Source organism: Harpegnathos saltator, unplaced genomic scaffold, assembly GCF_003227715.2.
Source record: "Harpegnathos saltator strain DR-91 unplaced genomic scaffold, Hsal_v8.6 scaffold295, whole genome shotgun sequence".
Lineage (NCBI taxonomy): Eukaryota > Metazoa > Arthropoda > Insecta > Hymenoptera > Formicidae > Harpegnathos > Harpegnathos saltator.
The window spans coordinates 136,851-208,939 of NW_020230089.1; the positions used below are offsets into that span (position 1 = coordinate 136,851).

General features: G+C 46.2%; 2 protein-coding genes across 2 annotated transcripts; both read right to left on the bottom strand.

Moving 5' to 3' along the window:
* Nucleotides 1-5,755: 5,755 nt before the first annotated feature.
* On the bottom strand, nucleotides 5,756-49,108 carry twz (BTB/POZ domain-containing protein twz). The gene is made up of 5 exons (XM_011150421.3): nucleotides 48,732-49,108; nucleotides 26,312-26,398; nucleotides 22,825-23,028; nucleotides 8,663-8,868; nucleotides 5,756-7,557 (listed from the first exon to the last, which is right to left on the bottom strand). The coding sequence occupies exons 2-5, from the start codon at nucleotides 26,338-26,340 to the stop codon at nucleotides 7,052-7,054; spliced, it is 945 nt and encodes a 314-aa protein (XP_011148723.1). The 5' UTR covers nucleotides 26,341-26,398; nucleotides 48,732-49,108; the 3' UTR covers nucleotides 5,756-7,051.
* Nucleotides 49,109-66,788: 17,680 nt separating this feature from the next.
* Nucleotides 66,789-70,296, bottom strand: LOC105188830 (uncharacterized). Its single transcript, XM_019843976.2, has 3 exons — nucleotides 70,111-70,296; nucleotides 68,522-68,641; nucleotides 66,789-67,755 (listed from the first exon to the last, which is right to left on the bottom strand). Exons 1-3 carry the CDS (start codon nucleotides 70,265-70,267, stop codon nucleotides 67,631-67,633), a joined length of 402 nt encoding a protein of 133 aa, XP_019699535.2. The 5' UTR covers nucleotides 70,268-70,296; the 3' UTR covers nucleotides 66,789-67,630.
* Nucleotides 70,297-72,089: the final 1,793 nt, after the last annotated feature.

Sequence of the window (72,089 nt, forward strand, 5' to 3'; positions counted from 1 at the left end):
CACACACACACACACACACACACACACACACACACACACACACACACACACACACACACACACACACGTCTTCATCGAGATAACTTTGTATTTATCCTCAATTACCGATCTTTAATATGATACTTTATATTCATTTATATTTATATTCATTAAGAGAGGCAATTTTGTATATCATCATTAATTATACTAAAAGTCTCATACGTGCTTCTTCAAATACTGCCAACTAACGAAATGCTCGCTGCGAGAAAAAAGCAATGATATATTACATATACGTACATATATATATATATATATATTTATATATTCTCCTTTATTTATTATTGACACGCAGCAGTCGTCCGAGCGCGTCGACTAGATTGTTCCGCACGATTTTTCGTTATCTCTTCGCTCGACACACGTTTTCGCGAAGATTGTACGCCGAATTATTGCGTCGGTCGCTTTCGTTTTTCCAGCAAGTTTTGTGCTTCCGCTTGTTTACGAGGTGGATTGGCAAGCAAGAGAATGTTGGCTAATGAGAAGGGGGCAGTATAATAAAGATAAGGTACTTCCATGATAGCGTATTCGGATAGCTACGTCGGATGTCACCGATGAGAAGCGCGGCGATGCGCGTGTCGGCTTTTTGTTTCGTTTCAACGAGACGAGAGTTCTATTTGGAAAGCAAAAAAAAACGGCAAAAAAGAAAAACTGAAGATGAATACAGTTATGCATAGCCTTACCGTTCCTCAGATCGATACTCACGCGATTTTCAGCCTTATACATGTGCGCATAAAGTCGAAAGTCGCAACGAGTAACTCCTGCCTTCGATGATGGTGCGTACGCAGGAAGAAACTAGAGGTGTTCTCGCGCAACTTCTTGAACCGTCGCGCCGGTAACTTGAATCACACCGCGCGGGAATGGTACTTTTTGCGTTGGCGCTTAACATCGGACTTAACTGACTGCCGACGGTCAACGAGATCTGCCGTTATCTCCACCGGAGCGGTCGAAGAGTTTTCGAAGAAAAATCAGTTACGCGAGGCCAAGAGTGCCCATCTTATCGCCGTGTAAAAATTCGAGTAATTTTCACAAGAGATGGCGAGTCGATCGTTTTTCGGCGCTTGCTAGCTCTGATGTTAATTTCTGATAGTTTCAATGTTAATTTCGCGCAATGGACACGTGTGCGTCGTCCATTTAATTCGACCAGACAACGGAAACTCTCGGCTCTTGGTGGAGCACGGAATGATCCGGGCAGACGCGACTCGTCGACAAATCGAGAAAAAAGACGGGAAGACGATCAACACGTTCCGCGCTGAACCTTGCCCGTTCGGGCCGTTCGATATTTCGGCTTTAGAGAACGAAACAATCATGAAGGTTGCACGATCAGTTTCTGGAGACTCTTGCGAAGAAACTCCGCCAACTCCGCAGTCAGGCTCAACTTTATCTTCTCCGTTTTTTTCTTCCTCCGATGACCTGCTGTTGAACAAGCAGTCGAGATAGATTACCGAGCCAATTCGCACCCAATTGTAAGAACATCAATTTGGAGTTTCTGCGAAGATTCCTGCGAACTCATCGAGCAATCTAATACTTCGACAATTAGTGCGAAACACGCGGCATTCGACGAATCAAATTCGCCTTACAGCACGTGTTACGCCGTTGGGCCACACGTGACTTCTTGCTCGACGAGTCGTGTGAAATTGAAGTTCGCGGCGCGGAACGACTTCTTCGTAATTTCGATCTCTCTCTCTCTCTCTCTCTCTCTCTCTCTCTCTCTCTCTCTCTCTCATTGTGACAGTGGCGGTAGCGATTGCGATCAATTGATCTTCGTGCGAAGATATCGGCTGGAAGGAGCCGGGAAAGATCGAGGGCGGAAGATTCGTCGAGAATCTCCGGCATTCGTGCAAATGCTGTGATTTGCCCGTCGTCGACCAACGTGTCCGATTGTGCATCTCGTTTTGTAAATAATAAGTTTTCGTGCCGGGGCGATCGCTCGTATTCTGTAACGACGCCTCCCGCAGCACGTCGTCGCGGCGCGCTAGACAAATGTAGACTTAGCTGTATATATTCTATACGTTCCTCGTCACAATGATCAAGCGTCCGTTACTTTTTTCTCTCTCTCTCTCTCTCTCTCTTTCTCTCTCTTTCTCTCTTCCTTCCTTTTCTTTTTCTCTCCCACGAGCACGCGACCCGGGGCAAAGAAGAAGCGTGAACTCTCGCGCAGAAGGAAAAAGAAAAACAAATGTGTCATGAACGTTCTCTTCTTCTAATTGCCAGTAGATGGAATGCATTAGCGTATCTGTATGAAATACATGAAATAGGGAAGCATATAATTTACACAATATAATGAGAGAAGCGACGGTACGCGTTACGGTTTTGGTACGTTATAATATTTTTATAAATTGTACTGGATAAGTAGAGCAAGCGTATGAGATAATAAAAAGAAAAGGAAAAAAGAGCACAATCTCTCTCTCTCTCTCTCTCTCTCTTTCTCTCTCTCTCTCTCTCTCTGTTTCAAGGCGAAATCCACAGTGCATCCTCCGTCCCCTAATTACATCATGTCTAAATCTCGGTTTGCTCGTCCGTGATTACGACTGACCGTCTTAGATTTCACCCTTCCTTTTGCGTTTCGTTTTTCCGTGTTTCTTCGTGATGACGCGACGTCGGGCGGTTCGGCTGCTGTTGCCATTAGCATTTTCGAGGTAATTGCGAATTGCGTTCATTCGTCGAGCAGTGTTTGATCTGCGATGATCTGCGTCGGTTCCTTCGTTGTTCAAGTGGCTGAAAAATTCGGAGTGTTCCGCGTAACTTCAATCGCGAGCAAATAGTCTTCCCACACACACACACACACACACACACACACACACACACAGTGTCCGTGTATGAAAGAGATAGGAAAATATAAAAGAATTAATTTCTTCAAGATTTAATACACGAATCAGGATCCAGACACGCTCAGATATGTCTCAGGTATTTGTTTATTAATTCAAACATCGTTAACAAAAATACAACGATCGTTGCTGTAAAGAAACCACGGGATTTCATCTCAAGGGAAGCAGAAATTTCGTTATATGATTGAAAGATGCCACATCCTTGCCACTTTAAAATTAAATCAGTTTCCTCTGACTCGAATAAATCCGCTCCTGAGGAAGTTACAGAAATGATTAAAAAAGCAAAAAGAAAAAAAAAATTAGAGCAGTCCTTAGAATTGTTAAAAACTGTTAGAATAAAAGATATCGGACATGACAATGAAGATAATTCATCATCCGAGATCGAGACAGAACGAAAGGAGAAACCGCGGGGCGCGATTTTATCACCCCTGTGGTAAAAGCTACAGTCGAAGGGGGCATAAAGATGAATCGACGAGGGACCCTGTCGTTTGCGCTCGTGACCTGCCCTAATCAACCCACGGGTTTCTGAATCATTGTATCTCTGACTTTTTCTTCTTAAATGATCGCAGGGACAAGGTTCATGCTCTCGAGTTGCACGGCCGAGCGTATCCGTTGATCCAGGCACCTGCGACGAAAGATTCACGTTGTCGTCGCGCGGCGACCACCGTTTCCTCGTCGTTCCCCGAGGAGAATGCGAGGGAGAGACAAAGGGAAGCGCGCGAACAGCAGAGGGAACGGGCAGGAGGAGGAGATATCGCGAGTACACTTCCCGGCCTCGATTTTCCGGACGGACAATGACTCGGCGGGATTTTGTCCGAGGATATCCTCGAATTTCAAGCCTGTCTTCCGTATAGCCGCGGGCCATTCCGCCTCGTGTCGTGTATCGAAGGACTCGGCATCAAGGTGGCCAGGGCGATCCAGAAATGGAATATAATCAGTTCGTCGAGAGGAGGGGGAGAGAGAGAGAGAGAGAGAGAGAGAGAGAGAGAGACAGATAGATAGAGCGAGAGCGAAAGGGGACAAGAGGCGTTGGATGGAAAAGGTGAGAGGCGACAAGGGAGAAGGATAGAGAGTGAGCGAGAGAAACGAGAGAGAGAGAGAGAGAGAGAGAGAGAGAGAGAGAGAGAGAGAGAGAGAGACCGAATAAACGGAAGAGCAAGAGAGAGAGAGAGAGAGAGAGAGAGAGAGAAGCCGCTTCGCCGGGTGGATTCGAGGGATGACAGCCGCGGGCTGGTGAGAGCCTCGGGCGACGCGGATATTGAGTTCATGGTAGCCATGGAAACGGGGCCCGGGGGCACGACGTTTGTGCGCTTTATCCCTTATTCCCGCGGTTACATGATCAACGCGGTCCCAATGAGCTCTCTTACCTCGCCTCTCTCGCTTGCGAGCGTTTCGTCCTTGCGCGCGCGCGCGCGCGTAAGCGCGTGTATGTGTGTGTGTGTGTGTGTGTGTGTGTGCGCGCGTGTAGCCGTCGGCAACGGTAGATCGGCCGCGACGAATTTTTCGTTCGAACCTCGCCCGCGAGGATTGATCTCCGCTATGATGTGTCATTTTTATTTTCCATTTGTTGATCTGGTTATCCATTCTTTCGACGGGGGCCGACGGATAATTCGGGGATAAAGCGGCATACTCTTGCCGGTTAGAGCGTACGCATACATGCGTACGCGCACGCACACACACGCGCATGTCCGTCGTACCGAGAGGTATAATGATTTTAGCGCGGCGCGGCGGCGAGATTTTTTCGCTCGGGGCACGACGCCGCGTCCATAGCAATTGAAAAATTGATTGCAGACGACAATAATTCCGCCGCCCGCGCGACGAAAAGCGCGGACGGCGGTGCTATTGTCCGCCTTCTGGAGAGAAACTCGCACCGCTTCGCCGTGATCTGCCTCCTGGACCTCGGAGAGTGAGCTGTGATTACGGTGCGATTAAATAATTCCCGAGATGACATATCGCGTGAGAATAATGTCGCGGACTTTCGCGGAAAATCAGGAACAGCGGCGCGAGCAAGATCGCCGCGCGTGCGCGCGATGTCAATGAGATTTGCCACACACACACACACATATATATATTCTCTCTTTCTTTCCCGAGGTAAAATAAACATTTTATTAAATCAGCTGAAGTGCGATTCTTATAAGAAGAGATATCTTAGCAATTATAGGCTCGCTTCTTAGTTCTTAATAATCGAGATACCGTTTTAAAGGTACGCGTTTCAGTTTAGTTTGAGTGCTTGTCTTGAGGGGATTCAAAAAAATCGCTCCTCCCTCCGTTCGTCTCCGTGCTGGGTTACATCGATTAACCGATAGCTCGGTGAAAATTTGTTGTTGAGATTCTTTTCTTATAGGACCAACACACGCGCTGTTTCGTTGCCGGTTTCTTGCTACATTACGACGTGATATGATTTTTAAGTACAATATATATACAGGATGATCCATTTTTGCAATATTTACTTAAAGTATTTCGGAGAAAATACAGTTTACTCGAAAAAAAACTTCAAACTAGATTCTTGTTTAAAATATATTTTTCGAATAACGCATTTCTTCTGAGATATTTTAGATGGGCATTTAAAATATAGGTCACCCTGTATAAACGTATGTCTATTTATATATACGCGAGTCTGTGTCTGTGTGTATGTATATACACGTTTATTCGCGGTATTTACAGTAATTAGTATGGCATTTAAATACATATAGGTACACTTTATTAAATAATAACAATGTTAAAGATCAGCGCACTCGATAGTCTCAAACGCAAGTCGCTCGTAACGCGAGAAATGGACAACGATGTGTATGTATGAATGTGTGTGCGTGCGTGCGTGCGTGCGTGCGTGCGTGTGTGTGTGTGTGTGTGTGTGTGTGTGTGTGTACGTATGTATGTATGCATATATGTGTGTGTTTATACGTGGAGCTGGGAATTCCATTCCGGACAGCGTTAAAATGGTGCAGAAGTCGGGTGTGTGAGAGAGACGGAAGCGTTTATTCGTTCCTTATGCTGTGTTATGGCTATGATTTTCGCTCCGGTGATACGTGCATTTTTACAATGAACGAGGGGAGAACACGAAATTGCAGTGTGTATATGATTAATATTACGGTTTAGGCTTCGTCGAGATGAGAGAGTCACGCGATACATCGTTGCCATCGTCGGGCTCGCGCTGTGTACGAAGTTCGGTCTTTTCGTTCAGATGTGACTTAACGCGATCGTCGTGAACGACGAGAGCCGTGCACGCTGATGAGTCGAGAGAGTGATGCTCGTCTTAAAATTGCGTATCTAATTTGGAGATACATTCGCAGCAATTCGCGCACAATCGGTCGCCGTGGCGACCGACGATGTTTTGTTTCAAGCCGTCGTAACGCTACGCAGTCGTCGCAAGTGCCGCTCGACGGCGCTTCAGCAACTTCTCGTTCTCGGAAGTGCCGCGATTTATCGTTAATTACATAATAAAGTCAATTACGTCATAAAGCTCAGCCTAACTAGTATCACGTTAATCGTAATGTTCTCCGACGAGCAATGCTGTCGTCGTTCCGAATTATTTCCCTTCTTCTTCTGTCAGATTTTTTTTCTAATTTATCTCTTCTCTCTTTTATATGTTATCCTCTAAATCTCTTGCAACGAAATCTCGCTCAAAACGAAAGAAAATTTATCTGAAGTGACAGCGAAAATACCGTCACTCGGAATACATATTTTTTTACTTTTTAAATATTTTTCTCTCAATGTACGGCTGGAACACACCGGAATGACGCTTCAGCCTCAAATGAACATGTTCACTCGACGGCTCAGAGTGGTGGCCTGTTCAGCCTGTATGAACAGAAAGTCAGCCGAATTCAAGCGACTTGCCCTCTTCGAGCGGAGAATCTCGTTGGAAGAAATTCAAAGAGAATTTAATCATCACCCCTCTACGACACTTCAGCCTCCATCGTTTCCCGGCCTCGGCGCGACAGTTGCGGATTCTTCTGGTCAGCCTTGTATCCTCATAACATCGAGACGCTCTTCGCGTTTCGGCGTGTGATCCGAACGACCGTGATGAATGTTCCGCGATGCAGTCTTGAGTGGGAGAATCTCCCAGGAGTGTGCAGTTGAAGAACTCACTCCAGCTCATGGTCGCGCTGCAGGCAGCGCACCATCGACCTGGAGATCGTTTTGCGCTGGTGGTGGAGGTGGTGGTGGTGGTGATGATGGTGCGTGGTGCTCCGTCAGGTGTTGACGGCTTGCCTGACGAACAGGTACTCCGAGAACTGCTGGCCCTCGACGCCACCCCCGTTGCTCGCGACCACCCGGAAGCCGGCGTTCAGCAGCCTGGTGATCGCCTGCACCGAGTTCAGCTTGCAGTAGCCGTTGAGCGGGAACCGGATGACGTGGCGAGCATCTTGTTGGTGCCAGGCGACGCCGGAGCGCGCGTCGATCACCGCTTGCGTCGTCTCCGGGAACACCTCATCCAGCAGCGCCCGCCCGCCCGACAGCATCACCCGTTCGCCCAGGTCCGGGCTCACGTGCAACGCCACGCACTCGTAGCTGCAGTTGCCGTCGTTGCCGCGTATCTTGTCCGGGTCGCGGTTGCAGGGCGCGGTGGTGCAAGCGGTGGTGCCGCGGCCGACGTGTTGGCCGGCGGGAGGTGGACTCGGCGACGACGACGACATCGTCGTGGTTGAGCCGTTCTTAATGCGCTCCTTCTTCATCTGCTCCAGCTGCCGGCACATCGCTGGAAGAAGAAAGAAAAGGAACGAAGGAATGAATGCAATGCGGGTTCCTTCAGGTGAAAAAAAAACGTCGAAATATGAAGAACGAAAAATGGGACGATTTTTCGGAATATAATTTTCTCAAAATATTGCAAGGGAAAATTAGATATCGAAAGCGGTGCTGGCACAACGTGCCGAGAGAAATGGTAATAAAGTATTGAGAATTAACGTAGACCGGACTCGAACTGGGTTCCGAAATTTAAAAAGTAGGATAATTTTTTTCGAAAAGCTCTCGAGTTTCCAATTTTGGAAACACTTTTCGGAACGATGCATGTCCATCGAAAGTAATTATTACCGCTGCCGTTGTCGTCCCAGGAGGACTTTTGGTGTATTTTGTCGTTGTATTTATTTAAACATTATAACTTTTAGATGTACAATTTTAGAGATGTACAATTGTTTGCTTTCATATTTCCAGGAAAATTATATCTCAGGAGATTATACTATATTTCAGGAAATTATCCCACTTTTCCAATTATGACGATTTGATTTCTCTGGACAATGCATGCCCGCCATTTCACGAGGCTTCACCTCGTTGTAGGCGAGAAACGAGAAGAGTCGTTTCTTCTGTTGTTTCTTCTTTTGTTTGGTGAATAGCTACTTCGCAGCTACTCGCTCTTGCGCACTTATCTTACTATTACAGCCGATAGCTGGAAGTCGGTCGAGAGTAAATGAGCAGCGAGATGATATATCGCGTGCAATTTATCGACACTCCCTTTCTCTCTCTCTCTCTCTCTCTCTCTCTTTCTCTCTTTCCTCCCTCCTCCCTCTCTCCTTCTCTCTTTCTTTTTCTCTCTCTCTCTGTCCTGGTGATCTCTCGTCAACCGCAGAGACCGCCGGCGCTCGATGAGGTTCCGCGATGATGGAGAGCCGAGATTTTTTCACGACACGCCTCGGCACGGATCGAAATCGTAACGTAATTCAAGGCGGAACGCGCCACTCGATCGAACGGATCGAAACTATTTCAAATTGGCATCAATTGCGATTCGTACCGCGAAGTCGCTCCTTTCGCAAAACTCTCGGCGAATTTGAAATTAAACACGGAGCGGAAAAAATACGGCTGCAACTTACGCGCTATGTCGAAGTACCGCGCCTCCTCCAGCAGCAGATCCAAGTCGGCGAAGTTGTCGGGTATCAGCAGCCGGGAATTTCGCATAAAGTTCAATATGTGCCGAAACATACCGCCGTCTCGGTCGATGAAGTAATGTTGTTTCAGCGAATCCAAAACGATAGGGATGCTGCCGTTGAACAATTTCGCTAGTCTGGATTCCGGATACCTGGTGGAAAAAAAGCGCGCGGAGCGCGTACTGTAGAATTACCATGCGTTAAAATAGTCGAAACTAGTTTCTACAATCCATCGGAGGGCGCGATTATTCCATGAACATTTTCACTGAAATTACGATCCATTTATTTCCCAGAGGTCTGAAATCATTTTTTATTCTTATCACATAGATACAATGGAAATTAAATGCTAATGGTATATAACAAGCAAAAAAGAACGTATATATTAGTTGAACGATTATACTGAATAAAACAGAAAAGTCCGATAAATAGGACAGCGACTGCTAATAGGTCAATGTAAAAATTCGCGAGCATTAATCAGCGTCGTGTAGAAACGCGCGCGTGATTATGCTCGATCATGAGTGAAGGAGAAAAAAGCCCGAGAGAAAAAACGTTGTCGCGCGTGATTTACGCGCGGGTCAGGTCGCGGGGGCCTCCGCGGGTCTGACTAATGTTCGGCATCATTTACACGAAGAGACGAAGCGCGCGCGGAATTGATCGACACGCGGTAGCATCGAAGGTAGCTTCGATGCGCCCCGGTGCCGCATTGTGGGAGATTGCGCATCGGACGTTCAACGTAACGACATGGAAATCGCGCTTTCTATCGCAGCCTTAACCGAGTGTGGGCAGGTGGGCTGATATCTTGGTCACCTGCCGAAATCGCTTCGGGTAGCCGCGTTGTTTCTCGGCGCGGCGCAGCGAGGGAGCAGCTGTTCTACAGACGGAATTCTGACAATGAGGGGCCAGCCGTGTCGGCTTGAATTCGATTAGGTACTGTGTCGATTAGCGTTGCTCACGCAGCAATCACTGATTAGTCAACTTCAACTAGCCGGTTAAGCGTTCGTGTACTCGAGTCTTCCGGTGTCAGTCGGATACACAAGCGCAACCGAGTGTATTAATATATAATTTCGAACACCCAAATAATTAATAACAACAAATGCATTGCAGACCAATTATTTACTTGTTACTAAAATAGATGCTCCAATTAGTGGCCAAATAATCTCATCGTGAAAATAAATTAATAAATGAACACACAATATATACGTGTTAAGCAAACTACGCACAGTTGATTTTGTTGGGGGCTTAAATATTTGTGAGGGGAGGGGAGGTTTGGTGATGTTGTATCTTTCATATATTTATGTATACATGTGGGAAAGATTTGAATTTATTTATAATACTTTCTTACGACACAACTGAAGCGCCATTTAGTGGTGTGATAGTGTAGTTCAGTTTCGTCATTTAGTTTTGAAGAAACTGAAGTATAACTGCACATGATTAATACATAGATGTCTGATATTAATTATCAGCTTCTAAGATGTCGGTGAAGAATTGCTCGAGCTTTGTCGATGTCAGCAACGCGCTTAATTATGATGTTTCATCATAAAAAATTATATTATATTATTATTATATTTTTACAAAGTCATAATCAATACATTTATGGTGAAAATGCATGTTTATGATGAATATGATGCAGAGTATTGAGAAAGTTGATTTATCGAGGAAAACGGACGAAAACGGGATCGCAACCTAAAACGTTGTCACTAATTGGGAGACATTCGTCTTATTTTCTGCTTATCAGGGCCTAATATCCCGGTATCCACGTAAAGGAATAGAGGGATTATATTGACAATACTATTAGCGATATCACTCAGCCCTCCAGACTCGGAGAACGGATTTTCCGCGATGTTCCCTCAGCTCGTTGTCCGAGTCGCTCCAAGGGCGACTCGTGGGCGTGCTGAGAAAGGGATCCGTGGGAGATTGTCCGACGCGTTAACGACGCGGGAGATATCCGCTCGCGACTTCGCGAGCGGATCGCGCGCTCAGAATCGAGCTCGCGGCTCGATCGGCTTCGTGCGCGCGTTTGCCCGCGTGTGCTCCCGGACGTGCCGAGAGCGGTGTCGTGTTCTGCGTGTGCAGCCGAAGGTCGTCGTAATTTAGCATATAATAGACGAATGCTCTGGGAAAAGGAGACGGGGTGAAAGAAGCGCTGAGGAAGAGGAGGCAGGGGAGGGAGGAGGAGAGGACGCAATAGGGGAAAGGACGGATAGAAGATGCGGATGACTCCGAAGACTGTGGAACGACGTGGAACGACGAGAGCGAGAGCGAGAACGAGATCGAGAGAGAGAGAGAGAGAGAGAGAGAGAGAGAGAGAGAGAGAGAGAGAGCCGACTCTCCTCTCCGTGTATCCCGACGGTGCGTTATGGCACAACGAGGGGGAAATACCGAGGTAGGTACCCGGTGCCCCTCGGGCCGGTTCCCATACCTTCCATGGCGATAACATATAATAACGACGGCCTCATGGAGCCTGTGGGCGATCTGACTTTAGCGAGGAAGAGAGAAGAGAAGACACCGCAGGGTACATATGAAGGTGTACACACACACACACACACACACACACACACACATATATATGCATGTATAGACACACAGAGAGAAAGAGAGAAAGAAAGAGAGTGGGTGAAGCTCTCTTTTTCTCTCTGTTTTCCTTCCTCTTTTTCATCTTTCGTCGACCTCTCTCTCTTCCCTCCCTCTCTCTCTCTCTCTCTCTCTCTCTCTCTCTCTCTCTTTCTCCCGCACTTGCCCGACCGCTCGTTTATCCTCCCTCTTTCGGAGACTCGCTTTCTCCTTCCGTCTATCGACTTGCCACTGATGTACCCGGGTTCTAAAGGGATGACGAGAGGGTCGCGACGCAGTCGGGAACGGGGAAGTGGAAATCGCCAGATTTTGCCCGCGAGTTTCAAGCGCGAAATTCTCTACGCGATTGCGAGTGAATTTCTACGGGATGTCCAGCGTGAGTTGCATCGCGAGTACGAGAACTCGCTTGTTTTCTCTCTCTCTTTCTCTCTCTCTCTCTCTCTCTCTCTCTCTCTTCTTTCTTACGGTCGCCGCCGCGGGTATGTTAAAATTCACACTGTAATTTCGATCACCGCGCGCGGACGCGAAAATGGTATACTTTCTATTTAAATTAATAACGCGTCGTGTTTCCTTTTTAGCGAAGAATGCACAGCCGGCGAATTAATTGCACGCGTTGCGGTCCTCTGCAGTCACGACTACCGAACTTTCTTCATATACGATATGTGGTCACACGAGCTCCTCGACGAGACTCTTCGAGACACGTGAAAGTCGATTAAAAAATCCGACTCGCCTCCGCGCAGGAGATCGCAGGATCCCCTACATTCCAAATTGCAAATTTTCTCAAGTCTCTTCCACTCAGTTCCACGAGGGAAACAGCAGCGCAGCCAGCGCGAGATCCTGCAAGTGGAAACGGCGGAAGGAGGACACAGCGGCAGGAGCACGCGACTCGCGCGCGTAACGTTGCAGGAATACGGAAAATAAAAGAGAAAGCGCGAAAGTGAGATCCGCGGCGGAGAAGCGAGGAGGAGGTGGAGGAGGTGGAGGAGGGACGCGCGCGCGCGCGGCCGCCTCGCAGGCCAAGGGCCAGCGATGTTTGCGGAGGTCGAGGCGAGCCGAGAAGGGTGATAGCGGGGGAGGAAACGGTACCAGAGGCGGAGGACGAGCACCGTGATTACCGGCGGCGATTTCTTGGGCCCACCGACCAACCGAGAGGTCCGATCCCGGGTCAGATCCGCTCGCTATGGGAAAACGCTAAACGTTCGGCTCACATCACTCAGATTCTGCTCTGCTTTCGATGTACACAGGATGCGTCCGGCGTCGCATGATCGCGAGATTAATTCTCCGGCCAAGTTTAATTAATAAGCCAGATACATTTAACAGGGGCGAAACTAGGACATTTTCTCTTGGTAGAAGCGTTGATTCATTTTGTTGATAACGGACTTTTTTTCCGCAGATCGAAGGAAAATGGAAGAGTTGGTCTTGGTTGGGACTGCGTTTGCTGAAATTAAATATCGACATCGGTATTCGCACTTTCAGCAGGCAGGAGCAATGACGACTCATGTAATTGCTAATTGCCGGAAAACTCGCATTGTCTATGGAACGATCCAATATACTAACGGGCCTTGACGAAATTTTGATACAGCGTGAAAATGTGTACTATGTGCAGCGATGATTAAGAGAAATCTGTAGTATAAACAAATTACGGAATAATCTATATTTCGTTTTTCTGTTCATTCTCGTCCTCGTACCTATGTTCTTAATTATCTTCATTTATAACAAGTACTTTTTCTTTCCTTCCCGACGAAAGTTGCTCTTGTGGATTCCATTGAGAAAATCACGGTTGGACATTATTCGATGAAAAAATTTCTTAGTTGACGAGAATAATCGACCATCATTAATCGAAATTAATCAATTGCCATACGTGTTATTAAAATAATTCAATTGATTGATGAGCTTAATTATTAAACAGTGTATAATCAATCAAATTGTATTTGATTGAAGTAATCGGCTGAGATAATGATTGAATAACGTTATATGTTGCGTTATATGTGGTCACGATTTATTGGGTATTAATTTTGGTCATTTTGGTCGGACGAGATTTCAATCGATCAATGCCCCACACTGGGGAAAATGATTTCTCGCGTACGCTCGCCGGCCGACGCATATCGCGGACGTACATGCAAGCTCGAGAACGAGACTCGTCCGCCAAGACATTCCGTTAGATCCCGCTAAATTGCACGTGTCGGTCTAGAGGGCGAGGAAATGACGACTTGGCGGTTCACCATGGGATACCCTCGAGGGCCCTGCGCGGCCTCCTCGACCGGCAGGATGATCGACGATGTTTTAGGGATTATGTGATACCGGAAGCGTGGACTAATGGTCGGCCATTACGTCATTTCTGTAAACGCTCGGCAGAAAACGCCGATACAGAACGATTAATCTTCCCGGGAGACGGCGGAATCTCGTGACAATCGCGCTTGTTCGCTTGCTCGATCGATCGGCCATCAATGATATTCGCGAAGTGGAAATGATTGCATAGAAAACGACGATACTATGTGAAAACAGACATCGATCCGCAGCCTTGTTACAATACACCGCAAATCAGTTACATTTAGTTACATTTCCGGGCAAAGATAAGGGATATGTTAATCGTTATTTTTATCATTATTTTTATTGATATTTACATATGCGAACATATATATATATACATATATATATATATATATATATATGATATGATACAGGCGCGTGATGCAATTAGTAAAGTATTAACCACAAAATAAAATTGTAAAATAAAATCATAACAAAATTGCAAAATAAAAAAATGGTCTTCAAAACTCGATGCGGCAGAAATATAATGAAAATTGTAACAATTCGTTATTTCGGCGAGTCATGATAAGAAGTTATTTTTTTTTAGATGAGGAACATAAAAATAACGAGTTGCTTTTTTAATGGATAACAAGTAACGGTGAAAAGTTACTTTCAAAAAGTCACTCAAGAGATAATTTTCCCAATCCTCGGAATAATCTAGTCATGATTTGCCGATAACACAAGCGCGTGCAATCGCGATTATCGTGGCGCAGCGAAATTTTCATTACCCTCAAGTTCGGCAATTAGAGAGAGAGAGAGGGAGAGAGAGAGAGAGAGAGAGAGAGAGAGAGAGAGAGAGAGAGAGAGAGAGAGAGAGAGAGAGAGAGAGAGAGAGAGAGAGAGAGAGACAGAACCACATGCAAATATACACACGCTATAAACTGATAATTAATTATTTCATAATTAGAACTGACGCAACAGATGTTGTTGCGATATGACCGTTTGAAAATTATCGAAGATGATTTAAACAATGCGATGCGTTAATTACATGCACGTTCTACTTCACTTATTTCGCACGGTATTATCTTTCCCGACTTTGAAAATGTATCACGTGAAGAAAATCAACGACATAAAAAATCAATGTATATCATCCAGTACTTAATAGTTGTCACAGAGATATCGATATAGAATGAAATAACAGAATAAAATACTGTACTTCCAAAATTTCTTCGAGTGAAATTTTAAACGAAAAATCGGTTAACAGCCATTAGATAGCACCTGAATTTGAGTGACTCTTCATTCATGCTGAATTTCTTACTGTAAAGTATTGAGTGAATATTTTTATAAATATACTTACTCTAATCATTTGAAACGACTCGCTCATACGAAATCCAGATTCCATTCTAAAGTTCAATGAAACATTCACGCTTGTGATTTCGCGAGTGGCAATAATTTCACAGTCGCTTTGGCTGAAGATATTGCCACATTTCGTTCATTTTGAGCGAAATCCCACTTCGAGAAATTTGAAGAGTACAAATATGGATTTTCTTAATAATTTAACACGCGTGTACAGTCACGAATTCAACGTACCAAAACTTTTTTCTCTCGGTGTGGAAATCGCGATGGTTCGTATTGTCGTCCTCGTCCGCATCAACGGCGGAATAATACGCACATTAAAGTATATGCGAGCGGCTCGCGAGAGGCGACTATATTAGGCGGGTACATTATGTTCTCGGTTCGTATGAACGAGCGCGATCGTGCGCGCGGGTTATCGCATAAATAGACATTTACTAATTAACATCGCGCTCTCTCTAGGCCGGCCGGTTGTTACGGGATAATAAACGTTCCGGCGTTATTTTGCAATTGCCGATTATACGCTGACGATTGAGCTAAATTAATTAACGGCATGCATTTATGATCGACATGCATTGTGTTACTCTATTTACTTCATCCATAACGTCGTATGGTATAAACAAGGCACCTAAATATGCGCGGCATAGAATAGAAGCCGCCGTCACCGCTGCCGTCTCGCCGTTCTATCCGTCCTGTTTTACTAATGCAAATGAATCGCGAATATTTAATCACTTACACCATATACGCCATCGCGCCGCCTCTCTCGCTCGCGTTTGCAGGAATTCATGCTGCGCATTCAACGTCGTCTCTTAATTGAACCGGGTGGTTTTTCACCTCTCCCCCGTTGTGGTTAGAATTTATGTACGTCCTGCGAAGTCGGCGGAGTCCATCGTCGCGCGAGATTCGCATCGCGCAAGCGACAAGAGCGCTTTTTTGTACTTCCCCTCTCTTTTTCTTTTTTCTTTCAGAATAAAAAAAGCGCAAACGCGCCGACGTTCAATGTGAAAACCGCAGCCCGCTTGAGTTTCTGGAATCTTGCCAACGTGACGAGAGCGCGGTTCGACCCGATCATCCGCCACGAATAATCATGCGACGAACAAAAATGACACCTCGTGCGCGTCATAAAAACAAAGCAGCGAGCATCAAATTGAGTCGGAAAGCCTGCGAAAGTGCGAGGAAAACGCGGAGAATGAAAAGAGGATCGACGCGGAGCTTCCCGAGTTAAGATCTTACTTTCGACCTCAATATTCCATTTAACGCTAATTCCATACTTTGAAGCCTATATCGACTTTTTCCATCAACCTGCATAAATTAAATTTTTATCAAAACCTACAGGTGTTAGGCAGTTTAGGTCGAAGACCAAAGTTTCGATCGGAATAGTTTCCGAATGTATTTTTCAAAGCGTATCGAAAGATTTCACCACTGAAGAAAACATGCTCTCGCTTTCACTGCGAATTATATTCCAATCATATTTTTTAGTCGTTCTAATAAAAAAAAAAAAAAACAGCACAACACTGAATGAAGGAAAATATCTAAAAAATGAAACAAAATCTATTCGGTGAGTACTAATATTTACCTACTACTAATAAACACGTTCTTTGATTGAGAAAAAATGAGAAACTCTTTCTTAAGTGAGAAAATATAGATTGTCTTAAAATCGCTCTTCTTCGCGGAAGCATTTATTTATATCATTCAAACAACGGAGTTTTAGATTTATGTAAAAATATTATTAGTACTCACTGGATAAATATTCTTTATTCCTTAGACATTTTCTCTCTGAGTGTAGAAATGCGCGTATGAAATTATTGTCAGTGGCAATGCGACAGCACTTGCTACAAAAATTGTGATTTTTTCGGCTATAATTATTTCATCATGCAATTACTGCCACTCGCACTTTATGTAATCATACAGTCAGTTTATTACAGTCATTCATAGTTAAACCTCATAATTAGTTGCTCATTTAATCACAGTTGCTCATAGTTAAGTCTCATGATTAATTGCAGTCGCTTATAGTTAATTGTGAACACCTTTTTGTCAGAATTGCGGGTCCGCAAAATCCGACTCGTTACTTGCACGACAAACCGGTGCGTATTCTCGAACATGAATTGCGCTTTTCGCGTTCGCTAAATCATATCGAGAAAGAGAGAGAGAGAGAGAGAGAGAGAGAGAGAGGGAGAGAGAGGAAAGGGGAGAGAGGAGAAGAGAAAGAACGAGGCTGCACTCCGAGCGGCCGGTGGCGTCGCAGCAACTTCGACGTCGCCGGAGCGACGTGTCTGCCAGCGATCGTTTCGCACCGTCCTCATTATTGTTTTATCTTCCTGTCGTATCCTCTCCTGGATGCATCGTTACCGCGTAGCGTATAAATATACCGGCACGAGCCTAGGCGCTAGAAATGATTATCCTAAGTGCAAGCCGCGTCAGTGCCGTTAGGCGCGACGGCGATGATTTAGTCGCTGTACATCTCGCTCCGAGGATATAACGCCCGCGACAACGCGAAATATACGCTCTCTCTCTCTCTCTCTCTCTTTTGCTTCTCAGTTGCGATTTTAATGTCGTTTTAACACGGGGAAAATTCCGATCGACGTGCCTGTTCCGCCGCGAGATAATTAAATGCGCGCTAATGAGCAAGCGGCATGACACAATGATTGCCAAACGCAGGCGAAATTGTATAACATGGGATGAAGGGCGGGGACGGATGGAAGGGTTGCGGGGGGATTGAAAATTCACTTTGCACTGCGGTAGCCGTGCGGTTTGCCGTGCATTACCCTTGTGACGCTGGCGATATTTTATTAGCGATGTATAAAGCGATCGTAGCGAACGGTGCGATTCATTTTGCCGATTGCGTCCGCACGGCGCGCTCAAAAGAGAAAATACAATAGATACGATGAACATTCGCGTGGGATTGTAGGCGAGTTACACGCGAAAAGTCGAATTCAAATGGAGTGAGTACGAGGGAACACGGAGGTTGGAACGTTTTCGAGTCCATTTGCGATCTCAGAAATTATATTAGCCGTCGAATATATTTCGACATTTATATTTATTACCATTGTTATTTTAGCGTAATTTATTCAACGGGTTGGTCTTGTCAAGCAAGCAGATTAATTGGAGTAAATTAATGCTGCGACGATTTACTACGGTTTTCTGTGATCTTCAATCTTCCGCATTATGCGGGTTACATCGGTGAGTGAAAAAATATCTAAAAAACAAAAAATATTTATTTGGCGGATATTGATGATATATTTATTTGTATTAATGTGCGGCGATGACGATATGACGATATATTTGCTCTGAGAGAAAATATTTTTTAAATTAGAAAATATATGTTTTCTCAAGAAATGTAGTTTTCAGTTTCTCATAAAAATAATTATTTAAATGAAAGAATTCAAATTTAAAGAAATATATTATTAATATTCGTCAAATAAACATTTTATATTGGTTTAGATGGGCTTTTTCGCAATTTGTAAATGTCAAGACATATATGTCTCGTCAAAAACCAGATCATGTACATTAACTCCACTTTTGACAAATTTAAATAATTAACAAATTTAACAGTTTTAGGAAATCAAGCATTGACCATAAACACACATACACATATGTACTTCAGCTACAAAATTAAGATATTTATAAAAAGTGGAGTCAGTCAGTTTGACTTCCAGAAAGTTCACACGAATTTGTTGCAAATTTTCCTTTTCAAAAATTTTCTCTTTCGTTTGTTTTACGATATAAATACAAGCACGATACCGTTGCTCGTCGATGTCAATCCACTCTTATAGTTTTCTCGTGGTCGCACTGATGCAACCACGGCCGATACTTTCGACAAAACAATAAGGTCATGTCGTGTAATAAGGGAGGAAGATGCAGCAAAGCATGACGACGGCGATGGAGGGACGGTCAAGTCGATTTTACATGATATTCATTTTGCTCGCTCTCTCTCTCTCTCTCTCTCCCTGCCTCTCTCCCAACCTTTCCGTTCTCTCTCTCTCTCTCTCTCTCTCTCTCTCTCTCTCTCTCTCTCTCTCTTTCATACACACACATATATATATATATATTCCTTCACGTTGTTCGCGCTCGACGTGCCGCGACACGTTATCCTGTCGACGTTTCCATAGATTAAATCACGGGTGTGTTCGCGATGCGCGTCGTAACGGTTCATAGGAAACGGACCTGCGCTCCACTAACTCGACTAACGATAATCCGTGCGCCGCATGTAAATTTTCCTATCACATACTGTTGTTAATTTTTAGCTGGTCTCGCGAAGAGTAACCACCGATTCGACGGTAGCTTGATTTTCAGCGATTCGGTAAAGTTCGTCGAGCAGGCGATTAATAAATCCGTCATCATCGAACGAACGCGACATCAACGCAACGCCTCTTGCATCGAAAATCCTCTTTGAAATCTCTTTCGAATTTGATACTCATTTAATCGTGACAAAATCATGGTGATAATAGAAATAACACCGAAACGAGATGAAATTTCGGCCGGCCAGGGGTGGGCCGACTTGTGTCTTATCGCGACGCGATTCAATGAATTTCATCGAATTGATCTCCCACGGCGAAATTAAAATGTTCTGCCACCGCGAAAGTTCCGTCTCGCTTTGTTCTCGTTTAAACTATCGACAATGTCAGCGTATTGAATACACCGAAAGTATCCATTTCATTTCTCCCTCTATCCGCTCCCTCCATCCTCTCTCTCTCTCTCTCTCTCTCTCTCTCTCTCTCCTTCTTTCTCTCTTTCACTCATTAGGTCAGTCTAGATAGAAATATTTCCTTCGTGGAGAACTTATTGCCTATTCAGTTAACGAGTCGATCTGGGGCTCGAGAGGAAAAGAGAGGAGCGATAAGGCCATCTGTCAATTATGATCAGCTTTCTCACGAACGCATCCACCGATCGCGGCAGGGAGAGACGCGGTCGGTGCATCCATGATCTCCTTGTGAAAGGAACGATTTTCTTCGCCTCTTCGAGTGCGCTAGATATTTACCTGCTCGCTCATGTCGGAGACCACCGCACACCAAGGCTCGTAACGCAACGTAACGAGCGTTGTGAGGATCACGAGAGGCTGCGGTGACATTTAGCGATAGTATGTTTGGTAACTGCTGAAACATGCCGCCGCCGCTGCAGCGGACGATATCAGCTTGAGAATCTGATCTTTGTGCAAGCGCGACTAATTAATGACCTGCGCCAAAGAGCGAGAGAGAGAGAGAGAGAGAGAGAGAGAGAGAGAAAGAAGAGGGGAGGGGAGAGGAGAAAGATCAGTATCTACCTGAGCAACAACGTAGTGAAAAAAAATGCGTTTCTTTTGGGAACTTTTAACAAGATGATTGAGATTGTCGAAGTAGATAGTGAGGAACTCGCAAGCGATGTGCTCCGTGTTCTGTAGAAGATTTCCCGGAATCTAATTCGAGATCCAGCGTGATTTTACCGAAAAATTATGAATTCTGGTCGGAGAGTTTACGCAGGTTCAGATCAAAAGTGTAATGTCTTCAAGAACAAATCCTGTAAAGACTTTTCTGGGTTTGATAATCTCTTCTATAAACTATACTATATATAAATCACTAATATATAACTATATATAATGCTATATATAAAATATAAATTATATATAACTATATATACTATATATAACTATATATAAATCAGTTATATTATATTCAAATTTGAAATCAATAAAGCTGAAGAAAATATTTGTTTTATCTTTATTACATTAATAAAAACTAAAACTAGAAAGTAAATATTAGAACTATCGCTATTTATAATTTAAAATCGTTTATATAATAATTTGTCATCAAAGTTAGCTTTATATAAATGTGTATTTGCTCATAATTTTTAATCAAAGAAATTAGAATTTTATTGCTCTTCTTCATAATATGTAATGGCTGAAGAATATTGCAAACTACATTAACAACTACATTTTAATTTTAATTTAACAAATTACATTAATTTTAATTTAATAATTTATCTTAAAAATTTTTAACAATTATATCTCTCTCTATTATTCTTTGCTCTATTAATTTTTAATTAAATTTATTATTTCCTTTAAATAACTTCAGCTCTTTATTCTATTGAATTTAACAGTTGACATAAAAATGGAATTTTCCATTCGATCCTATAAAAAGTATACCGTTTTGCCCATTAAAATGGCTTGGATTTCTACAGTATTTTCGTTTCGATTCCGCATGGAGAGTCTGTGTTTGAGGTAATAATGAAGTCTTCAACCATTATCGTAGCACGATGATCTATCTTGGCATAAATTTCATGGATTGGCATTCCAGTGGGGGAATTTATGCCGCAGCCGAGAGGATTTTGAGAAAATTTCTACGCTGTTCGTTCCATATCAATTTTATGTATGTAAGAACGGAATTATAATTATATATCATAAAGCCGATCTTTTTTTCTCTAATTACATTTATATTATTAGATTCGCTCGACAGCGCAGAATCTCTCGCGGGCGCGGGCGAGCGTTGTCGATTTAATATCAGTGCCGGAGCCTCACGGACTCTGGCGGAGCTTTTTTGCCGCGGCAAAGAGGAGATACCTGCGGGGTGATACTTCGAGAAGATTAAAACCCCCTCTATAAGCAAAGTGCAGTTGTGCTTTCACGTTACGTCTCTTTTATGCATAAAGTGCACGGGGCACACCGCAAATAGCCTTTGGACACTGCCGGGCACGGTAACGGTGTGCCTGATTGCGAGCGATATGTTCTCAGAGATATTGCCCGCTACGAGCATCCTGGAGCGTTGTCGATGGTCACGTTTCCGCGATCCGGACATCACGCTCCCTTTCTACTCTCTCACTAGCTGGCTCGAGGTTTCTTCATGCCGTTTTAGAAGTCGCACTCTCCGCGCTCTCGCGGAAGAACGTGTCTTCTCCGCGAAAGATATTCATTCGCGATTCCGACGTAAACGTGAACATCGGGCAGCTTATTTCTCTTCCCTTGCGTTGGATAAAGACACAAATAATTAAGCTGACAATCTTTCAAGCTCATTTTTATGACAATCTACAATCCGACGCTAAAGATGAGTCAATATACGTAGCGATAAAAATATGTAGATGACAACTGAGGAGTGATCTCTCTCTCTCTCGAGAGAGAGAGAGAGCAACCATTTCATAAAAATACAAACATTTCGACCATAGTTTGATTCTTTTTGTAATAATAAATATTATTATCCTCAAGTAAATAAATAATTAATTTTTTAGTTTTAATTATTGATAATAGTTTTCATCCTGTTCTTCGTCATCAATTGTAATTATATTTTAAATTTAAATATTTTTAATTCACAATTAGATCATTAAATCCTTATTTCAGCGTGCTAATTAACGTAAAGATTATCGTCACTACAAGTAAATAATTTTTATTTTAGTCATCCTTAATTGCGTATTTTGAATTTCGATTATATTTTTGACTTTAGTACTTCCGGTTTCCAAAATAAATCGTTAGATTATCACTTCGCGAGATAAAGATTATCGTTGCAGTTGTTTCAATAACACGATTTTCCGCAAACGCATTTGGAAACCTGTTGAAAACAAGCGCCTTTTCTTCGGAATATACGAATACCCAATAAAACGGTTCAAATGATGCTGTTTACACTCAATACGTCGCAATGCGATTCACATCGAGTCGTCGTGACGCATATTATACCGGGGATAAGCGCGCGAGGTTTCACTCGCAGTTTATCCCAGACTAGGTTAACCCTTCACGAACCGGGTGGATAAAAATCCTGAACCATGTGAGGTTTTGGAATAAGGTTTAGGAGATAAGAGTAACATCTTTCCGAAATCCAAAAACAGAGAGATGATCTTTCTTTGCGCTTAGTCTTGAGTCGGGGCGAAAATTTGTCTGCTCGTAATACAGCAGTTTCAAAACCGCTGGGATTCATTTAATCCCACATGATTCGCGAAAGGTTCAGGATCTCGAAGCGTGCGAAGCGCATTCTTACTTGGTTAAAGTCTCGAGGGAGGATGTGTATATCGTGCCGCCGACGTCGATGTGGACCGGTGCGGTGTACCTCGAAGCGGCCGCTACGCAAGGAATACCGGTCATCTTCTGGTTGTAAGCCGGGGCCGCCGGCGTCGGTGGTGTTGGCGACGAGGAATTCGACATCGTGGGCGAGGTGGCCGGCGAACTGCTTGGCGACAGCAATCTGCGGACGATCATATCGATTAACTCGATACGATTGTACGATTCGACTTGACGTTGAGTAGATGTCGCTCGGTGCGCGATTGGCCCCAGCCGTCGGGAAAATTCAAAGTCGTAAAGTTTCAAAAGTCGAACACGATGCGCCGGCAACTTCGCACCGATGCCGATGCCGGCCGCCATTCCGCACTTCGAGCTTCTTTGTAACGAGCGCGAAACTTCGCGGCCGATTGACCGCGCGGAATCGTAATTTGGATCCCTCATCATTTCTCCGGTCGATGAGCGAATGTCGAACAGACGAGTGACGAACGGACAATGTTCGGAGCGATGTGCAAAGTTGTCGACGAGAAGACAAAGACAACGGCGTTATTGGCGCTTAGTCGGTGAGTGATTCGAAATTACTGATCGCAGCTTCTCGTCCAATCTGCACTCGTTAACCCTTTCGCTCCTGCTCTTCTCTCCGAGGAATCTTAGGTGTGTGCATGTTGATACATGTAGAAAAGTGAGTTGGTCAATATTAATACAGGATAAAACTAATGTAATTCATAGCTCAGCGGGATCGAAAAGGTTAGTAACGACGTCGCGGTGTTGGATCAATAAAAATGTATGTAATTGCGATTACGATTATAATTATAATTAATAAGTTGTAACTTTCTTCTAATTACGTTTTCTGTCCTCTTCTACTTCTATTCATCTATCTTCCTCCCTCTTTCTCTCCGTTGTCCCAAATACCAAGTATAGAAAGTGTAGCAATTAAGGGGAACGAACCTTACCTTACGCGTGACGTCACGCGTACGAAAAGTATAATACAACCACGGCAAGTTCACGCTGTTGGGTAAACAGCCATTTCCCATCGAGTCTCGCGGCGCGTCGTAAACATCGCGGTGGACTGCATCTAATCGCCGTGTATATTGCGTGGATTGTTTACGTGGAGTTGCGATCAACCGCGTCTTCGCGATCACATCACGATTCGTGTCTGTGCGACGGGTGAATAACGAATGACTATCGAACAGGTGAGCGGTGATTGAATCGAATGCAACGTCGAGTGGACGACCGAAGCACCGTGCAACAGTCGACGGGAAACACGGAGACGACGGAGAGGACGAAGAGAATCGAAGGTCGAGATGGCGAATTATTCGGTGAGTGATTTAATTAACGACCGCTGCTTGATCGTACGACGTACGATCAAAATGTTAGTTGAGGTAAAATCAGATTAGACTATTAGACAATGATATTAGGTTAAGTAAAAGATATATTCGATCATTTTGGTCGATCGGATATGTTTCGTCAGGTAATTACGTAGATATTCTAATTCATCAGATGATTATATATTTATCTAAGCTACGCTTTCTGTATGCCATCTTGCGACTTACTCTTCCTTTCTCCTTTCCTCTTTATTGTATCCAGTAAGCGAATGATGCTTTCCTTTTGCTTTCCTTTTTGCCAAGTAGCGTTCCCAAGTACAGATAGTGTAGCGATAGTGTAGCGAAATCAGACTGTACGCGTGACGTCACATACAAAAAAGTACAGCCGAGTTAGTGACAACTTCGCGTTATTAGTCGAACCGCCATTTCCGCGGAGTCTCGTGAAGAATACAGTCAGTGAACTGCTGTCCGCACCATCGTCGTACATTGTTTTTGTTTATTTCCTTACACGCGAGCGAGCTTTCTGCGTTTCTCTGATCGGCACGTGTGTATATCATGAGTGCAAGTGCGTCATGACAACAAACGAGCATCTGAAGCAGTAGAACGATGCGGGCAACGAGAAGTTAAAGACGTCGGTGCGTCGATTCGTAAGTGACTTATGGTAGAGTCTCAATTTGTCGCCAGCTGTTCATCCCGATCGCCGTTTCTTTGTCTCGCCCTCCCGAAATTCCGCACGGCGATCGGACGCGCGTGTCGTGTCGCGTCGAGTACATGAGAAGGTCGAATTGTGCGACGGAATCTCACGCGGAGCTTCGTTCAGCCTCGCGACGTGCCGGCGCCGCGCCGCCGGGATCGCGAAATAAGCGATCCGACAAGCGATCGCCGCAGTCTCGTTGGATCATTTTGTTCGCTGTTTTAGAATTACGATTTCCTTCTCCGTGATTATATTATACTTTCGACGGTGCTCTCGGTACACTTTCAGTACACCTCGACCGTCCCCTTTCCCTTTCTACCATCAGATCGCGAATGGGTCCTTTTTTCGCCGAAAGTGCTGCTAGTGCAGTACCGCCTTGCGTGAGGTGCAATTTTACGCGTAGTGCGCAGTTGTAAAAAATAAAATCGGCGGAAAGTGCCGGCGTCGTGTCGGCGATCGACAGTGCGTCCACTCGCGTAATTCCGATAATGATTGTCTCGTATTCGCGTATCGAGTGAACGACATGTAAACAACCGATGAGCGGTTTAAATGAGGTACGAAGATTCGACGTGATGCAATGGACAACGGAGGGCGACGGTGTCGACGGCAAATCGGCGACGAGTGTATCAGTGAGTACTCGAATTATACTTAATCTCATCAGATCAGTGATCGTACGTTCTTGTTGCTCTCATAATTTCGCACTCTTTCGAAATGTCACATTTAGGTTATGTGTTCGCGTATACAGAGAAAAGTGTAGCATTTGCATTTAAGCAAATGTTATTTGTTTCGTATATCTCGGAAGTTTATGTACCCGCCAATCTATGATAATAAATTTATTATCAGAGTCAAATTTATTCAAAATTAGAATTCACAATTTACTCAAAATCGGAATTCAGAATTCAACCTCGTTCAAAACTATTAATTTAAAGAATGCCTATTAAATTGAAATCTTCAAATCTTAATAAAATCTTCAAATAAACTTTATGTTCTTAAAAAGAAAATTATTTTCAATAATTTATCTGAAATTTGTGACAAGCATAATTTTTAAGATTATTATAAAGAAAATATTTCATGTCGAAGAAAATGATTTGCTTCCTACGTAAAGCATAAATTTTATGTTCTTCAAAAGAGAATATTTTTTTCAGCAATTTTTCTACAATTTGCGATGATTATATTTTAAACATATTATCAGGAAAATATTCTTTATTGAAAATAATTATTAGTCGGAAAAAGAAGATAATCTGAGTCATCTCTTTTTTCTCAGCGGTAGAATAGCATTTGATTATAACGTTGGATATACGAAAAATTTTGATTAGACAGCAGCAGTTTCGCGCCAGTGCGCAACGTAGATTTATCTATGTAAAGTATGTCGCGTATAAGCCTTTCTCATGATGAAGTAGACCATCGCGAGACTCGTAAATTTATTTACCGGAACTCGTGGATTTATTTACCTCATTTTAATTTGAGCGCTAGGGAACATATTGCGTTGCGCCGTCAGCTCCGCCTTCGCCTCCTTCCCATCGGCCTCACATTTCCGTCTGCAATTAAAAATACGAGGACGTTACTCATACACCATGTCGATTAAACGAGGATAAATGCGACAAGTTAAATTCGTAGCACACACGGGGGCGACTTAAAGAGAGAGAGAGAGAGAGAGAGAGAGAGAGAGAGAGAGAGAGAGAGAGACAGAGAGAGAGAGAGAGAGAGAGAGAGTTTCTTTTGCCATTGCATTTGCAATGATCAACATAAAGTGGGCTCTTCTGTATTAATTTACCTGTTTCGTACATAAAATTAATTATCAATGCGGTTCACTAATTATGCTCTGTAGAGCACCACAGCACCAAATTAACAATATATCGATCTACAATAAAACTGATTTACCTAACGCATCTATTTGCGCAGAGTGTTCCATTACTATCACATTGTTTTGTAATAGTCGATTTCCCGCGGAGACAAGTTCCCCTCGGCGGAAATATCAAGGGCAAATAATCGTTTCTGCTTAATTTTTAACATTTCGTACCTTCGCACAATCAAGTCTCAAATAAAGATTTCAATTAGAGCGAACTTCGCCTGATATTAGCCGAAAAATACAGCTTTAACATTCATCTAGTTTGTTAAGATCGTCATATAAAATAGCTTCTCTTTTTTAATCGCGTGTAATCCGAAAATAATTAACGTCTCCATACTTGAGTAAAATCGAACTCCCCAAATTTATCGAAGAGTCATTAAAAAATATTCCGCGGTCGGAATGGAAATCTATACGCGTACGTTCTGGTCTCACTGCTCTTGCATTCGAGAATTACCCGAAATATTCACACACACACACACACACACACACACACACACACACGTACACAACACGTACATACATACACAAACACATACACACGTGCATACATCATCGAGCCAACCGACGAGGTTTTATTTTGAATTATCGCCAAGTTAAATCTGCAGCCGTATCTCAATCTCGAATTTAGCGCTTACCCCCGTTTTATCCGCGAAACGCAGGTGTCGATTTAGCGTATCGATCACGCGGCGGCTCGCGGGTGACGATAACACTAGTTTAACGAGCCATTGTTTTTGGCCAAACATCGGCAATGCTGAATCGACTGAGGGCTTGGAACATTAACGTGAAATTCTCGTATGTATTAATAAGGCAATTAACGGCGAAACAATATTTGGCGGGCGCTGGCCGACCGGCCGGCCGAGCGACCGACCGTCCAAGGGGATTCTTTTAATCGTGCTCCCAGTGGAAAGGGAGCTGGCCAGTTTGGTGCGCGAGTTAGAGGTTCTGCCCTCTCGAATTTTCCGCGCGCTTGTGAAAGGCCAGGCTCATTATTGGCCATTGTCCCGAGGCATGCTTTTCACAGTTTCCGTAATGCACGGTTTTTAGACACGATCCAAGCGATTAATTTCGGCCGCTTAAAGAAGCACTTGCCTCCATGCGCTAATGTGATGACGATGTACGCGAAGCCCGAGAAACTTGACAACTTAAAATTTTTTAACATCTCTTTTGTTACATTATATTACGTTTTATTCAATCTTTCATTGAATCTGATTAGTAGAAATGGCTTGAATATGCTGTCACGTTATTGAAGATATATATTTCGCGATAGTTTTTTTAATATAGCAAAATATTGTCGCGTTGACATGAAATGTCATAAAATAGAGGAAACTCATGTGGAAAATGTGCTAGGATTTAATTAGAATCTAATTTCAATTTCTTTCAAAAACTATTTTAATTAAAAAATTTTAATTAAAAAATTTACAAAGACTCAAGTCAGAAACGTAATGTTTGAAAGAAGGGCGATTTTAAGTAAAAAGTTGGAATGGATCCAATTTGCTCTCCACAATATTTTTTCAAAGATTTTTTCTGTTTTTCAAATTTATTCTCTAAACATTTATTTCATTTTACAAAACGACAATGAAAATAGAAAAACTTTACAAAACAGAAAACGAAATTGAAACAAATTATGTTGAAAATTGGGAAAATTTAAATCATAAAATGAACATTTTTCTCATTTTTATTATATTAACATAAACAATCGATAGTTATATTAACATAAACATTACTTTATGATTTAAAGTAAGTTTTGTTTCGATCATATGTGTGATGACTTATTTTAAGATTTGTTTAAAATTTCATATTTTATGTTTCATCATATCTCTCAGTGAACGAGACTAATAATTTTTTATTACTGGTTTCATCTAATGTATAATGATTGAGGAATATTACGATTAACATAGGTTCATTTTAAGGTCTATTTTTACGAAAATCCATGCGCTCCGATCGGAATTTCCGCTGAACTCGAAAAGATCCTAGGAAATTCCGATGTTTAAAATTATCATTAATAGGAGAATTTTCGGTCAGCGTAATATTAGTTACCCAGATAGACTTTCATAATTATTATGACCTGAGAGGATCGATGACGAAAAATTTACGATTTATTAAACTATATAAATGAAGCAAATATATTATTCTGAATAAATCGTTAAATTTACATCGATACACAATAATGTAAATTTTTTATTACATTAACAAATTTACATTAAAATCTCACTCTCAGATTTTCACGTCACATTCTACATGATATATTGTTTCAAGGAGATTTTAATAATTCCTCGTCCTTCGTGTGTCTATTCATCATTCTGCGTGAAAAATATCAGCATCATATGAAGCATCCCATAAAGGGATGCAATCTCTACACATCGACTAATGAAGTTATTGCTAAATTTGCAGGCACCTGCCTATCCGAATACTCATATCTCCGATCAAATATCCGAAACAATCGGCAAATCGCGAGACTCAAGTTCCATCCCGAGTGCGTCGCTGTTTATCGCGATGATCGCGGGGAAGCCTCGCGTTTCAGCTCGCCGCGGCAATAATACTCGCTTTCCACCATCCGCGACGAGGAATCCGCGAGGAATGGTCCGAAGACACGGTGCACCGGCACAAACATACACACACATATACAAACATAGGGGGAGAAAGGGGTACCGGTTTTCTCCTCCACTCATCTACCTACCTACCAACCTACCTACCACCCTCGCCCACATCAGTCCGCGCGCATCGCCGCGGGAGACGCCGCGAAATGCGATGCAGCGCCTTTTCTCGGCCGCTCTGCGAGAGGTCGTCGGGACGCTTCTCTCCTCCACCTTCGGCGTTCGGCGGAGAGAACTGTGGCCGGGGGCGGGAGAGGGGAAGGGGGAGGGGGAGGAGGAGAGCGGTCGTCGCGCAAGTCGGACATCGGGTTAAGGAGCAGAATAAGAGACGGTGCAGCGCGTCGTGCCCGGCGGAGGCGGACGCGAGGCAACAACGGCCATCACGGCGGCGGTTGCGCCGCCGCAGGCTGAATCGGCAGATTTATGTGGGGCTATGCATTTGCGAGTACAAGCACGCATACTTGCATACGTAATTAACTCTGTCGCGGTGACCGTTGCGGTGACTTTAGCGTCGATGAGAGATCGATCATCGTCGCGCTACGCGCTCGCGGAAACGCGTGTCGCCGCGCCGATGGCCGGCGCGCGCGTTCGCGCTCGCGGCGCTCCGGAGATATTAATGGGTCTCGACAGCGCTTCGATTATATTGTTCGTACGCCGTGAAAGCGCGCGCGTTCTCCAATTGAGATACGGACGGATGAAAAGCTGCCGCTCGGACGCGGACGGCACCGTCGAATCGGCCGCGTCGTCGTTCTCGCGTTTTCGAGTAGTAAATTTGGCGGCAACTTTAGCGCGGCAACTTTAGCCGACGTGCTATAGTCGTGGCTCTTGCGAATGATTCACTGTGGCACTCGCGTTTGACGCGTAAATGATGTGACAGAAATGAATTAAGCTGGAAATATAAAAGAAATGATCGGAATTTCGAGTGGATTATTTTCACTCGAAACGATTATGTCATATAAAGCGTGATATGAAGGTCTGAGAGCAATTTTCAGCATATTTGTTGCTGCATGAATACAGCGAAAGATTGGATTATTGTATTACGTGCATTTGATGATTAGCTCAATATACGGTATAGCAGCTTCGCGAACGTAATTAAAAAATTATCAGATTGTAAAGTTTCCACGTCATCGATGGTCTTACGTCACGATAATCATGGAAGTCTATTTGCATCGCAAAAATGGTGTCGCGTCGACCTCGCCCGCGCTTGTTTTCCGCATTCGTTTTTCTATCCTGTATTTTTTCATAGATAATATGCGAATTAATTTTACGTGAGAAATACCGAGTTTACTTCCGCCTATATGCGTTTCCGTCACACTGGAGGCGCAGGCCCCCATTGGACGGCTGCAATTTGAGCCGTGAAACATGAAAACGGGGTTATCGGGTGCGCTCATAACAATAAGTTCTGAAATGACCGGCAGAGAATCGTCGCGGGCGAAAGAAGAATCCGAAGAACGATGTAGTTATACAACAATATAGCGATAACGATCATGGTCGCGTCCAGGTGCCTCCGGGCGGTTTGCTCTCGGTATACGAATGTACGTTAACAGCGAATATACTGAAGCCATCCGGCGATTAATTTTATGTATAATTACACGCGCGCGAAATCGACAATTAATTCAACGCGGAAATTACTATTTACATTCGTGTACAGAAACAATTTATGTAAATAATTTCGTGCACACGTGGCCCCGACGTAGCGCGGCGCGGCGCGACGCGGCGCGACGCGGCGCGACGCGGCGCGACGCGGCGCGACGCGAGGCGTGCCGTTTGCGTTTAAGATCGATACATTCGGAATCGCGCGATCGCTCGCTTGGAATCGCCGATACCGCGTTTCGCGGTCGGCTCCGCCGAGACTCCGCCGAGAGCGCGCGCGTTCGTCAATTCAAAGAAGAAATCCCGGAATATGGAAGCGTAACGGGGACGAATGCCGTAACGATATATCCGCAATATAACGTCCATCGCGATGCGGCGACGCCTCGAGCCAATTGTATCTCATACGTAGATAGTTTTATTACACATACATACATATATCCGCGTCTGCGCCTGCGGGCACGCTTGCGCGCGGATAAAGATAGAGGCGGGATAGAGAATACACAATTATTGTGTGCTATCTGAGCAAGTGTCTGTGCCACCAATATGGCTTTCTTCGTTAATAGCCCGCGTCCGCGCGCGAGCACGACACGATATTCGCGGATGGTACTTATACGCAGCGCGACGGACAAACGACGGCGCCTTTGTTAGTGCGGCCATTCGATACCTGATAAAAAATTATCACCTTCGCTTCGTATGCGTTCCAGAGATGAACACTCCCCTAATAATAATGAAAAATCGGCTCGCGGCCTCCCTCTCTCCCTCCCTCTCTCTCTCTCTCTCTCTCTCTCTCTCTCTCTCTCTCTCTCTCTCTCTCTCTCTCTCTCTCTCTCTCTCTCTCTCTCTTTCTCTCCCTCAATTTCTTCGGGTGAAAGCTCTCACTCAAAACGAGTGAAAATTCGCTCGAAGCGATCGTGGTGAAAATACCGCCATTCGCGGAATCGCAAGAGCGAATGCTTCACTCAAACTTAGAGTGGTTTCTTGATTCTCTTCCGTGAGCGAGTGAACGTTGCAATTGGCTAAAATGAATTTGCTCCTGCAAGACGTTGGAACATACAGATCGGTGTGATAAACCAATCAATTGACATTCTACTTAAGGCTTAAGGCTGTTGGAATTTTTTCTTCTCGCTTACACGCATTCTGTTTACGTATTCGTGGACCATGACGGTTGATTATGCGAGAGAACGGCAACGATATCTCAAATATTGCTTAGGTAGACGGACATTTGTAACGTAACATTTAAAATCACGTTTAAAAAACAGGAAGTAATATGTGAGACATCGGTATTATTTTCTTGAATAATTAACCTTATGGTTAAAAAATGTGAACAAAACTCTAGGCGCAATGAATGTTAGAAAAGAATTGTGTCCATCAACTTTATTCTTCAATTTCGAATGAGAAGAATATTCACTCGACGATTCAGAGTAGAGAATTCACTCGAATGCGATCCAGGGAACACCAATAATAACAGTAATGTTACTTTAATGTTGTAATTTTCCATTGGACGATGTAATTGTTATGTACACGGAGAAAAAATGATTGGCTGAATTGACGCGAGAGTGAACAGACCAAACCTGTTTTTGTTGAAAGAAACCGCATTTCTGCTCATTAAATCTAAATTTCGTTCACAAAAATCGCCATGAATCCTGTTTCCTTGAATCAAAACGCGCTTGGTCCGTTCATCGTGTCACATTAACTCAAGCCCCATCTTTTTTCTCTATTTACATACGTTATATCACATTTACATTGTTGATTCGCGGGAATTACAACATTGATGTAATTCTCCCGTCGGCGTTTACCGAGAAGCTATACGCGGCCGTCACCACTTCTCGAGCGCTTCTCGAGCACAATTTCAGCAGAAAAAATTCTCCGACGAAGCCACGACGCAGCCCGCAAGGGCCGTCGGCGCGCTGCTCGGACGGTCGAAAAGATGCCGCGATTTGTAAGCAGGATTCTCGAGGGCGTCCAAGTGCCGGCAGGAAGGCCGGCAGGAAGACAGGCAGACGGGCACGCGTCCGCCGTCGTCGCGAGCGCGAAAAGGGCCTCGGCCAGGTGTGAAGAAGCGACGTCGTCGCCTCTCGAACGTCAAATTAGAAAGGATGGGGGTGGAGCGCAGAGACGCTCGAGACAGAAAGAGAGAAGCGCGCTAGGCAGGTAGGTAAGCGATGCGACGAGTCGCGACGTCGTCTGCGACGACACCGTCGTATACTCGCGTTATCGGCCGCAGGCTATCGCGCGGCGGGGCCTCTTATCCAGATACAGTTCTGATATGCGCACACGACGAGGCTCGCGTGTGCACCGATACGCAACCGAGCGCATAAATTCGCGCACATACGTCAAGTATGGTCGCGAACAGCCCGGGGGACATGACGACGAGGCGGCGTTCGCTCGTGCGCTCGCTCGCTCGCTAGTGCTCGCTAGTGCTCACTAGCGCGAGCGAGCGCACGAGCGCTAAGGACGCGCGCGTGCACGATGTCGTGCGCAGAAGAAGAGCACCACTAACTTCACGCGGACGTTTAATGGCCTGGGGGACGTCGGCGTATGCAAATCCCAGCGCGCGCTCGGTTACACCGGGCGACGATGTATCGCCGGAAAAACCCGCCGCCGCTCCGAGTGGAAACTGCGAGGGAGCGAGCGAGGTAGCTTAGCGCCGGTACTTACTTCGCGGAAGTAGAAGAGTTTGGCAAGTCGCGCTGTTAATTAGGGAGGTTGCGTGCGTGAGCGCTGCAATTAAACGAGTACCGTGGATCCGTGTATTCGTAGGATCGCGGAGCGAAGGACCGGACGAGTACGCGCACGGATAATTATACACACGCGCGTGCACTCGCGGATATTAAATATGTCGGATTCAATCAACTTGAAAATGTGCGGCTTTCGAACGAACGAACGCATGAACGCACGAACGAACGAACGAACGAACGAACGAACGAGCGTTTAATTAAATATCAAACGTTACGCACTGCAGTAATATTTAAGGGAAGAGCATTGCCGTTTCCGGCTCCCTCTCACCCCTTCTTTTCTTCTCTCCATCCGTTTCTCCGTCCTACGACGCATGATTAATTTTCATTAAATCAATAGCTGTCCGTCAATCTTTTCCGGAGAAACTTGTATGTTGATACACACTCATGACGGCCGGGCACAAAGCTAGGAATAACAGAGATATCGGATGGAACCACAAAGTGATGAAATGATACCGCGTGCGAATTCATTTGGACCCGCTCGACCGACGGATTTCCCTCTGGTGATTTCATTATGAGGGCCAGTGAGGTCGGTTCGCTCGCTCTCTCTCTCTCTCTCTCTCTCTCTCTCTCTCTCTCTCGCTCTGAATAATATTTGTAATGGAGAGCCATTTGCGAGCGCATACGAGCTGTGCGTTCGAACCCGCAACGTTATTAACGTTATAATCTACAGAATGTAATCTTCGTATCGGCTGATGTATATGTATATATATATGTGTACATACATATGTATATATATACGTACACACATACATACGTACACACATGTATGTGTATATGTATGTGTGTACACACAAAATGTTAAGCGCAATGATGCGTGTGATTTTTGAAGAGCTTTCGACAATTTAAGAAAAAAGCTTCTAAGGTAAACGTTCACCTATCTCATGAAAGTTAGTACTTGCAATAAAAAAAACGAAAACATCTTTTTTTTCATGGAAAATTCAATGTTATCTGGAATATGTGGAGTTTAAGTGACATCATACAATTTTTTTCATAATATTGTAGGTAATTTGAGAATGTATTCAATGCATTATCGGAAATGTCGCTTTTATTGATACTTAATACCAAATTTACATTATTATTTTAAATACTAATATACTAAGCACCGATTAGAAACATGTAGACATAAACACTAAACATGTGTGGAAACTATTTTCATATCGTATGTGTGTATGTGTGTGTGTATATGTACATATGTGTACGCGCATCAGTTTTCCCGAAACAACACGATTTCGCGGGTGTATTTTGCATATTATTAATCCGAACTTTCGCGGTCACACACAAATGCTCTTTATGTCGCGGATCCGTACCGATGCTTAATTTCCTCGTGTCCTTTGCGCTTAAATATCCTTGTGACTATCGACCCGTGGATGATACAATGTCGCTTTCTGTTGTGAATAACAAATATTACTGGAGAACGAACGAAGAGGTGACATTGCGAGATCTCTAATTTCTTAACACCGAATACACCGATGTAACATAGCTTTTGCCGACGCGAAAGATTGAGAAAAATTAAATTGGACAAAGATTATTTCTCACTATTTACAGCTATATACGTTAAACTCCAATCATGGATGCAACATTTTCCGATAAGTTTTACGATACATTCTAACAAAAAGATAGATCTCTTAAGGATTACTAAAAAAAAAAACAGGTACTCCTATTGGATACCGGAATCATTATGGAATTCATCGAAAAAAAACGTTGCAACCTTCAATCAGCTGATTATATAACGGTCACACTTTGACTTCTAAGCGCTAAGATTTGCGCAAAGCCAAATTAGAAAATTTAAGGGTTAAAGTCAACGTGGACAGCGAGCGTTAACGATGCATATCGTCGGCATTGCATAGGAATATCCTTCGGGAATTTTTTTCTCTACTGGAAGCCACATGTACCTTTCTTTGATAATTTTCACATTGAAAATTATACGTGACAAGTATGTTAAAGGTAAAACAAAAAATACAGGGAAACAATGATTACAACTTATAATCATTGACTCAAAATTTTTTAATCAATATTTTTGTTGAAGATTTTGCGGGGGGTTGACGACATGCGTTGCTCGGCATTGATCTAACTATTTTTCTACAATTATTTTTCTAAAGATCTTTTCGCTACTGAAAAGTACACTGTGTCTTCCGTCAACAATTTTCAAATATTAGAACCTATTTAGGACTATAATTCGAAACTCGCGACGATTTCTCTCCACGATATCAGCGAGAAACAGGGAGAGGGAGAGGGAGAGCGGGGGGGGGGGAGAGAGCTGAGGTTCTCCACGCATCCCATAATCGATCATCGCGTCCGAGGACTCGCGCGAGCCTTTTACGCGCCGGAGAAACGAGAATCGAACAATAGATCCGCGTGCGCGCGTGTCTTCATCTCTCTTCCCTCCCCCCGTTCCCTTTCTCCCCTGGCCGCTCAGTTAATATCTCTGGTCGTGAGACTCGCGGCGTCCCGATAAGTGCATTAAGCTACCGCGAAGCGAACGTGCAGCTGATTGATGGATCGGTTCGCTCCCTCGCCGCGCGATTAACACGGCAGCCTCGCGCGTCCGGGCCGCTCGGCGGGTACTTTTAGATGTACTCGCGGCGCTCCATCATCCCCGTTACCCAATCTCCGTAGAATAAGCGCCGCAGGGATCGTATTTATAGGCACAATGCCTCGTCGATTCTGCGACGACGCGATAGCGATCTCCGTGCGCGTGCGAGCGCGAGCGCGAACGAGCGAACGCGGCATTTACGCGCGGCGTATTCGGTCGTATTTATCGTACGGCTTATTATACACATTACCACGCGCGATACTTTTGTCCATACATCAGCGGAAATGCGCGCATTAACTCGATAAATATTTATGGCCGGTACTGTTACGATATTTCGTTTTACGTATAATAAATTATCGTGCGACGGTGCGCGCGCCGCGATAATTTATTGTTGCGTGATGCGCGATGGATGATAATAAAATAGCGTTAAGATAACACTCCGTTTATATACGGTTACGATAACACGGTGTTTCGACTCGGCCAGCGGAGGAGCTTCTGCCGCCGTATGAGCGCAGGAGGAAAGTAATATCGATTCGCGCGCGCGCGCGTGCGTGCGTGCATGTGTGTATGTGTAAAAATTGCAAGGGTGTTATTACGCGGCTTAATGTGATGTTTAATTTAATGTTAAATTGTACATCAGTCATTCTCTTTTGTATCCCTTACTTTCTTTCTCTCCTTCTCTTCCGCTCTCTGTCTCTCCTGCTTTACACGCTTCGCGTGATTACACATCGGCTCGCCGAGTAATCCGCCGAAAAATTCCCAATCACATTTCACCTTCTCGCGTTCTTTCTGTTCTCCGTCTCGCGCGTTCCGCCTGTTTCTCCCGCGCTGCGCCGCGGGCCGAGCCGCACGGTGTTTATCTGTACTTAAAAACTCTCGTAACTTTTTGCAATCGTCCCATTGACCGTCCCGCGCGGATTGCCTCGCGGAAATTCAGTATAATTATCGGCGCGCTAATATGTTGAAAGCCGTTTGAGCGGGCGAGTACGGCGACGAGCGCGGCTTCGCCGGAGAAAGCTTTTATAACATTAATTGCTATCTCCCAATCGGACGCTATTCGCGGTAACGGCCGGTCGTCATGAAAGAGCGCGCGCGAGAGAGAGAGAGAGATAAAGGGGAAAAGAGAGAGATAGATAGATAGATAGATAGATAGAGAGAGAGAGAGAGAGAGAGAGAGAGAGAGAGAGAGAGAGAGAGAGAGAGAGGGAGCCTGGTGCGCGCGCGTTTGTGTGTACCTTGTTAAGGTTTTCCAGTTCGCAACGTCGCTGGCGCGCCGCGCCGTTCTTTCCCTTGCATTCGCGAGCTCGCGCATTTACCACCTGGTACTTCATTACCGGAACGTCATTCGTCGGACGCAAACGATAGACGGACGTGAATAGTTGCCGGCTACCATGGGAGATCATTACCCCGCGAAATTATGCGCACTTGTTTTCAATCGCGCACCCGCTCGCTCGGCCACTCATTACCTCGCCCCGTCGCCGTTGCTTAACGATCGTTAACGACGCAACTTCGTCGGCCCGCCACCGGTCCGGCGATAATAATAATCGCGCTCGGGATCCAGCGCTTTCCTGTTTTTCCGGCCGACAGCCTGCGAGCTGCGGATTTTCGATGTCTGTCGGTCCAGAGAACGAGATTGAGAGAGAGAGAGAGAGAGAGAGAGAGAGAGGGGGGGGGAAAGAGAGAAGAATCGCGGTCGCGAGCGCTCACGAACTACATCGTTGCGCTGCTTCTACATCGAGGCGTAGATTCCCACCTGTCCATCCTGTCTTTTATGACACGTGTTCGTGCCCTTTCTCTCGGCAACGCGCTCGTGTCGGATTTGTTCGTCGATAAATCGCCACGCGGGAAAAACGCAAAACACACACCGGCCCGGTTAAAGTAATTGTTGCGAATCTCGCGTGAGCGAGCGAGCGCGCGCGTGCGTGCTCGATGTAACTTTATTGCGTCCGTTTCCATGTCTCATTCGACGTCCGCGAAGACGCAGAAATGAATATCGGTCGGGCCGGCCGATATTATTGGCTCTCGGCCGGTCGCGATTCCTCATACGCTCGCTACACACGCTCCCGCCGTGCTTTGCCGATATAAGAATCGGAATGCTAAATGCCACGCCGTACCCGCCGTGGGCGTTTTTATCTCGTCGGCGATGCGTTCGCCCGGGCTTTTTAGAATATCTCATCGAGTAGAGTATACGCGTGTGCGCGCGCGGCGACACGCAAAGGATACGCGCGTTATCATGTATGTACTGAATGTTTCATTATGGCCTCGTAAGGACGGACTTGGCATCGGGAGGTCGTTGCTGTGTAGACGCGGGCGTAAGAATTTCTCTTCAACGCCATCACGTAGATTTGTCGGGATCTTTTTCGCATTGCCGCGACGGATCTACGCGTTTGAGTCAAATTCAAAGGGTGATTTCAAATTCGCGACTCGAAGCTTTCCGGATATGCTCTCCAGAGGTTATCAGAAGTTTAGTTTCGGGGTGTCTCTTGGTCTATCGAATGTCGGTGGTCGAACAATATTTGATGCCATAAAAGACTAAAAGGAAGTCCTAGGAAATTGCCGCGCGAGTCGCGCAGTAATTTTCAACATCAACTAGATAAAGGTGCGCGATCGGGCGAACTTGCATCTCTACGGGAATCTATAGGATCGTCCGCTGCGGGATCTTACTCGTATATCAATTCCATTTGAAAACGCCCTGAGATGCACTCGGATAACGACGAGATAATAATATTCACGTTACAGTCGGCAAGGCCGGCGTATGCTCGACCTAGAACGTTACTTGTAATCATTACGGCCTGCCATAAATCGCGCCCCGTTATCAGATTAATCTAGCTAAATCAATTACACGAGTTCTCGGTTTCTCGCGCGGATTATCAGGTCACCGGGATGAGCATAATTCAGATACGGAAGGTTGAGCAGGCCGCGTGTCTCTCCCTCCGCGTGCCTGCGACCCTTTCTATCGCCTTTCGGTAGCCAAATCCATCCCCGAAGCGGATCCGCTAACAGTGAAATACTCTGTACACCGGCCGCGGTGTAAATCTCTCTTTCTCTCTTTCTCCCCCTTCCCCTCTCTTTGACACGGTGTTGTGCCTGGTGGCACTGCCTCGTACCGGGGCAGGTATGTACCTACCGAGCTACGAGCGGCAGTTGTACGCGTCGTTACTTACGCCGGGCAACGCGAGGTATGTAGGCACGTACCTGCCCACGTAACGCGCGCCGCGCCGCGCCGCGCCGCGCCGCGCCGTTCCGTTGCCGCGGATAGCCAAAGAGGCACTCCCGACACGCGCCAATGCATGTCTTGCTCCATTTCATCCTCGCCTATTCCCACCACTTACTCACCTACTTACCCTACGAGACGGAAACTCTGACCGCGAGACGACGTGCATAAGCCGCGAACTAGCCGAGATAGGAATTTCATGCGCCGCAACGGCGAGTATATTGCAACACGTATTATACTCGCGCGAACGCCGGGGCTGTGCCTCGGTACCTGGCCGATTGGCCAGCCAGGTGTGTGTGTGTGTGTGTGTGTGTGTGTGCGCGCCTACCTTAGCAGAACAGGCGGATTTAAGAAACGAACGAAAGCGCAGCGCGCGGAAGTGCGAGCGCGCGCGCGCGGGATTTAGTCCCGGCGCAACGGTGCGCTCTACAATCCGCTTTGTACGCGAGGTTCTGCCTCGGGATTTTCGGCGGACTTTCCGCCTGAGGCCTGAGGAAACTGGTCTGAGGAAGACGTGTTGAGGCGAAGGACTTGGCACGGTGATATCGTTAAAATCGATTTTGGGAATCTTCATCGGGGATTTTGACGAACTTTTACGGCTCCGGGGATATTTCTCTTGTTTGATTTCCGGGTCCATCGTGGAGTTGTTCGCGACGTCTCGTGAACATTCCAGTTCGCTTCTTCGGGGAGAGGAATAAGCTGAAGAATCAAATATTTCCCTACCCCGCGAAAGTCTGAAGTATCAGACATTTCTTTTAGTTTACTTGGTCTGGAGGATCTGGAGGAATTTTTAGTGAGTGCAGAGAGAACTCGTCTTAACGCGAGCGCAAATAATCATTTACTCATCTCTCTTATTTATATATACTTAAAGTTTTAAGCTAAAAATTTTAGAAATCCCACGGGCTCGTTAGGAAAATTATTTTAAACGCGCGCGGGGCGGGGGGGGGATGCACAGCGCTGTGACGCTCTGTAAGCCATTCTTTAGAATTTCAATGCAGGACTCATTAAAAGATATTTTATGGATTTGAGGGATCTTACTTTGAAGCGTACGCAAAAGGGTTCCAGGGGTTCTTCAACTTACTTTTTGAAATCCTAATCAAATATTCCTCAGAATTTTTACGGATTCGAGGAGATTCCCGCCGTTTCGGGCTTTCAGCGCGGAATTTTCGGTAAGCATTTTCGACAGAACTTGAGAAAGTCTCAGAAAGCGAGATGCCGATGACATTCTACCAGGAGTTTTCACCAAGTTTAGGCGACGCACCATCGTCCGAAGTTCTCGCGTATGTCGAATAATAGTTTTATTCTCGAGACATTTGCACACTTGAATGCAGGTCTCTCACATTCTATACCATACACGGAGAATAGAAAAGCAACGTGCGGGCGATAGACCTCTCACGAAATGTCAACAAATCAATAAACACGGCTCGCACGGCGATCGCTCCCAGCTACTACATGTACATAAAAAAAATATATATGTATATATATATTTTTGTTTCCGCTCACTCGAGAATTATGTAATTGTAATGCTCATGTGGCATTTTACGATTCATATCGAGCCGATTGCGTAACATATGTTTACCGCGCCGAGTTGCCGCGCGAGCGATTGCTCAACGGCGGCGCAAGACACGCAAATTTTGACGCGGTCGGCGCAATATGAGCGAGCTCGTTTCTGAGCGCGCTCACGCACGCACGCACGCGCGTGTCCAAAAGACACGGAAAAGACGAACAATTCGGTTGAAACGTCGAATGACACATATCGACAACATTGCGTAGCGTCACGTTGCGCTGAATGTGCCCGTTAATTATATTCAAGATATAAATTTATTTAATTTCCTATCTAGTTCTTTTTGTTGAAGCGCGAGAGGATATGAACGCGACGGTATCAAATGTAGAAAGTTCGTCATCGCTGTAATTTAATTGTCAATTAGGATTTTAATTAATTTAATTATGGAAGATAATCATGCCGCACGTTATGGATGTATTTTCGCTACGGGCCGTATTCATAAATAACGACGAGCCCGGCAAAAGAGAGTCGATTATTTCGGATTTCGCGGCGTATATTTTATTTACGCGGAACGCTCTCGCAGCGCGCTGCGCGAGCGCTTAATGTAACCAGCGATCGGGGAAATTTCACATATCTCGCACAATAGTCGCGTTGGCCGCGCTCGTATAACGCCCGGGTTCAGCGTTTGTACAAATGGCCTTTGTTGTTTTGGCGTTTCTTGCTGTTTTTAACGTCGCGATGCTAATTTACATACGTACATATATCTCCGCCGGCTGGTCTCGCGCCGGCAAACAATGCCGTTTTCGCTCTCGACCGACCAATAGCTTCAACAGTCGGCGAAATCGCGGCGGCAAGGAAGTTCCTTCATCGAGGGGAAACCGATCGCAGTATCGGAAGGAAAATTATTAATGCTCTGGAGGCGAGGCCTTTGGCACGGATTAGGCGCGATCTATATTCTAATTCTCCACAGAGAATTTGTCTAGGAAATAGTATATAGTTTGTACGCTGAGAAAGTACGCTTACCATACTACGGAGCTTGTCCCATTAGGATACACTCATATTCAAAACATTTGAAGGTAGTTTGGAAAACTGTTTTATACACGTGTATGATACACGGAGAAAATATTATAATAAATATCATGTATTATAGTAAAAATTACGTTAAATTATACATTTTTTACACATTTTTCTGCAAAACCGGTCTCTATGTCGATGTCGAAATACTACAGTATTTCGAATTACTACAGTAAGTAGTAAAAAACGAAACATCAAAATATTCAAGCAATATCGTGTAATAAAAAGTCAAATGGGCATATTTCGAAACAAATACACAGCAATATCTGTATCGTAAGCTATATCGTAATTTTTATACGATTCAAAATTACAAAAATTTGTTGTCGTTTTCATTGGAATATTCTGCTAATATATAAATTTTTATATTGTAAAGTTGATGAAAAGACCCGAACAAATTATAAAGAAATTGTTGCAATATATAAATTTGAATATAGCCAGTTACGCGATACAGTACACGGTACATTATCCAGTAAAAAATTTCTCCGAGTATCAAAAGTGCAGTAAGCCTTTAGCCTTTCGCTCTAAGCCACAAAGTATAAAATAATTTCTGGCAAAAGGCGTTTCCCGCGCAGCCAGAACTCGTAATAACGCCTGAAGCTCAAGGATCGCAACTCCTGGTATCGCGGGGAGAGCGCCTTTTGCCAGAAATCGCGTCACAGAGCGAACCGCACCTATCGCAGATCGGGCTTAAGGAAAGAAAGCGACTTATCATTTAATAGCGGCGCGCGCGCGCACGCGCGGTAATTAAAATCGCCGCGGTCGTTAAGCGCGCGCAATCATAACCCGCCGGGACCACCGAGTGCCTTCCGCCGACGGTTAACGATCGTTCCTTTCGGATCCCCGCCTCATTTCGATTCCTTCGCGTCCACCCGGGTACACACCCGGACGCGGATCCGGTCGCCGAAAGGCGGATGATCGTACTGCAGAAGAGCGCGATCATGCTCGGATGCGTGCGTGCGCGCTCACAAACGTACGCGTATATATTCGGGGCGATATCTCGGACGAGGCAAAATATTTACGAGAAAATTTCGCCGTGGGTGGCGCGGCTTCATGAATAATTTCGGTCCGCAGGAGACTCGTCAGCCGCGGGCTATGTGCTCGGGGCGCACGGTTCTAATTACGGCAACTGCAGAGCGCGCGCGTCTGCGCCTCCGGCTATCCCTCCAGCCGGTTTCCAACCTCCCTTTTCCTATCCCAGCACAATTTCCACAGAGCCCACATCCGTTCTGAAATGCTAGCAATCCTCCCGCCTCCCCCTTTCGCTTCGTTCTCTCTCTCTCTCTCTCTCTCTCTCTCTCTCTCTCTCACTCCGTCTCTCTCTCTCTCTCTCTCTCTCTCTCTCTCGCTCATGTAGTCTCTCTTCCGCCCTCCGCGCGCATTCCGCGCGCTCCTTCTCTCGCCTCCCTTCCCCCTTTGTAGCTCGAGGTGTACATCGACTATTTCGTTGCAACCAATTTTTGAAAAGGGATCCCACGGTCTATACGTGCGCGCGCGGCGATGCCCGTGCGTTTGGACATATTTTTTCTGCGCGCGTGCAGCCCGTTCGCAGAGAAGTAAACAACGTTTTCGCCGGGTCACCGTCGTGCCGCGGTGCTACCGTCATCGCCGACGCGCACCGCTGTTGATTAATGTCATTCTCACGAGTTTTACGCGGTATCTACAATATCGAGAGAGAAAGAGAGGCGCGTCTGGGAATTTCATTGATTACAAGTCGCGGACTTTACACAATTAAATTACAGTTGTGTTGCGCAACAACAACGCGCGTCTTTACGGTTACCGTTTCTCGCGCCGCGTGCGTTTGACGCGTGTGAAATTGCCTCTATCTCCGTCTCTCTCTCTCTCTCTCTCTCTCTCTCTCTCTCTCTCTCTCTCTCTCTCTCTCTCTCTCTCTCTTTCTCCCCCCCCTTTCTTACTCTCTCCTCCTCTCTGTCGCTCTCTCCGCAGTTCTCTCTCTCTCTCGACCGGTTCGCGCAGCGCGGTGTTTACCGCTTCATCGTAAAATCCGAACGCCCCGCGACTGCAATCGCCCCGCGACTGCTCATCGATATGAAATGAATGCGCCGCGGTGCGTCTAATGAGAAACGAAAGGTGGAATCGCGAGAGGAGAGGAAGCGTCGCGTCTGCCCGCCCGTGTGCGATATTAAATACGTTACAATTGAAAATTGCATCATGTTCTCTTCGCGGCGGCCGGCTAATTACGGGACCGCGACTTCGTATCGCCCGTCAGGTACTTTCCACCGGCCGCGGTTTTACAGTTACGTGTCATCTGTTGCGAGGCGAAATCTCTATCTCACATTTATACTCCTCTCTTATGTATCCCTCGGTTCGTCGACTCGCTCGCGCGGCTCCTCCACGCGGTCAGGTGAGAGGTCGGTCGCTTCGGACATTCGGCTACCTTAACGGTCGAGTTTATATATAGACGTTAAATTCGGAATGTGTCCAATGGTCAATTTGTGTGCGTGTACACGGAAGAATAAGTCGCTGCTGTGAGATTAAATCTCATTGGCCGATCCGAACTCATTGTCGGCTGAAAGGCTGACCGTTTCCGTTGATCAGGTTTATACGTCTCCTCAATTTTTGCGTCAAGTTCGAGTTTCTACGTAGGCGTTATTTTCGGGATGTTCGGAGATTGATTTCCGTGCGTACTGACCGTTTCGATCAAGCTTACATGTTTAATCTCAAGTTTATATGTGGACGTTAAATTCGGGATGTTTAAAGGTCAATTCGAGGGCGCGCGTAGAAAAATAAATCATTATTATTAGCTAAATGTCAACGTGGCTGATGCAAACTCAATTAAAAGACAAATCATTACGATCATGTTTATATATTTAAGTTCAAGTTTGCACGCAGACGTTAAGTTTGGCAAGTTTGAAGGTCAATTTGTGCATGCACGCGGAGAAAAATAACTTGACATCACCAGCTAAATCTCATCAGAGCTGTTTTGGAAATAACTGAAAGGTTGACTCTTTCGCTGCCATGGAGACAAAAATTTGTCAACTGAAATTAGTGCAAATACGAGGGTAGTCCCAGAAGTACCTCACCTGACGTATAGATAGCGGTTGTTGTTTGAAAAGAATGACTATGGTAGAAAGTACTAACCTTATAAAGCTTAAGTTTGAAGTTTGACGACGCTACGTTGTTTAGTATTTGTTTGGCATCAATAGTGAACGCTCTCAGTGAATTTGTAAACATGGAAAAAATTGGTCATCGTTATGTGATACAATACTTTCATTTGAAAGGTAACTCAGTCCAACCAATATCAAAGCGGAGCTAGATTCTACTCTGGGGGAGTCTGCTCCTTTGTTTACAACAATAAAATATTGGGTGGCAGAGTTTAAACGAAGCCGTACGAGCTGCCAAGACGAACATCGCAGTGGTCTACCAAATGAGGTGACCACGCCAGAAATGGTGAAGAAAATCCACAAAATATGGTATTGGATGACCGTTGATTGAAAGTGTGGGAGTTAACAGACATGGCAGGCATTTCAAAAAGTGCTGTGCATCGCATATTGACTGAAAATTTGCACATGAGAAAGCTGTGCGCAAGATGGGTGCCGCGATTGGAACAAAAACAGCGTCGTGAGGATGTTTCAATCGAATGTTTGGCGAAGTTTCGCAGCAATAAAGCCGATTCATAACCATGGATGAAACATGGGTGCATCACATCACACCTGAGACGAAGGAACAGTCAAAACAACGGACCAAGGTGGCTTGATGGCTATTTTGAGGAGCTCGACGATTCCTACTGTAAACAGGGTATCGAAGTTATTGAACATCGCTGGGAAAAGTGTATTGAGCTGAAAGGAGACTATGTAGAGAAATAAAGATATTTTTTCCCAAATTTTTTGTGTTTTCTTTGTTAGGTCAGGTACTTCCGGGACTACCCTCGTAGCCAAGAAAAAGGTATGGTAGCTTAATAAACTAATAAATCGAGTTTCTGCGACGACGGCATTAGCTGTCTCCGTTTCAAATAAACGTTCATTAAAAAAGAAAAAAAAGTAAAGCAAGAAAAAGGAATGCCGTCGGTTACATCTTGGCTCCTTCTGCACGTGCAGAAGAAAAAGACCTTCCTCGATCGATCGGTGTGCCTCCGCTGTCACTTTTACACCGGACTCTGCTTTCTCATGGATCGCTTACGATTCGCTCATGTGAGTTTCGACACGGTCAGGTCACCGTTTCCGTTTTCGGCGGGAATAACAGCCTGCGACTCGGCACGACTCGCTTACGCACGGAGCATCGCCCAATGCTGCGCGAGAACTTTTATGTAATCCTCTCCTCCTCTCGCGTCTTCCCTCTCGCGCCCCGTCGAAGCCTAAGCTCCATGCATCTCGCGTGTGATTACCGCGCGACGCGAGGTGCATAATTGATCGTAACCATTGTTCGATGACGGCGGAATGCGACGTGTGATTGAGCAATCGCATTGTCCCGTCGTGTTTCTGCGTGCGCGGCGTACCTGCAGGCGGCCGAGAGACACCCTCTCGGACGTGTGGCATAGATTAAACTTTCTTTACCCGCGGTCGCGTCGTGAGATCAGATTGACTTTCTATCGAGCTCGGCTTTAACTCAATCGTATAAAATGCCCCACGGACGTGCGCGCATACGTGATTATGCCCGGCGTTTGCGTAGCGTTCTCTCTCCCGTGTGGAGGGAAATTACCGCAATAGACATCTAAAAGACGTCTCAAGGACGTGCAAAGGATTGCCGGGGCCCTTAAGCTTCGGCTCTGGATAGAAAATGAGTAGAGAGAGAGAGAGAGAGAGAGAGAGAGAGAGAGATAGAGAGAGAGGGAGGGAGAGAGAGCGAGAGAGAGAGAGAAATCCAGCGGGAGTATAATCAAGTGAGGCACAATGTAACTTTAACAAATTGACGTTTCTAGGCAAGATTATTACGCGAGATCTGCTCGTAGAGGTCTCGAATGTTTTGTTAATTCTTGCGTAAAGTGTTTGATTGAATTTTGCGAATTCATGATGATGAAATTGCGAAAGGAGAAATCGGTCCGAAATTGGGGAAGATCGAGATTGTTGAGTTGAATAATGTCGATCAGATTAGCCTGGAGATACGGTATTTTTATTGTTTGACACGATTTCAACAGATATTCAATAGCGGGAATCCATGTATTTGTTCGCTATCTCATTATCCGCGGTACTTTCGTTAGAGAGAACTTTCCGTGGCGGAACGCTTGGCCGCACCTCGCGAGTTACCAGCGACATAATTAGCCGCGTGAAAGTACACCATTTCCATACATGAATATCAGTTTGTCACGCGATGTTTCGGCGGTATCCTGTAACGTGGACGAACACCGCCAAAGGTAACGTCGTTCTTTAGACGTTTTCCGTGCCGGTGGCTGCGACTTTCTTCGGTCGGCTAATTTTCGGATCTTCGACGGTCAAAATCACGGTATGATCGTCTAGCTGTAGAAACGTACGAGAGAAGATAAAAAACCTCAGCAACTTCGCGCAACTGAAAGGAAATATGACGTCAGCTTCGTGACGAGAAGCGATATCTTCCGTGACCGAAAACATTTGTTTGATTTAAATTGTATCAAAACTCGAGCTCATCGAGAGCGACCTGAAATCTCAAGATTGCTCTATTTGGAGATTTCGAAAACAGATAAAACCGTATCGATTAGAAGCAAAATTATTTCGAAATACTTATTTCACTGATAAACGAGCATAATCGTCTCTCAGCTTGAGCCGGCAAAAAGCTGCGGTTAAAAATACTGGTTTATCGATCGTCGAATTTTTGAATGAGATCTAAGGTTCGTTTTCTGCTGGTGAACCGGCTGCACTACTTTGCGCTACTTCTCTTCTCCTCTTTTTTTCCAACAAGTCTCAACTGTATACCTGTCTCCTTTCCGGAAGTATAGTGCTGGTTCAGCAACAGAAAACAAACCTCTAGATCGCTGCAAACGTGTTTGCTAAGTCGATCCTGCCGCGAACTTCAGCTGTTTTGCGGACAACTTGAATTTAAAGCGTCACATTTATCTCGTACCCGACTAGTCAGTCGGTTACCCGAATAGTGTCAGATCCGAATGAAGATTGCAGTTTTAAGTAGAAACCTCCTTAAAACCTTAAAAATCTTTCCGTTTCTACGGAGATAACTGAGAATTTTCACCTGCTTCCCGGCCGAAGGAAAATTCAGTTACACCAACGGAGTAATTGTTTTTTTCCGCGCGCTTTGCCAAAATTTCGGGAATACTTAGGGTATCTTCGTCACGGTCTCACGTCAAAGCTGCACATCGCGAATAGCCGGAAAGCCGGAAAGAGAAGAAGGTTGTTCTCGAGATGTTTCGAACAACGACAATCGCATTCTCGATCCTATTCTTGTGTTTGCCGATGCGAAGAGCGAAGTGAACCTGTATATTACGTTCTCCTCGATCTCGCGATAACGATCGCCGCTGTTTAATTATCACGCGCGCCCAAGGTTTATATCGCGGAACAATTACAACTCCAGTCGATGCAGTTATCGTCGTCGCAGCTCGCGAGTCTTGCATCGCATTAATTTTACGATCAAATTGATCGCCGTCATTTCCGGCTACGTAACGGATCACGGCAATGTACGTCAATTAATGATCGCGCGAGTCGTTTCATAATTTAACAACCTACCGAAGTCGAACGTGTTCGCTCGCGTCGTTGAATGAAAATTTAGACCGCGCCATCCGGAGGAAATTTTTTCCTCGGCCGTTCCGCGCATCATCACGCATAGGTCGTCGGGTCGGACGAGATCGCGGACGCTCGGCGTTCGTACATTGCAAATCGTGATACTCTCTCACCGTTTCTGACACGTGGGCTCCAGGTTGACGGTTGTTCTCGTGTTCACGGCTGCGGCGGATTGCGGCACCCCGAAGCGGTCCCGAAGTTGTCGCGGTCGCGAAAACTTGTCACTGTCTAGGTCTAGATAGCACCCCGGCCAAGTTCCCGCGAACAGCTCCAGCTCTCCTTTTCTCTCTCTCTCTCTCTCTCTCTCTCTCTCCCTTTTTCTCTTTTTCTCTCTCCTCTCGGTGTTCACGCACTTGACCACGTGGTTGCGTTCACGTGTCTACTCTGCGAAAGACAAAAGTTGGCGCGAGCCGCGCGCGCGCCACCGCGGCTTTCGTCGGACTGCGTGCGCTCTCGGCCGCTCCGCTGATCCTGCTACCTCCACCAGTACCACCACCACCACCGGCAACAGCGGCACCAGCACCAGCTCCACCAGCGCCACATCAACATCAGCATCAGCACCACTACCACCACCGCCACTACCGCCAACACCACCCACCCAGCGTGAGCGGTACCGCCGCCGCCGCCGTCGACATTGTCCTCGTCCTTCTCGCCAACCTACATCGACTCGTCTTTGTTCCACCAGCTCGCGGCGTTTCGGCAAGCGCCTCGAGCTTGCGACGATTCTCTCCACTCTTGGGACTGCGCTGCATCCACCGCCGCCGCCGCCGCCGCTCGTGGGTTTCAATCCCTCTTCGATCGTGCACTTTGACCATTTGCGCAGGAGGATATAGCGATTGTTCCTGTTACGTTTATCATTTCTCTATGGGCTTTCGAGCGCCATTCTATGCGCGAGCGAAGAATGGGTTAATCGCTCACCGTATTTGAAGTCTGTCGCGGTGCCGGCTACACTTCGCGCCTGGGTTCGCCGCTGGTCTGCGTTTAATCCGACGCGTCGTGTGACTCAGAATTGCCTCTCCGAAAAGTCTCCGGATGTGTATTGAATGTTCCGCTATTAATACGCGACTCGACGTCCGAACGTTGTAAGATAAGCGGGTCGATCGGATACTTAGACGGCGGACATTAACCGCTCGATTTTTAATCAATTGCTTTCGGATGTATCTTAATTGATCGCGTAACGAACTAAACCACGGTTGGCTTGGGAAATAGAAAGTGAGATCTTTTTTTTTTACACTGATTATTCCAAAGCTCTTGGATTCTTGGACTGTTCTGATTGCAGAATTTTCGATTACGTATCCAATAATTTCGAGAGAAACGCCATCAGGCATAAAAGAGATAACATAAATGAATAATTATGTATTCCCAATTTGTGTTGATTCCCATATAAGGTCTAATGATGTTTTTCCTAGAAATTTTTGGATATGTGAGTGAAATTGGAACAGGACATTTTCTGACTCTATATCTGCAATTTATAACATATTTATAATTATAATTGTAAGATAAATCTTACAAATTATAATTCTGTCACAGATAAAATTTATTAGGTAATCAAGAAAGTTCGTTTTAACATACGCTTTAATGTATGCAAAACTTTAAATAATTAATTTGCGCAAGTGTTATATACCTCTGTTGAATAACCTTTCGTTTAAGCGTACATAACCACGTTTTTAATTGATAGTGCGCGCATGTGCAGTTTGACAATGATAGAACCTAGAGATGGCACGAACTTTTTTGATTACCTAATATAATTACATGTGACTGTAATTATATAATTAAAGAATTTATGATACGAATGAATTCTATTTATAATTTTTAGTATATTCCAAATTACACAGCGTATTTAAAAAAAGATTTTTAAATCAATGAAAATCGCTAGAGGGAGAGCGTCTTGCATTGAGTTTCTTCCTTTAATCGCATCGACGGAGGCTCGAAATGTTATGTCCTAGGGGTAACGTTTGCTCGTCCACGTTAGATGTCACCGAGTGACTCGCACGAGCCGGATTAGTTGCGTCATTTCTAGCCGCACAATTCGACAACAATATATCACACGTAATAGAATTAACAACGTAACGCACCGTTGCGTAACGCGAAGTGACTTTCCGAGAAGGATATTTTGATAAATGTCACGTCAGTGTGCGTTTATGAAAAAGCGACGGCTCTCCTCAAGCGTCAATTAGAATTCTAGTTGTCAGCGATTTACAATTACGGTGTACGTTACGTAAGTATCGGAATAGAATAGATAAATATTCGAAGCTGGAGAAGAGAGAAAGAGAGGAAAGAGTCTCTTGATCGTATAATGTGACCTTTACAATCGACACGCGATTCCACTCGCACCATTGGCTCCCTCCTCCCCCCCATTAGAGTCTCATTGCGAACGTTCGAGCGACTAATATGCATCTTCGCCCTAAGGGCGATAATAAGTTCGATCTCTCGAGAGTGAGCGGCAGCATCGCGACGACGAAACGACAGCGTAATTTCGAGGAAGACGACGATAAGACGGAAACGGATCACTCGACGCGTATCTCTTTCGCCTTTCGGGTCAGTTTCTCGCGCGAGTTTGATGCGTGACTTATAGCGCAGAGCGAATTAATAATCCGTTAACCGCGAGAGCGCGCGGCGCGTTCAACGCGGATTGAGATATTCGCGGGCACAGGAGCAAGTAAAATTTTAAGTGACTCGATTAAGCCTTGTCGCGGTTAATTTACGACGTCGTTACTTCACGCCGACTAATACGGAAATAATAAATCCCCGGCAATGTGCCCGTAATTGCGCAACGCGCATTTCTGCCTCGTTCGTCGTTAATTTCTCAGGAAGAAAAAAAGTCTCGCGCGCGTTCCGCTCTCCACGGCTGAGAGATTCACGCGGTCGAATCGATCTCGAGCGATTCGTTCGCGTCGACTTTTTTCCCGCCAGGTTATCACGCTTTCGAGCTGATCGCCCGGTAAGCGCGCGAGATATGAAAAACTGAAGACGTCGAGACACGAGTGGAAGGGAGAAAAGACGGTGCTGAAACCGAGGCTCTCAGACATGCAATTGTTAGGGATTAATACAGGCGAGGAAGAAACGTCCTAAGATGTCGGTGGCAAATAATTTCTCTCTCGGGGAAATGATAACGTCCGAGTCGACATTTTCGATCTGAATTGTCTGTCATTTGCATAGTCACTTACGCTGATCACGCGGGCAAAATCGATTCTCAGTGATGGAGGAAAGAAGCGGACGCGCTTGCGCTCTCGCGCGTCCGCTTGTTTTCCGCGCTTCCGAGAGCGCGTCGCCGCGCCGCGCCGCGCCGCGGCCGTGGCGTTTCGAAAAATTGCCGCGCTTCCGCGTGCTTCGTGCCGGCAAGAACAGCTGGGTGCGCTCTTCTTTTTTTCGGGGTTGTCTCTCTCTCTCTCTCTCTCTCTCTCTCTCTCTCTCTCTCTCTCTCGCTGTCTCCCTCCGTGTCTCCGGTATCCCTTTCTGCCCCGGCCCGGAGATTTCGTCCTCGTAAAACTACAATTGGTACCTCGTCCGTGCGCGATTGGCCATCGGCCATCGAGAATAATGGAGCAGTTGGCGAGAGCCGATATATAAGGGGAACCGAGCGCGAGGCTCTCGGGCCTCGGTCTCTCTGTCGTATTGGAGGTGCCCCGGGGCGAAAACGGCCACGGCCGACAACATCGTTCCAGAATGCCGCGGGCACTTCCAAACCCACCGGACGATGTTGCTCGCATACGTAAACGCCAACTTCGTCAGGGACAAAGTGACGCTCGGTATACGTTGATCCGGCCGGGTCCCGCCGAGGTGAGGCGCGGCGCGGCGCGGCGCGGCGCAGCGCGGCGAGAGGGGCGCGACTTTGCCATTTCGAGGCTCATTTTAACGTTTCGCCCGGTTCGTCGTACATTCGCGACTCGTCGTTCCGTTCGCCGTCGGGTTTTAGGCGTGTGCCCGCCAGGCAATTACGGGACGTTTCGAGTCGCCGGGGACGGCGCGATTCCACGCTTCTGGAAAACACGCCGCTCGCGGCAGCCACGCGTTTCGATTGCTCCTTCTCTTTTTCTTTGTCTCTCCTCTCCTCTCTCTTTCCCTTTGTGGCTTGTGCTCGGTCTCTCTGTCTGCCGCGCGATGTAATTATTACGCCCGCGCGTTGCGCTACATCGTGACACGGACGAGTGTCGAATTGGTAATTTTCGAGGGAGCCGGGAAAGAGAAGCGGAACGCGACCGGCGACTTTTCGACATTTTCGGCCGATTCAAACGGACAAACTGGGGCAACCGCAAGGCAAGATCCGAGGAGTTTTTCCAGCGTGATCGACGGTATTACCTACCGATTTTCATGAGCGAGAGCGCGAAAAGACGGACGGGGGCTGATCCGCGGATGGTATCCGTCATCTTTCAGTCAGACGGATAGACCGATCGATCTTTCTCCGGCGAGCGTAACGCGTTGCGCTGAATTTTAGCATGACGACGAAGAAGCAGCCGCTCATGACTCCTCTCCTCTCGCGTCCGGTCAGCGGCTGATTCGGTGTCGTTAGCTTTTCTTGAGATTAATTCACAACTCAAAGCTCGGGCGCTCTCGTTTTCTCGCGCCGCGACGTCGTCGCATTCGTGTAACATTCCGTTTATCGACGGGCGCGTCAATTTACGTCCGATGTTTTGACCGCCGCTGTCATGCGTGGCTGCACTCGATCAGCGGTTACCGTCCCCGCAGAGAAATATTTATTGAAAAATAATTCACTTAGAAATACTTGTGAGCATGAATATTTGATATATGACATATTGTAATGATTATTAATATGTTGTAAATAACATTAATATCATTAATACATTATAAGTGACATTAATGTTATTAATATATTGTAGATAATAATAATGTTATTAATGTATTACAAATAGCAATATTCGTTGACAACAGCAATCTGCTTTTTAAATTTCTTGAAGTGAAATCTCACCCAAAAAGTGGAGGGATGACCCGAGAGTTGCCCGAATTCGATTGACTTTATAATGATTGATTTATGATTCACAGGTGAAAAATCACTAGCATAAATCGCAAGTACATTCATCATTCTGAATCATCAGATGAATATCTCCGATTAAAGAATAAGCCCGATGAATTCTATCGTTATGCAAGGCCCAATTTATTTTAGTCAATTGAAATATTCATCCGTCTGGCTAAAGAATCTACTCTAAGCTCGAGTTAATCGAAATGGCGATATTTTCACCATCGACTCGACACGAAGATTCCCCTCAGCTTCGAGTGAGATTCCACACCAAGAAATTCAGAGAGTATATTGCTGCAACATAGTATAGCGGATGCATAAAGGGGTAGATTTGTAGATTTACGTACAAGAAGGATGGATGTTTGTCTCTTTAAACACACCTAAGTTTTCGAGACCCGCCGACGGCGGCCGGCGCGGCGGATGGAAATTGTTTCGCTGCAAGTTCAACCGTGAAAAAGTGTCAAGTTAGAATCTCTCTACGTGTCGCTTCAGCGTGATCGCAGCGTCGCGACGACTTCGAAATCTCCCTCGGTAGAAAAAGTCCAGGATCCGGGGACCAAAGCGCCCAGCCAAGGCGGCGGCGTTTCGGCCGGGGGTTCCTCTCTCGGACCGAGTCATTGCGGTCGCAATTAATTAGCCGGCCGGTGCGCGGCGGTGGTCGCCGGCGAGCGGCGCTTTCGTCTCGACTCGTTTAGCGGATACGTAATTCGCGGCGAGGAGGTATCCCGGCGGGCGGGATGGGAAGTGAACAAGAGGCGGAGGAAGGAAGGTGGTTGCGCGCGGAGGAGGAGAACGACGATGACGACGACGACGGCGACGAGGACGACGAGGACGACGAGGACGACGAGGACGAGGAGGAGGAGAGGAACGAGCGGAGATCGGGCCGGAGAAGGAGGATGGGCATAATGGCGGTCACATGCCCGCAGGCGCCTCGCGGAGGAGAAGAGTAAGAAGAAGTAAGCGGCGGGAGGCTGCGCGCCTCGGTTCAGAGAGAGAGGAAAATAATGCGATGTTTTTGTATCATACGATATACAGACTCTCTCTCTGCCGGCATGGCGGACCGGTATACGCCCGGAGCGTTCAGCGGGATGTAACGAGAAGAGTCCGAGTGTTGCCCGTGGGTCCACATATTTTAGGGTGAGGCCTGCTTCCCCCTTCTCTCCTCCGACCTTCTCGCTGTCTCGCTCTCTTTCCCCTCTTTCCGTTCTCTCATTCCCTCTTTCTCTCTCTCTCTCTCTCTCTCTCTCTCTCTCTCTCTCTCTCTTTCTCTTTCTCTTTTGCCCTTCCGCCTCTCCGCCACCCTGCTCTTCTTCGCCCTCTGGTTTGAACCTCTACGTGTCTCTGAAACGGGTCGTGCCGTGCCGAAGGCGAGAGTTCCGCTCCTGCACCTATCCGTCCGGCTCTCCCTTGTTCTTTCTCTCTCTCTCTCTCTCTCTCTCTCTCTCTCTTTCCCTTTCTCTCTCTCTCTCTCTCTCTCTCTTTCTCTCGTTTTCGTTCTCACTCTCGCTTCTCGTTGTCTCCCATCGCGTTTGTTCCCCCACATGGACCGCGTAGAGGGTTTTTGTTTTCGCGAGTCCCTCGAGTTCCGCGAGTTCCACGCCGTGGAACTGTGGAATGTCCCGCCGCGCTGGTCGCGGACGGGCGGGTTCGGCGGTGGATTGTTTTTCCGCCGCGAGAAACGGCAGGTCACATCGTTTGCGAATCTCTCTTGTCGTTAAGCGCGTCTCTCGCCAGCGCGTGTTGGATGTTTAGATAAAATTTTTATCGATGGTAACACACGAGGAAGAGAGAGAGGAAGAGAGAGAGAGAGAGAGAGAGAGAGAGAGAGAGAGAGAGAGAGAGAGAGAGAGAGAGTGCGCTCGGAGGGGGAAAGCAGCGTGGCTCCCCTCCTTCGTGCGCTCAAGGCTTAACTCTTTATCGCCCACAGTCACGATAAAATCTCTATTAATCTCGAAATAAAGATGGCAAAAGTCAGTAATTATGAAATTCTCCCAGTTGTTAGAAGTTTTTCGCGATCAGGAAGCTCGAGCGAAGGCAGGGGATGAGAGAGAAAACGCGCGCGCGCGAGAGAGGAGAGAGGGCTGAGAGATCGATGGCCCTAAAACGCGATAACTCGCGTCTCGTGCGAATCAATTTCCGACGCAAGCCTCTTACGCGTGACCCGCCAATCAGTCTTGGCGTTCCGAAGTGGATTTCTGCCTCTTTTCCTCCTCTCTTTTGTCCTCGCGAGAGCCCATGCACCGTTCTGCATGCGCGTGTACACACCGCACACACTTATATACACGATGTACCTACACGTACACGACACGGCCGTAAGGTTGCGTTAAGGAGGGGGAGGTAGCCTGAACGGTCTTTCTCTCGATGGTTACGTGACCTCCGGTGGGTGTATGTTTAACCTTTTCGATGGCAGTCGGCAGAGAGGAGAGTTTAGCCGGCGGCCCCCCTATCCACCCCCACCGTCCGCCCCCTCCACGAGCCGACGATCACCCACGCAAGCGAATGTAAATTACCGGAGGCTGTGAATCATTTTTAGAAGATCCCAGACGACCCCTGCGGTCCTTTTCTCCTTCGACATAGCTCACCTTTCATCTACCTCCCCCGCTGCTCCGCTCGCGCTCCCTTTCTCCGCCCTTTCCTTTCTTCCGCTGTGCGCCTTCTCCTCTCGTTCCTCGTCCGTTCTTCTTCTTCTTCTTCTTCTTCTTCCCTTGCACTCGCCATCTCTTTCTCTCTCTCTTTCTTTCTCTCTCTCTCTCTCTCTCTCTCTCTCTCTCTCTCTCTCTCTCTCTCTCTCTCTCTCTCTCTCTCCTCCCTCTCCCTTTTCTCCTCTTTCCCTTTCTCTCTTGTCGTCCTACTTTCCTCTCTCGCCTCCTCTTCGGCCATCCCTTCGTCTCGCACCTTACATTCGTCCTCGTCTAACCCGCGCGAACTTACGTAAGGCAGAGAACGCTCCCTGAGAAAGGCAGGCAGCTCGCGTAGATGGCCGTGGGATGTGCTCCGGGCTTCGACTCCCACCTAGGCGTGATCCGGGCCCCGCCAACAATGCTTATTAAGCGTCTCCAGCGGGCTTCGCTGCCTCTATGAATCCTGGAACGCGCGCCGCCGGGGAAAAGGTGAGACGTTCTCGGCGAACGCGACCTTGCCGTCGATGCATTTATCGTTCGCGACGATAGCGCGTGTTTATGCGCGTTACGCGCATCCAAACGGCTTCACGACCTCTCGATGTGACGTTTTATTATATACGCGGCTTACGGGAGAGAGAGAGAGAGAGAGGGAGAGAGAGAGAGAGAGAGAGAGAGAGAGAGAGAGAGAGAGAGCTCTGTTCTCGTCTGGAAGAATTGCGATCACCTGGCCGAATTATTAAATTTCAGCGAAACGTACATTAAAGGTGAAAATTATGATAAATTAAATGTAAGACGTAATTAAGCAGCTTTATAGGAGAGTAATCTTACGAATAATCATATTAATATTTATATAAAAAATTTCCTGGGATCTAATTAAAATTCAATATGTGATTTCGATAAATTGATTGTAGTTTGGAGAAAATTAAGAAAATTTGACTAAAAAAACGTGACGTTAAACGTGAAATCAATTTAAGAGAGAGAGAGAGAGAGAGAGAGAGAGAGAGAGGAGAGAGAAAGAAAGAAAGACTTACTATTCATTTTTTTAAATGATAATATATATATATACATATATAAGATAATTTAATTCAAGTTTATTTGTTAGATGAATTTATATTCTACACAGGAATTCATTTTCCTATTATCCATTTATTTATAATCAATAGGTAGATTAATTAATAACATCACTAAGCAAGTAATAACATCAGTATATATATGGAACATTTTCTGATATCTAATTAATATTCAGTACGACGGTTTCTCTCACCCCGTTACATTGCGATATTTAAATGTAAAATTGATCTAGAATGAGAGAGCGGGAGAGATTGGTCTAAAAACGTCAATATAATAATTTGTTTCGAATTCATTTTAAATAGATAAGTTTATATTTTTCCATAGTTCTTTTCAAGAAAGAAACTGATATATTTTTTTATTAGCAAAAAGCATTACGGTTAACAGACTTACTTTCACTCTATATCCTATTGAAATTAACAATTGTTTCTGTCTCGAATGTAGACAGACAATTTTTCACTTGATACGGCGGCATAGTAATCTATTTTAAGACGAATTTGAGCTAACATTCCACATTGGGAAGATCTCGAGAAATTTTTACATTTCTGACAATACACCCCTTTCACTACTTGGACCTTGATGGCTGCCACTTCCCTCCGTCGATCAGGACGAACGACGGAAGACAGATACTACTCGGCAGATTGATTTACATCGTGCCGAAGAGCTAACGAAATCTCAGGTCGATGTCGCGCGTCTGCGTGGTTCTTCGCAAGAGGCGACCACATTGCGCACAACAATGTTTATGCGTGAGTCGCGACCACAATTTAATAAAGAGAAAGATCTTTTACGAGTGCGGAAATTACACAGTGTGCTAATACACATGCTGCTTTATCGTCACCGTCGGTCATATTTCAGCTCATTCAGGCGGTCTTTAACGAGGGAGGCTTAACCGCAATTAATCTCGGCCTCTCGTCTAATAATTCTCCTATAACCACTCCATTAAGTGCCATTGCTGGGCCCACCACCACCGGCGGGCCCTCTCTTACCACTGCCGCCGCCGCCGCCGCCGCCGCCGCCGCCGTCGTCGCGGCGGCGGTCTTACGCCCCGGCGCTTTTGCGCGCCTTTCGCGAGCAAGATTTACATGCGAGCGTCAAAGTTTTGCTTTCCCCTGGACCATTCCACGGTAAAAGTCAGTCTGCCGCACTCCTCTCGGTATTACGGCGTTTGAAAAGTGTTCGTTAACGTAACGTAACGCCACGTGAACCGAACTGCCCGCGAGCGTTGCGGCTCGCCGGGGCCTCTCTCTCTCTCTCTCTCTTTCTTCCTGTATTTCCTTCTGTACATCTTTCTCTTCCCCACGCGCGGAGTTTCTTCTTTTCTAATTTAGCCGTGCGCCGCGTGCGACAGTGTCGACGGTACAAATCATTATGGTGCGCGTCCCGAGAACGTGCTACTAAGCAATAAAAGATAATTAACGCTGACGGATTTGTGAAGATGGAAGACACCGCGGGCGTTCGGGTTGTCCGCCGCTCGAGTCGCGTCCGAGAATTGATTTCGGTTGAACGCGACGCTCGTCGCACATCACGGCGGTAAGGAGTGCGTATCGGTGCGTAAGTTCGCAATCAGCACGTGCTGAGTACGCGCGCGAAAGCTCACTTCCGCTCGCGAGCGACCCGGAGGATGAGCGAACCGGTTATTTCGACTGTCACTGAGCCGTACCTCGTCGTCCGCGAGGTCCGCGTGTATCTCTCGGGTCGCTTTCCTCTCCTCTTTTTTCCTCGCTAAAAATAGAGACGGCGATTCCGAGAGAAAGGTCAAATCGGGTCTCTTGCTCGTGCGTATCCAATGGGAAGTTCCGCTTCAGAGTCCGTTAATTCCTCTGGTTTTGAGCGAACGGTCTCGCGACATTATGACTTTTTACGCGCAGGTCACGCTCTTTTTCGCTAAACCCGGCGACGGCGAGTTTGGAGAACCGTCAAAGTCGAGAGAATTATACTCTCGAGGCAACGTTAATTTCTTCGGTGTTAAAAGCGATCAAGACCGAGCAATTTTGCGACATTACGACGTCTCTCTTTTACGCGAGTCGTTTCTCTCTTTTTATCAGTGTATCGGTGACAGCTATTAAAAAAAAGAAAGTGGAATCGTGTCCACCCGATAGATAATAGTTAATAGTTCTCAAAGCGTCGCTAATTCCTTCGCTATTGAGCAAATGCGCGATCGGGATTGACAAGTAACACTACCCAACTGTCATTCATATTGAGTCCGCCAATTTGAATTTTGTAATTTTATCTCCAGATTCGCAATCAGCGACCCTAAAAACCCCTTACTGGCTAGTTCAATGGAAGCCAAGTTTGACGGAAATCACATGTAATATGTACAAAGGGTTGAAATAGTGCTTTCATGTTCAGGGATCAAGGAGTGATTTCCACCCTTAAAATGCGTTGTCAGCCGATATAAAAAAACATGTGTTCAATATTTTTCAATGTTCTACGTGCATGCCAAATTTCATTGGAATCGGTGAGTGACAGTTGGATAGTGTTACTTGTGAGTGACGACGTTATGTTTTTCTTTTCTTTTACGCAAGTGCTGTTTTTATTGAAAATAATAATGATTTGAAAATAATGATGAATTGTGAAGAGAGAATCAAATCGGGACTCGTGTCCTCGTCAGACGAGAGGCTACGTCTCCGAAGAGCCGTTAACTCCTCCGCCGCTGTTAATCGAGCGCGTAAACGCCAACGAGCGATTTCACGCGACATTGCGATTTTTCTTCGCGCAGGTAGCTCTCCGTGCGAATTCTCACCTCGGAGAAGCGACACGTCAAGACAAATCGCGCGCGACCGAGAGCTGCGACCTATACTCGTGATAAATTAACTTTTTTCCTTACGCCGCTTATACGACGCTTATATCTGGGGCCTGCGGGCGGATGGCCTCCTTCGGCGAGTGGCAAAAAGGAGCGTTTACGAGCTCGAAAATAAAATCAAATTGACATCAATCAGGTGTAAAGGGGCCAGCGAGAGTCGCGCCGGAGTCGCGCAGGTGTCGGCGCGAGTTAAATACGGGCGACAAAACTAGCGAATCCTCGCGGAGCGCCCGGCACCGGCAGGTCCTGCTCCGCCAGGACTCCTTCCCGCGCTGGTGCGACGGTTGTTTCCAACGATCTCCCGCGACTGCTTCAAGCGTGAATCTTGTAGTTCTCGTCGCGGGCCCTTCGCACACACCTGTGTGTCCGCGGGAGCCTTTCGTCTCTTCTCAAAAACTGAAGCAGCTGCTTTTTTCTGGAAGACTAGAATGAGCACTTTACCTATGCGAGCCACTGTCGATTTGTTGAGAAAACATAACAATGTTTATTGAAAGTGGTCTTCGCGTGACGGCCATTTTCAACGAATAATTCTTATATTTTGCCAAGAAATCGACAAATAGCTCAAGCATTTATTTCGGTTCCTTTTATTAGAACCAGTTGAGGGATTATCTTGTTTTCTTTGATTTTGTCTTGGTGTCGGGCTCGAATGCGTGACCCTGACTATCTGCACCTTTAGGCTACCTTTAGGCGAACGGAAAGTAATGCGGACCACACGTTTTCTCGATTTGTAGTCGCGCGGCAAAGAAGGAAGTGCCGTTTGCACACCGCCAGAAGCCTTTTGTCTTTCCGTCGAAAACCGACATAAATATCTCGCCCATGCGATCCATGCTGTGGATCTCTTGTTCGAAAAATTATGACGATTGCTTATCGCAACTGATTCCCGTGACGGCCGTTGTTGATAAATAATTGTTATATTTTGCCCCAAAAACCGGGGCGGTGGCTCTCACAGCTCAGGTACACAATTTTATTTCACTTATTAGTGCCACACGAGAGATTGCGAGATTGCTCTTTGATCTCCTCTCAAACTTGTACCTCGTACCTGAATCGACAACACCGAAGGCGCGATCGTGGCTATTTGCACCTTCACGTGAGCGCAAGGCAACGAGAGACGAAACGTTTTCTCGATTTGTAGTCCGCAGGAAAGAAGGAGGAAGTGCCGTTTACACGTACCGCCGGGCCGTACCGGCGCGCGCGTTCTGCTTTCCTCTTTCGTCCGTCGGCGAGGTCCGCTCGTAGGCAACGGCGAGTCCCGCGGCGACTCGTGAGGATCGTGGAGAGATCGAGCGAGACGGCGAACATACGAAGAAGGCGCTGGTCCGTGTTGGCTCGCGGGGGCGTTCGACCGTTTCGAAGCACACGTTCGTGTGCACGGTCGCACACGACGGCGGAGAGACACATGGAGCATCGGCTGAAGGAGAGAGAGAGAGAGAGAGGGGGGAGAGAAGGAGAGAGTGGGATAAGATGAGACGAAGGTGGATGGTGGTACACCGCGGAGGTTCGCGGAGCGACGAAGGTGAGAAAGAGAGAAAGAGAAAGAGAAAGAGAGAAAGGAGAGAGAGAAAGGGGGAGAGAGAGAGAGAGAGAGAGAGAGAGAGAAAGAGAAAGAGGAGAGGAGAGGAGGAGGAGAGTGCTCGAAGCGTTGCTGAAAAGAACGAATAGATCTCCCCTCCCGCTCGCTTCTGTCTCGCTCTCTCTTTCCGACTTTCTCTCTCTCCCTTCGCGGCCTTTGCCTCTCTCTTTTTCCCTCTCTCTTTCTCTCTCTCTCTCTCTCTCTCTCTCTCTCTCTCTCTCCGCCTGTTTCTCCCTCCGTTCCTCTCGTTTCATCCTTTACTCTCGTTTTCTCTTTCCCCGTTCGTTTGCCTCTCACTGCAATTAGGGAATTGCCCCGGGTATTTTCGTATTCATCGCAATGCAACCACCGCTGACATGCACCGTCGCGGCGGTAAAGGTGCGCAATGGGTTATTTTCCATACATTGTTCGCGAAAATGTGGCGCGCTCGAATTCCGCTGAAGGGCTGGACGCAGGCGGCGCGCCATTACTGACCGCCGCCGTAATCGGGATGTGATCGTTTCGGCTTTCGCAAGCTCTCCTCCGGCTCTCACTGTCGTGACGTGGGAGCGCGCTCGCGGGAGAGCGCGACGCAGGAGAGCGGATTCGGCGGTTTCGCGCGAGTCGCGGCTCCGCGCTCGAATCGATGAAGATCGCGATCGCGATCGCGATCGCGGTCGCAGCTATGACACGTCAGGTACCATCATTCTCTCCCTCCTTTCTCTCTTTCTTCGTCTCTCTCTCTCTCTCTCTCTCTCTCTCTCTCTCTCTCTCTCTCTCTCTCTCTCTCTCTCTCTCTCTCTCTCTCTCTCTCTCTCTCTGTCTGTCTCTCGTTTCCTCCATTCCCCGCATGCCCCGCAGATGATTCTTTTACTTCCGATGAGCCAACCGACTTTTTCTTCGGCACCCGAGGCGTCGCTGGTGAGACGCCCGCGAAAAATGGACGTGCGCTCAGGTACTTCATTAATATTTCATTTCGTTGCTTATCGTTACTACGGTGCCGCGCCGCGGAGGCCTGCTTCGGGGCATCGTTACTCCCTCCAAGCGAGCGTGCACCAGGAGAGAGAACGCAACAGAGGAGGTGGAGGAGGTGGAGCGGGAGGAGGAGGAGGAGGAGGAAGTGGCGGCGGCGGCGGTGGCGGCGGCGGCGGCGCTAGGTTAGGGAGAGCGGGGCGGCGAAGAAGGATGCCGGAGAACGCTTTATTGCAATTGGGGTGACATTCTAGGAATTTTACGTCGTGGAAACACGGCGGAAACAGCCGCGGAGGTTTCGAGGGAAGTAATGAGGGACGCACCCGGGGAACAGCGGCGGAGACAGAGCGGGGAAGAGAGAGAATGAGGAAGACAGAGAAAGAGACGGCCGCCCGCGGAAAACGATTCGCGCGGTAATCCGCCGGCATTTAGATATGAAATCGTAACGAGGAAAGCCGTTGAGAGAACCGCGAGAGTGCGCGATCGATTAAAACGACCGCGTAGCTCGAACAGGCGGACACGTCGAAGAAGTAAGAAGGTCGCGTTCGCGCCTCTGCTGCCCGCGAGATTAAAATTGTCTGTTCGCGCGTCGTAAAGTTGTTCGCCTCGCGAGGTCGTCGTATCGTCTCAAATCGACCCACTCTGACCTGCCGACTCGAACTTCGTCGGACGATCACCAAAAGCGAAGAACAAGGATAAGGAAACGAGTACCCGCGCCTAGTCCCCGCGTGCGAATAATTTCGGTATCAGCGGAAGTTCATGTAAATAACGGACGGAGAGCGCTCAGTCACAGGACGAGAGACAGAGAGAGAGAGACAGAGAGAGAGAGAGAGAGAGAGAGAGAGAGAGAGAGCGCGTGCGAGAGCAAACCGGGAGAAGCGAATTGGCGGAGAAGAAGAAAGCGTGATGAAGGGGGCGAAAGAGACGAAGAAGAAGCAGAAGAAGCAGAAGAGGAAGGATCAGACGAAGAGGAGAGGTGGACGTGGAGGGGGGCTGGTGACGAGGGGGAGAAGCGAGACGGAAGAGCGAAGGATCGCCAGAGGCCAGGACGGAAAGAGGGAGCAGAAAACGAGGGAGAACTACGGTCTGCCTTGGAGTCGCCCGCGGCGTCACGGAGCGCATTGTCTCGCTGGATATCCTCGGGGCGGTATAGGTCCCCCCCCTCCCTTCCCCTCTCTATCTATCTTTCTCTTTCTCTCCACCCTCCGCTCCCCCGGCCCCGTCGCAGCTCTTCCACTTCGCCCTTCGACCACCTCTCTCACTAGGACACGAAGCTGGAGAGGACGAAGCTCGCCGCTATCTCCTCTCGTTTCCGCGCCCGCAGCGGAACGACCGCGCGCCTCCGCCGCCGCGCCAGCACCACTTCATGGTGGGGTGCAGCACCGCGCGCGTCTACCCTCGAGGGCACCTTCTGCACAACGATAGGAACGAACGTGCACGCGCGCGCGCGCGCGCGCGAGAGAGAGAGAGAGAGAGAGAGAGAGAGAGAGAGAGTGGGAGGAAGAAAGGAGGCGAGGACGGCGTCCTTCTTCTCCCACGCCACACGATCCCGCGTTTCCAGCCGCGGGCTAGCCGAAACGACTTGTCCATGTATGTACGCGTATTCACGCGCGCTCGCGCGCGTGTGTGTGTGTATGCGCGCGCGAGTGGCGCGCGTAGGTGAATGCGTGCGTGCATGCATGCGGGTACGTGCACCACCGCATCGACGGCATTTGCCTGCATCGCTCGCGGCAGGGCGTGCCACCCCTTCTCTTCTCGCTCTTCTTCTTCTTCTTCTCTTTCGTCCGCCCCCACCTCCTCCTCGCCCTCGTCGTCGTGCTCCTCCTCCTCCTCGTCCTCCTCGTCCTCCTCCTCCTCCTCCTCCTCCCTCCTCCTCCTCCTCCTCCTCCTCCTCCTCCTCCTCCTCCTCCTCCTCCTCCTCCTCCTCCTCCTCCTCGTGCTTCCTTCCTTCTTCGTCTTCTTGAACTTCGCATTCTACTTGCGCTTGATGGCATCATTTATCGTAAGAAAAATAATGAGATTAGGATAATCTACCACCGCCGGCGTTTCCCGCCGCGCTTCGCGAAATTTACTTTCAAACTTCTTCGCCGGTACTTTCCGTTTCGCTCGCGCTCGCTCGCTCGAAGCGTTCGCTCGCGCGCGCGCGAAAGATAATATGTTATCGCCGTTTCGCTATCGCGCTCTCGTTGAGTCTCCTCGCCGCGCTTCTTCGTATCTCGGAACGAGCGGCACCCCCCGAGGGTGTCCTTCCTCGCTCGGCGCCAGCGGCGGTCGAATCGTGCGGTAGAAGAGGGATGTGCCTCTCTCTCTCTCTCTCTCTCTCTCTCTCTCTCTCTCTCCCCCTTTCTCCTCTTGTTCTATCCGAGTAATATTATGCGCTTTCATCCCCAGGCCGACCGAAACGCCGCTCTTCACGCGCGTACATGTAAGTGTAAGTGCGCGCACCGTCTCATATTGGCATCTGCCTGTATCGCTTCTGGCGACGGGCGCTTTTTGCCTTCTTCTTCTTCTTCTTCTTCTTCGTCCTCCTTCTCTTTCTCCTCCTTCATGTCCTTCTTCGTCTTCCTCGTCTCCTGTTTCTTCGTCCTGCGCATATTTTTCAATTGCGTGCGTTACGAGGGAGGAAATGGTCCGGCGGAAATGAGAACAGCGGTATCGCACGTGCGAAGTCCTGTAGACGTCATCGACGCTTTGCTCGTCCTCGTCATTGCCGCAGCGATCAGGTCGTTTGTTTCTTACATAACATCCAGTACTCGTACTCGTTTAGAAGTATGAGACTATCTTTCTTCTTTCTCTACGGCGACACTTTGCCTCTTTGAGCCGATCCGAATGAACTTTATATGTCATGTATCAAGCAATATATTTCTCGAAGGTGTTCATTCTCAGACAAAATTACAAATTGTCAGAAAACTTTTATGACAATTTATTATAGGAAGAAAGAGGAAGAAAGATTTTCCATCGAGAAATTGTACGATTTTGATAACGATTGTCTCTCTACAAGACGGAGATATACACCTCTCAAAAGCCATATTGGTTAATTCAGTTTTTCACAAATTTCTTAATTTGTAATATTGACAATTTGTATAATACTTTCGATATTCTTGGTTCGTAATATTTTCAATTTGTACGTTAATTTATAATTTCTTAATTTTAATGTCAAAACGCACGTGTTTAAATTTTCGTACCAAAATATATGATTGGTATTTAACGTTTCCAAATGGTGAATTTCCAAGAGATGAACGTAATTTTGAATTTGGCTTCTGAGAAGTTCACGCCGATAATCGCCGATTAATCGCCGAAGCGGCGAGCGAAAAGTGTCGATCGCTCGCGACCGTAACGAGACGTAGACGTGTTACCTGCATCGTTTCGCACAATTTACGGTGCTCCTTCCCCTCCCTCTTTTTCTCTCCTTCGCAACACGATTCCGGCCCTGATCGTCGAGGGCTAACCAATACAGTTTTGTATATAGGTGCGCAGATATACGCGTTTATCCTACGTTCTGGCTGCATCGCCCATGGCGAGGAGTACCCGTCCCTCCTCGAGCCTCCTTTCTCTTCCCCTTTTTTTCTTTCACTCCTCGCAGCCTCCATCCTCTTCCTTTCGGCCGCTTCTCTTGTTCCTTGACCGACCTCTTGTCAACCGCCTCCCCTCGCCTTCCCTTCGGGCGAACTTTTCTTTCCGGACGAAACTTCACGCGATATATCCCGCTGCCCTACCTCTATCCTTATTTTCTTACCTTTCTCTCTCTTTCTTTCTCTCTGGCCTTGTCGACCTGTCCCTACGAAATTATCATTACTCGACCGGCGTACGAAGGATGCAATGCCAGAACCACGATAGCTTCTTCCGATCTTCGCGAGCAATTGCGCCAACGAGAACTTTATTTATTCGAGTTAACGCAGATCATCTTGCTTGTCGCGGTCCATCTAACATTTTAATCCGTCAATTTAGCGTCAATTTAATCACCGTGTGACTTAATCAAATCACTTTCGCGAATGAGCCGTCACGGCAGATTTCAGCGGTCGATCATATGCGATGACGCGTTGTTGTCGATGAATGGCTCGAGATATCGCGCAAATCGATAAAACGATCGTGATTTTATCGATCAAAGATTCGATGGGGGATTAGAAATCTCGAGGATGGATCTGCGGGGAGATAAAGGGGATAATAGATCCAGACAGGTGCTTTCGGTAACTACAACACGCCGTGAGAATTTTATTAAAAATATTTAAAGCTCAATCACATCGCGGACGATCGTCGATCCGCGATCGCACTCGAAGTCGCATAATATAATTGAAGTTACATAATATAATTTATTGCACGGCGCGCGTACGAGTCGCTCACGTGTCGAGAGCGAAGCAGGCACACGCCGGACGAATTAAAAAATAAAAAGCGGCGCGTTTTGTCGTCGTGTCTTGTCGATTTTTACACAAGTTTACAAAAACTTTGCTGATCGCCGTTTCACCTGGCGATAATTTGCGAGTGAAGTTCATTTCGATTGTATATACTATATATGTTTATACATGTATCACCGCGCGCGAATTTGTAATTAATTCGCCTTCTCATTCGATACCATATTATTCCTGTGACATATTTTTTTCCGGACATATTTCATGTTTATCGGACGTTTTTGAAGCGCATGATTCTTCTCCCTCTCTTCTTCTCTCTCGACAATTATCGTCGTTAATACATCGTACCCATGCCCCATTATATTAATAATCGCAAACAGAATTATTACCGTTATAATTACGAATCCAATTAAGTCGTTTCGCGGTAATGTGACACATCAAAGGTGACATACGAGTCAATTCTTTTGAGAGGAGCGCGTTTTCCAGCTGAAAAGGCAAACAGCAACGCGCGCTCTTCGACGACGGAGCTATCATCCATCGGATCCGATCGAGCAACATTTTTCCTCGATATTCTAACTTACAATTAAATTACATTAGGATCCCGTTTTGTCGTAATCGAAGTGAGATTATGCTTTTGCGGCCTTGCGCCCCTGTTGATACTTTGACCCTCGTGATTTCTTAAACCAAGGTGCAGCAGACTTGATTGTTCGGACAGTCGACGACCTGGTGCTGCAGCATGATGGCACATTTGTCCATACAGATTCCACCAAAATGGCGGCAATGAGTCTGATATTCTTTTTTGACTGCAAAGGCGAAAAAAATCATCTTAGAAGAGAGAGAGAGAGAGAGGGAGACACTCGTTAAATAGCGTTCGTTACAACGTGACTTGTTCACCGTGCAAAAATGATGCACAAATTAATTCGATGGTCCGTTTGGGACTCGCGACGCGAGATAACGCGAATCTCGCGAGCTCGCTATACCGATATTGCTGATCACTGTGAGAGATTAGCAGCGATCGCGCCTCTAATTGAGTTGTCGTGCAGGAGGCTGAATAATCACGCTCTAGACGTGACGTGAAAAGCCGCGGCCTCGACTCATCGATCTCGATAGAAACGCGCGAGAGAAACGTTAAGTTCAGATTTAGAGGACGTTTAATTTAATTTAATTAATTCTGAGAGTGCACCATTCCACATAATTGCGTGGCAGAGTGACTTTTATTCCGGTAAAGGGGAAACAAATCAAATAAATCTCGTCTCCGTTTCTCGGACAAGTTTTAACGAGTCATTAAAGTCACGAAATTTCAATCGTTAAACTGTAACTGATAAAGAGCCGGAACCGCTCGGGAGAAAACTCGGAAACTAAAATCAGGGTCGATAGAATTGACAAAAGTCTCTCCCAAGAGTTGACATATTTTCAACTATTGATTGTGCAGTACGTCGCGTTATTGCCGATGAATTATTCGCGATATCACGCGAGAGCACGATGACGTATAATATCGTGTGAGCATTCTTTTCCTAGTTGGGCTAGCGGATTTGTTCGAGTCGATTTCAGTGCGAAAGGCAAACTCACCTATGCTGCAGCACGAGGTGCCCTGTTCGGGGCATAGAATATCACTCTTCACCTGTTCGTCACACTTATTCGGCGTTAAACAATTTTCCTGGGCACAGATCTCCTTCGCACGGGCATATTCTGAAAACAGATTCGCAAGATTGTATCCCGGTGCCTTGCGGATTTTCCTCGTTGCGCCGCGAATCGAATGCCATCCGCCGGCGGCATTAAAAACGAACGTGCGTTACTTCGCGTGTACGCATTACCTTGTAACGATGTATAACGCGTTATCTCCGTCTCAAAGCAAGATTAAACATTAGGTATTAGCTCATGAAGTTAAACGCAAGGTTAAACGGTAAAGATAAATCTTCTCTTGAATCAGTTCTGTGTACAAGTGCGAAAAGAAGAGAGCATGGAGATATACGACATTGTAATGTTATTACTGTGCAAATTTCAATTCGTTTCAACGCGTGTGTGTGCGAGAACCTATGGAAAATTATTGCCATTTGTTTGTAGCGATAAAAAGACGGAGAAAGAGAGGGAGGGAAGAAAGGAAAGAGAAAGATATTTATTAGTGGAAAATATATAAAAACGGAGAAAGCAGTAATGAGAAAGTAAATTGTATTGTTGGACGAAATGGCGGATATTTCGGGCAAGAACTCTGTTAATAATTTAAACTTTGTGCTTTTTACATCTCTCGGGATGAGGTTTCACTCGAAAAGCAAGGCGACACCCGAGCCATTTGAGTTCGAGTAATTTTTTACTCGTATAAAGTGAATTCTCCATTTGGAATCGGGTGAATGTTTCGTTTCGAATTTGAAGAGTAAACCTGACTTATTTCATGGTCGCAGGAACAATCGCAATCTAGTCGATTGAAAAATTCGTACTCGTACGGAATTAGAATGCATTTTCCGAGTCTGAGTGAAACATTCACTTTTATGATCGCTAGCATCTTCGTGATTGCTTGGAGTGAATTTTTACTTGTTTTCAGCGAGAGATTTTACTCTGAGAAATCTATAGAGAGTACAATAAGCAATCCATGTGATAAACAATTATTAACGTTACACTCTCCGTTAAAATCTCCGAGTGAAAGAAAAAGAAATACGAGTCAGAGGCAAAATCTCGTTTAAATTCAATCCCGAATTGAATGAAATTTTCAGTCTTACGATTCCGCGTGTTTTCATTGTCGCTTTGAGTGGATTTCCAGTGAGAATTTCTGTTCTCTTCTACGAGAAATTCACAGAGAGCACAAGGGGAAATCGATACAACGAATAATGATTAGCGTTACACGTTGGAATGCCGCAATATCGAAATATACATATATCTGAATAAAAAAAGAAAAAAGACAAGAAGCGAGCCAGAGATGTTTGTATTTAATCTTATATGAGATTGAAGCAAACATGACTGTGCCATGTTGCGTAAGTCGTACGAACATAAAATTGAATATAAGCAAGAATTGCTTCGCGTATATCCCTTGTCTGTTCTCTTGTCTTACTCGGATGTTTCGGTCATTTCGACATTTCACGTCGCGTAACGTCAATCATTGTTCGCTGTACTAATTTGTGCTCTCTGTGAGTTTCTCGCGGCGAAAACGAGCGAATTTAACTTACCGGCGGCACAGAGGAGAGCAGCCACGAGGGCGACGAAGACGAACGTGCAGCTTCTCATTTTCTCGGCGAAGGTGCTTTTGGAGTAGCTCGCGATGATACTGACAGCCGACGACGATTCACTGGTGACACTTTGCCAAGACCGGTCCGTTATATACATGAAAGCGGCCGGCGTTGCGCGACGCGCGCACACTCACGGGCGCGTGTACGAACAGCGGTGTGCGTGTACACACACACACACACATGTGCACACTGCGGGCGAGCGAGCGCACGTCGTATCGCATCGACGTGTATCTCATTATCAGTCGTTATGAGATGTTAGATAACGATGATTTGCATCGTACATGAGTCATACGCACGATTGCCGATAATCTAATACGATCGAGTGAGCATCTAGTGAGCGAGAAGAGCCGGGACGAGAAAAAGAGAGGGAGTGAGGGAGGAGACAGAGAGAGAGAGAGAGAGAGAGAGGAGAGAGAGAGAGAGAGAGAGAGATCCCGAGCGGAATTTCTGCATTCGGGATTCGGATCGCGGCGAAGCGCTTCCAAGGCGGATACTTCCCGCGATTCTTTAGGCGAGAACGAGTTGCGAATGACAGTTGAGAAGAAATAAAGAAAATGCCACTCAAACGTGTCATATTCGTGGAGCGACGTGATCGACAGGCGCCGAGATTCACGAATATTCGACAAATGAAATTATACATCGGATTTATGTCTTTTCTTCCTTTGCCCCGTTTTCTGCTTTTCTTTCTTCCTCTGTTTGTTGAATTGAGTATTTCTTGTCTCTCTTTTTGACGTACGTGACTAACTCGAACGGAGCTTGAGCTGCTCGCGTGAAATCTGCGGTACCAGCATCGCGATAGTTTCGCACATTCGTTCACACGTTTTCGCAACACGTTAGTACAATTGGCTGCGGCGATAACAGTCGAGAGTTCGTTAAACCGATTGTGCCATGGTAGAAAGAGTTCATTATAATGGTTCATTATAATGCAGAAGACAGTGTTCTCTAGGCAGTTTCGCAATTGAGCTGCAAACTGGACTCGAAGCTCGCTTCGAACTCTCTCTTTCTCTCTTTCTTCCTTTTCCAGAGCGATTCTCAAGCGATTCTTCAAACACACAGCCTTCCTTCATATCGAACAGATATCGAGAGTAGATACGTTGTTCCGATATCTTTCGATGTTTGAGTGTTAATGACACGTTAAACATCTGGGGGGAAAAGCACTTCAGCGTGTTAATTCTGGAGGAGAGAAAAATATGTTTGTCATATAGACTTGGTGCAAGGTTATATCATAGACGTCGTGGGAGAATCTCGCTGCTATTTTTCAATGTTTTATCTTATCGTATTATTAGTATTTTGTGCGGAATTATCGGAATCGGACTGTATCAGAATAAATAATGTGCGATTACATCGGAAAATTACCAATTACATTTTCCGATCGTAGGAGGGGGGGGGGGGAAAGCACGTTGCGATTGCCGTTTACGGCAAGTGTGAGTGTGCTTGAGAGATTTTCGAGAAATTTCGCGCTCTGATTCTCTTAGCCCAAACAGCTGGGATTGGTGAGTTTTAGTGAGCTGGGTGTGAGTTTTATACAAGATATACGAATCTCGGAATAAGAAAAGACTTTTGAAATATCTTCGAATTTCACTCCTCGTGCCTCTTTTATAAGAGGATATCGACGTCTATTCTACTATTGTATGCGCTATGTATTTAAAAATTGGAAATACTTCACGCAGAACTACCATGTGAAGTTGCCTGATTGAGTTTTTTTGAGAAAATAATTATTTTCTCGAAACATTATTATCGCATGGTTAAAAACTGAAATAATAAAATTCCGTATAAAACATTTTCTGATATTTCGAAGAGTTCAAGAGAAATATCGAGAAAAGTCGAGAGCCACATTGTTTGGTCCCGAAATTGGGATCAGAGATAAAAATTCTAAAATTCCTCCATCTCTCTGATTTATCTGCATGTGCGCAAAGTTT

Excerpts from the sequence above, each read along its gene's own strand:
- twz (XM_011150421.3), bottom strand. The coding sequence starts at position 26,340 with ATGTTCCCTAGCGCTCAAATTAAAATGAG. Across the intron at positions 8,869-22,824 it reads TCCCTCGAGACTTTAACCAA|GTATCCGGAATCCAGACTAG; the intron begins GTAAGAATGCGC and ends TTTTTCCACCAG. Across the intron at positions 7,558-8,662 it reads GCGGTACTTCGACATAGCGC|CGATGTGCCGGCAGCTGGAG; the intron begins GTAAGTTGCAGC and ends TTCTTCTTCCAG.
- LOC105188830 (XM_019843976.2), bottom strand. The coding sequence starts at position 70,267 with ATGTATATAACGGACCGGTCTTGGCAAAGTGTCACCAGTGAATCGTCG. Across the intron at positions 68,642-70,110 it reads TGCTCTCCTCTGTGCCGCCG|AATATGCCCGTGCGAAGGAG; the intron begins GTAAGTTAAATT and ends ATCTGTTTTCAG. Across the intron at positions 67,756-68,521 it reads CACCTCGTGCTGCAGCATAG|TCAAAAAAGAATATCAGACT; the intron begins GTGAGTTTGCCT and ends TCGCCTTTGCAG.